This window comes from Mauremys mutica, chromosome 1 (assembly GCF_020497125.1).
Source record: "Mauremys mutica isolate MM-2020 ecotype Southern chromosome 1, ASM2049712v1, whole genome shotgun sequence".
Lineage (NCBI taxonomy): Eukaryota > Metazoa > Chordata > Testudines > Geoemydidae > Mauremys > Mauremys mutica.
Genome location: NC_059072.1, coordinates 79077891 through 79149979, shown reverse-complemented (window position 1 = coordinate 79149979; position 72089 = coordinate 79077891). Strand labels below are relative to the sequence as shown.

Sequence of the window (72089 nt, the reverse complement as noted above, 5' to 3'; positions counted from 1 at the left end):
TCAGGCAACCCCAGTGCTGTAAGTGGATGGCAAATTAAAAGAAAATGTGATATAGAAAAACATAGTAATACTAGCAGTTAATTAAGAGCTGAAAAGGGTAAAGATTGTGACAAAAAGATAGTAGACAGATCTGCAGTGAAAGATTAGATACATAATTAAGTGTATTAAAAATCCAGGTTTCAGGAGTGAAGAAATCCTTCATCTACTAGCCACTGATGAGAGATTGGTAGTGTATCTCGGTTTTTGCAACATCACAGTTCATTGCTTGTAGAACAAATTACATGGATTAAACTGGATTCATTTTCCTGGCAGATTAAGCCATCCTATTCAATCAGGTTCCTTGCTCAACCCCTTTTTCCCAGTCCTTGTTTATAATGAAGAGGAATGTATCAATCAATAAAACATCAATGCAAGAATGTTTTTTTTATAACTTTATGTTTTTATACCTATGAAAATTAGGCTTCCATCATATCTTTAAATTATTTTGTGAAGAGGCATTACACAGAAAAGGCTAATCTCTAATTCAGAGCCCCTCTATTTTTTACATAGCATTCCTGCTCTAAAGCATGGAAACATTATTAAAAAGCATGTGTAAGGGAAAACTGTCTACAAAGGACCCCTTGGTGTATCTTACACATGTTAGAAGATTGTATAAATACAGTTCTACTGCTGAAAGGGACTGTAAACAAGACATAGTTAGATCCCATGTTTGTCATCTGGCCAAGATCTGTATAATAGACACATTCAATCTATGAATAAAAACTGGTATTTTTTCTAGTTGCCAGCTCTGCAAACTCAACTTGAACTTTGAGAATCAAGGCAAGTTCTTTTTTTCTTCATGAATCATCATCAGTAATGAAGGTCAAATTAGACCCACTGTGACACCTGCACAACCTCCCCCCCTCCATCTTTAGATTAATCTCCTAGTGACACCTGTGCAAACCCCATTGCCTTCAATAGGGTGTGCATTGGTGTATTGAGTAGAAATTAGTAAACAACCCTGTTCATGATGCACAAGGAATAGAATTCCACTTAATCTCTTTGCTGTGTTGGTTCTGAAGTAGTAAAATGAGTAAAAAGCAGTAAAAAATATTTTTTGTCACTCAAGTGAATGGACTTTGACTACATGCAGGGAGCAGACCTACTGAGTAAGAAGGAGACATTTTACCCAGTCACTTTAATTGTAGAATCCCATTTTAATTAGGTAGATGAGGCAGCATTTTTCAGAGATTTTTACTAAGGAAACATCTCTAAAACAGTCAATGCTCCAGTCAGTATCAGGTATTACTATTCTGGGATTGGCTTTAGGGGAGGGGAGATTTGTCTGTGCTGTAAACCTAAAAATGCACAGAGAGAAAACACCTGATAGCACAGGCAGCTGCAAGAAACAGTCACCTGGTTCCTCTCAGAAGCATGATCAGGGAGAAGAGCTTGGATGCACAGTGCTGTACATTCAGGTTCAGCAGCAAGAGGTAAGTTCTTAGATATTTTGTTTTCTTAAGCCAGGTTAAGGAAACCTTTGGGACTTTTTAGTGAGGAGCATAGGCTTCAGGGCATGGACGAGGAAAAGTAGGTAAATTGAAAAATGTGGTAAAAAGTTGGAAAATGTGGAATAAGATGGACAGAAAGGACTAATTACAATTGGTTGGTGATAGAGAAATGGTTGCAGAGACTGGAAAAAAAGGAGTGGGGAAGGGAAATATTGAGAGATCAAGCTGGAAAAAATAGGTAAGGAGAGAGAAGTTATGGGCTTCATGAAGATATTACTAGGTGAAGTTCTATGCAGATCAGACTAGTTTATCATAATGATCTCTTCTGGCCTTAAAACCTATGGAAACAGGAAGATAGAATAATGGAAGTACAAGCTAGAAAAGCTGAGGGGGAAAGAGAGAAACTCGAAAAACAATAATATGTAAGGGAAAACGAGGGTGACCAGATGGAAAATGAAAACTTTGTTAGGGTATAGTGTTGGTCCTGTTAATTTAAAAATTATTACAGTAGTAGGATTTTTTTTTAAGTTTCTAAGTACTGAGCAAAGTAATGTTCTTTCTTTCTAGTAGATGCCTTTTTGAAACCCTGTTTTGGGGTAGAGGAGGGAACGCTTGCCATGGCTCTGTAAACACTAGCTGTGGCTATTGATTCACTAAATATATAACAAATTATTTCACTTTTGGGGAGAGATGATGATTCAACAGGAAAAGGAAATGTATTCTGTTTGTGGCCTATTTTCCCTGGGCTTGCTTGAACATCCCCTAAGAGAGGCTGCTACCTCTTTATGGAGGGTAGACATTCAGTCTGAGAGGCACTGCGAGGATTCCTTCGGTTTGACTTCCCATGGGCAATCTTTGTAATAGCATTACTGAATGTCTAAACTTCCATCTGAGAATGAGCTGACTGCTATTACACTATCTCTACAGCTCTAGCCTCAGCCTTAAGAAGATTAAGAGTTGAATTTTCCCAGCATGATATCCATTGCTGGCAAAAGTTACACTGGAAGTGGAACTGTTAGCACCAGGGAATTATAGGAGTAGAGAAAATGAGACTTTTGTATTTCAGCTCTTGCAAAATGCAGGTTACCTTTAAAGTGTGCGCACCAGAGCAAAGGACTGAAAGAGCAAATGTCTATAAAAGTAATGAAAACAAAAAGTAGCCAGTAAGGAACTATTTAGCAGCTCAAACTTAATATATGTGCAGTACAGTTACAAACATAGGACTTGTTTCACCCTGGTAGTTCCAGAGAGATTCAATTTACACATCTCTGCACCACAGGGTGTGGCTGTACCACTGAGGGAGCATTTTTCATCAGGAGCAGGCAGCTTTGGTTTCTAGCTAGGGCTCCATATGGAACTCCACTGGTAGAAGTTGTCTGGTAGACACTAGCTTGACCCTGTTCTCTCTGGTCAGAGTTGCTCATTTTCTAGGCTGTGCCAGCCAGCTGTGGGACCTCTACAAATGTGAAGGTGGAAGGCACTTGTGCCATTGCTGCAAGACCTCGATCGCTGGGAGCAATTTCTGCCACCAAGAGACTGCACTTGAACTTGTTCAGCTTCTTCCAGGAAATCCAAAACTGAATCTAAACCAAGTACTGTAATAAATTGTAAACACTTTTAGAAGAACTCTTTGGTACTGAACGGGGTGGAGTGAATCATAATAAAGGACTAATGTTTGTAAGAGACCTTCAAATTCCCAGATGAAAGAACATACATAAGTGCATAGTATTGTTATTGTAGAATTGCCATGCTTGGCATACAAAATGGAATGTAAAGGAGATAGATACCTCTGAATTCTCTAATGAGGAATTAGAAATACTGCACTGAACTAAAATAAATACCATATATCCCCTAAGAGATAGGAAAACATCAGCAACAAAGAGGTTCAAGGGACTTTTTCAAGCGGGTCAATGGCAGATATAGGAATGCATTCCAGGAATCCTGACTATCAGTTCCCTACTCCAACCACTGAGTCATATTCCCTTACTATTGAAAAACTGATCTTTAAAGCAGAGCCGTAACTAAGCACTTTAGCACCTGGGGCAGTCAATCATATATGCACCCGCTAGAGGTGATGCATGGAGGGGCATGCAGGGTCATGTGCCCCCCAGATTTCTACCTCCCATTTATCACAGAGGTTTTCAAACTGTGTGGTGCACCTTCCTACGGAGATGCACCCCACAGTTTGAAAACATTGCCTCCTCCTAGGAGCCAGCAGATCAGAAGCTGGTGGGAGCTGCCTGGTCTGCTCGTGCCCTGGTTCTACATGCTTTGGGAGCTGTGGGGGCCCTGCTCGGCAGGCTGTCTCTGCACAGCTGGGCATGTCCCAGTCAAGGCGGATGGCACAGCTCCAATCTGTGCCCTGACATGCTCTTGCCTCTATCCTGAAGGAGCTTGGCGCCAGCTGGTGACGCCCCCTGGAGCTGACCCCTGCCCATGGAGCCTGGCTGCCATGAGATGCTCCCCAGGATTCTTGGACAAGCTTGGAAAAGAGATGACTAAGGGGGGATATGATAGAGGTCTATGAAATCATGACTCATGTGGAGAAAGTAAATAAGGAAGTGTTATTTACTCCTTCTCATAACACAAGAACTAGGGGCCACCATATGAAATTAATAGGCAGCAGGTTTAAAACAAACAAAAGGAAGTCTTTTTTCCCACAACGCACAGTCAACCTATGGCACTCTTTGCCAGAACATGTTGTGAAGGCCAAAACTATAATAGGGTTCAAAAAAGAACTAGATACATTCATGGAGGATAAATCCATCAGTGGCTATTAGCCAGGCTGGTCAGCGATGGTGTCCCTAGCCTCTGTTTGCCAGAAGCTGGGAATGGGCAATGGGATGGATCACTTGATGATTGCCTGTTCTGTTGATTCCCTTTTGGGTACCTGGCATTGGCTACTGTAAGAAGACAGAATACTGGGCTAGATGGGCCTTTGGTCTGACCCAGTAGGGATGTTCTTATGTTCTCCCTAGAATACTTATTTCCACTGGCAGGAGGCAGAGGCTCACAGGGAAGACTTGCTCCCGCCAGCTCCGGAAACCAAGGCCATGAGAATGGAGCAACCCCTAGGGTTACCATATTTCAAGTTCCCAAATAGAGGACACTGTTGAGGGAAGGGGAGGAGTCTCTTTCCCGATCCCATCCCCCTTCCTCATTGCCCCTCGCCCTTCCCTCTATGCACCCCATCCCTTTTCCTCTCCCCACTGTCCCCTGCCCCATCCACCACTCCCACATCTCCCTGCCTCACCCCATTCTCCTATCCCTTCTCCTCCCCCTGCCCAATCCCATCCTGCTTCCTTCCCCACCGCCTCTCCCCTCGCCCACCCTCTTCCTAAACTCCCACTCCTTGCCCCCCTTGTCCTGCCTGATCCCCCTCCCCTGGCAGGCACTCATCATTGTACAGAAAACAGATGGTGGCCATATAGGGCACCCAGCATATGTATCAGGTGAAGACAACCTGCACTATGACCCGGAGGCAGTGTACAGCTGCAGAGGCAATGAGCAGCTGGCAGGAGAAGCAGCTCTGGACCAGCCCCTCTACTCCCAGCCCGGGCCTCTGTTCGGGGGGGAAATGCCCCCCCAACTATGCTCAAGGACTCTGGCTGACACTGCTGGGCCCAATCCCGGGTGGGCGGAGAGGCTGATGCCATTGGACCCCATCTTTTGCTGCCCCATTTTTGTGCCCCCACTGGCTCTGCACCCTGGGTGACTGCCCCTCTCACCTCACCCTAGTTACAGCCCTGCTTTGAGTTCCAATTCTCCTTCGAGTGATGGTGCACATATGCATTCCATTTTAGGTGTGTGTCTCTGTCTGTGTGTGCCGATCCACTCCAGTCAGAGACTTTTGCCACTAGGCAGCACGTGTTCCTGCTCTCCTCATGAGCCTAGCAGGGGGCATAAAAAGGGTGTGTCCACTGCTGCTTCCCAGTTCTTTCTCACCACCCGGGGTGAAAGTCGGTGTTCTCCATGGCTTTTGCTAATGGTTAGCCAGACTTTCAATCTTAAACTTGTAAATAGTTCTATATCGTTGTTAGTTTAGTTAGTCCTTAGTATTAGAATAGTTTAGTTTAGATTTTAGTGTAAATCCTGGAGATTTATTATGGAAAAATCTCCAGGTTACAAACAATGTGCCATGTGCAGCAAGGTTGTGATCTCTGTCACTGACAGGCACAAAAACTGCTCAATCTGCCTAAGGAAGGGCATGCAGGGGACAAACATCCAATTCATATCTCTTTCTCCACTAGAACGAAACAGCAGAGGGGACTACCTTTTGGAAGTCCATTAATGAAGGAGACAATGTGTTCTGAGCATGTGGGGTTAGAACCAGAACTTGAGTATGAACCAATGGATGTGGTACCCATCAGAAATGCCCCCGACCCCCGCACTTGCCCAGGACTCTAAATGCAAGTCCTCAGAGAAATATTGTTCTTCCTCCTCTCCCCCAGCCTCCTCCAAGCACTTGAACCTTCTCCTCATGAGAAACACTCAAAATCTGTGTCTTCATCAAAGAAATCCTCTGGTAAATCCTCTGGAAGTAGTTTGAGACATCACAAACAAAAGCATTCACCAGCTCCATCTGAGGTGGCACTGTTAACTCTGGCTCCTCCAGAACCATCGAGTCTGGTGCCTTCACTTGTCCTAAGCCTTTCTTCATCACTCCAGGCTATCTCAGCACTGCAGCTTCAACACCTACCTTCCTCAGTGCCTTCAACTCCTCAGGTCTGTCTTTCTGGGAGAGATTTGCTGTATCCCCATGTACTGGACTCTCCACTACTGCATGCAAATCCAGCATTCACCGTGGTTCTGTCGGTGCATCCAGCATCCGTGGCACCACTTGCATCTTTGGTTCACTCAACAGACCTAGCATCTCCAGTGCAGTCATTGCTGTCAACACGCTCTGCTCCCCTGATGCCATTGGAAGCACCATTAATACAGCTGGCACAGTCAGCACCATTGATGCAACCTACACTGTCAGTGCAACTGGCACCATTGGAACCTCCAACATCAACACTTTGCTCTCTTGGACCAATGTCACCAGGAGCTCCTCTGGCACTGATGGCACCAATTACATCCTCAACATTTTGACCACCTCATCCCCCATCATCTCTTGATCCTAGGCTATCTCCCTTAGCAACACCCTCTGGGATCCCCATGGTGAGAGCCCCTCCCTTCCCTGAGGAGTCCTACATTTCCTCATTGTACTCTGAGCCTGAAGGACAGGTATTACATCCACATTCCTTTAGGTCACTTTATCATTATCGGGACAAGGACACAGGATCTAAGGAATTGTCCTCTTATAAGGAAGTTTCCATGGTGCCTGCCTTCTTGGCCATGGCCTGTCTCAAGGGAGCTTAGGCGCCATCTCTCTCTTACACTAGAGGAGATCCCCTTCTCCAGTTCAAGAAGCTCTTGTCCATCCCCCCACTGTGTTGGATCTTATTGAGGAAGGCAAAATAATGGAGGAACCCTGGATGCTTCTCCACAATTCTATTCATTGTCTCTGGACAATGCGGTCACACATGAGTCCACCTCTCCCTCCCCAAAGGATTTCAAGGTCCTTCAGGATCTGATGAGATGCGTGGCCACTTCTCTGGGAGTATGGTTAGAACTCACTCATGCAAATCCACACACCCTCCTTGACATTTTACAAAACCTGGCTTTGGGAAGAGTCACTCTTCCAATTAACAAGGCCTTGCTGAAGCTGGCAGAAACCCCTCTGGCAGACCCTGGGTTCCATACCACCAACTGCCAAAAGGATGGACTGATGATAAAGTCTATCAGAAGGGCTTTAATTATTTTTTTCAATCATCCTGCTTCCAACTCCAATTTCTAATAGTGGAAGAGAATCCAGACAGGATTAGTTATGTAAGCAGAGTCAGGATGAGCTCTACCCTGACATCTGATGGTGAATTGTGGTGCATTGTGGAAAAGAAATTCAGGGGCTGATCTTGTTTGCATAGGCACACCCACCCTGCCTAGCATGAACCCACAGCAGCTCAAATGATCACATTGGCTGCTGTGGGATCCCCAGTTTCTCTGTTGTTGGGGAAGGAAGACTAAAGTGTTGTTACCCTGCTTATGTGAATCAAGGCCAGTGGAACTCTTTAATGACAGAGGGACTCACCATCAACTAAGTAGCACCTGCTAGACAAGGGACATGGATTCCAAAACCTAGTGAATTGAGAGTGACCGGGGACAGGTATTTGTACTGGATGGTATGGGTCCCTTTAGCAGGCCTAAAATACCAATTGCACCACCACCCTCACCCTCACCCTCCTACTGTGGAATATCAGAACTAATTTTAATTCCATTAGGAGTCTAGTTACAAGCTGCTGAGCTGAATTCACTTTGGGCCAATGGTGCACCAGTACGTAGACTCCCCTACTACAAGCTGAAATCACTGAGTGCTGTGGGGGAGCCTGAAGATATGTTGCTGAGCAGCTGGTGGAGCAGAGCAGTTTGCGGAACGGCTGGAGCGGCTCACAGGATGGCTGGTGGAGTGGCTCGCGGTGAAGGCTGCAGCAGAATCCCAAGGAGAGGCGGGGCAGTCAGCCTCGGACCACATAAGGTGCTCCTTAACACCACTGTGCCCCCCCCCAGGCTGGGAGGTAAAACTCTGCAGATAAACTTTTGAACTCTGGGGCTGCACTGGCCAAGGATGGAGACTTTTGGGTTGTTGGACTTCGGGTGATTTTTTTTTTGGGTTGCTGGACTTAAGACCCTGAGGGGAAAAGGGTACTGTCAAACTTACTTGGGGGTGGGCCTTTTGTTCATGGTTTGTGTTGAGAAAACACCACAAACAATATTCATAACATCATGCTGCATTGTTTCCCTCCTTTATTAAAAGGATTTTGCTACACTCAGACTCTGTGCTTGCAAGAGGGGAAGTATTGCCTCTTATAGGCGCCTAGGGGGTGGTATGTAATTGTCCCAGGTCCATTGAGTGGGGGCTCGAGCCAGTTTCGCATAGTGTTATTGAAATGGAACCCCTAGATATTGAACCCGGCCCTTGTTGCTGCCAACTCAGATAGGCAGAAGGGTTACAGTTACAAAAAGTAAGGGGAAGTTCTAACAGAATAGTTTAACAAAATGTAGGCTTCATCACAGAAACTCAGACCTTAAAATGCAGAGGGAAGTTTTGTAGTCATCTAGAAATTTCAATAATATTTGTTCCTTTTTACTTTAAAATGCATATTTAAATACATTTTATTACCACATGGCTGTAAGATAGGAAGTTCATTTCAAAACTGATGGAGATCTTTTAGTGTGTGTGAGACAAACAGATTTTATGACTTCCCTACATAGTTGTGGCTGTGTGATGCAAAGCGCCTGTGCTAAAAGGTCATCTGCCTATAGACCAATTATTGTATAAGCAGTGTTTAGGAATATATATATTCATCCATCTCTATTGAAAGTAAAAGTGGTTTGAGTGCTAAAGGCCAGCTTTAATTTACGTTGCAAACCTTTTGGTGTTTGCTGTGTTTTTTAGATAAGAAAAACACATTGAAGTTGCTTGTTTAGGATATTTTTAGACATTATTGGCTCAGTCACCATTGTTTTTATAATGTACGCCCTGTTTTTGTACAGGTAAAGTAGCCCACCCTATATGCCTCAGGCCTGGTCTACACTGGGGCGGGGGTCGAACTAAGGTATGCAACTTCAGCTTCGATCCTCACGGCGCGGGATCGAAGTCTGCGGCTCCCCGTCAACTCCGCCACCGCCGTTCGCGGTGGTGGAGTTCCGGAGTCGACGGGAGCGCGTTCGGAGTTCGATATATCGCGTCTAGATGAGATGCGATATATCGAACTCCAAGAATTCGATTGCTACCCGCCGATCCGGCGGGTAGTGAAGACGTACCCTTAGATGAAATAACAATCTGTGAACTCAAATCAGAAATCTGGAGTATGTGCTTCTCATGTAAATTATATGAAAATACAAATTCCACTCTGTAGAAGAGTGGACCCAGTAACATTATTGCTGTCAACTTCTGTCTGATACAATCATCAGCTCATCATCTCTTTGATTTTATATTTTATTACATCTGCATTGACTGAGGACAGGTGGCTTTTCTTATCCTTCCAAAGGCAGGTATTGAGTGATTGGATACAGCTCATTTCCTTTTAGACTGAACAATGGAAAACCATGAAAAAATATGAGTCCTGACCAAATTCATGGGCAGTTATAGTCCATGTGAAACAGTGGATCAGCTGTGTGAAACAGCCTGTATCTATCCAAGCTACGAGACTTGGCAGGCCTGTAGCAGGGAGCAGCTATTATAAATGGACTTCTGTGTTTAATGTTCTAATTCCTTCCTTCCTTCCTTCCAAATGTTAATGGCTTCAGTTAGGGCTTTTATCCAGGAAGACCTTATCTTGAAACTGGGTCTCTGGATCAGAAATAGTCATGATGCAGGAGATCACAGGTAATCTCTAGAGTCAATAGCAATGATCTGCATTTGCCTCTAGCAGTCATGCATAATACACACCAATTGTGTGAGAAAAGGTCAGGGCGGCTCCAGGCACCAGCCCAGCAAGCAGCTGCTTGGGGCGGCCAATGGTGAGGGGCAGCACATCCGGGTCTTCGGTAGCAAAATTCGGCACTAGGTCCCTCACTCCCTCTCGGAGCGAAGGACCTGCAGCGGAATTGGTGCGGAAGACTGAAGCGGCGGCGGTAGAGCTGCAGATCGCGATCGCGGCTTTTTTTTTTTTTCCTTTTTGCTGCGTGGGGCAGCAAAAACCCGGGAGCCGGCCCTGGAAAAAGTTATGAACTTTTGGAGTTAATGAATCATACTTGTCATCCAGATTGACACCTAATGTCTAATTACAATTTAGAGACAGAAAGGAAACTACCTATGCAGATAGATACAATGTATGTGGACTGTATTAATTTCATTCTGCACTGTTCTTGCTTTAATGTATAATACATATCAACAGAATTTGAATACAAGTACTTTATTATTCTTCAAGTGTATCTTCAACTTGGTAAGGGTTCACAGAAACCTTAATTGATGGATCACCTTTTACTTAGTTTGATGGCAATAATAACTTATTCAGAAGACACTCTTGAGAATTAATGCTAAGAGCCTGAAATGTCAGTGACTGGCTGTTATACTTGTATTCTTCCAGCAAGAGCTGTCCATACATTTTTCTTATTCACTCTATTTTTTTCCTGTTAATATACTTGACACTGGACAATTATTTTTTACAATGTTTTGTCTATCTTCTTCCTCTGCCCATGGGAGAAGAATAAAATTCTGATTTGATCATATACTGTAAAGAATGAAAAATATTGACACTTGGTTTAGACTGGAAAAATACTGGATTTTCTACACCTGTGGTTTTTTTTTTCCTTGTTTTGTTTTCCTTCATGGATGTCTGTCTTTTCTTCTTATCATGTCAGTTTTAAAGGTTAAAATGGAAGGGTAGTCAGCAGTTATGTATAGCAACCTAATGAATCCAAGGTGAAAATCACCATGCCCTTCAAAAAGCCTTTAAGTCAATAGGGCTCTGCAGCAGCACAAGGTCCATCCCCACAGAAAAAAATGCAGGATCCAGGTCTAAGTAGTAGTTTGGTTGAAAAAAATTTCAATGAAACTTTTTCCAGTTAAAAAACATTTGGACAAAATGGATGTTCTCATGATGTTTGTTTTCTTCTTCATCATCATCCATCCATTATCACAAAAAAGAAAAAAAAAGAAAGGGGCGGTAGATGGAGTAGGTGGGATTTCACTGATAACTTAAAAAGAACAGGAGTACTTGTGGCACCTTAGAGACTAACAAATTTATTTGAGCATAAGCTTTCATGGGCTACAGCCCCACTTCATTGGATGCATGTAGTGGAAAATACAGTTCTTTTTCTCTCCTGCTGATAATAGCTCACCTTAACTGATCACTCTCCTTATAGTGTGTATGGTAACACCCATTGTTTCATGTTCTCTTTGTGTATATTTATCTTCCTACTGTATTTTCCACTACATGCATCCTATGAAGTGGGGCTGTAGAAAACCTAGGCCCATGAAAGCTTATGCCCAAATAAATTTGTTAGTCTCTAAGGTGCCACAAGTACTCCTGTTCTTTTTGCGGATACAAACTAACACGGCTGCTACTCTGAAACCATTGATAACTCAATTGTTTTAAACAAAAGCCTGACAATTTTCTAAGCAATACTGGCATTTTACACGAGCAGACGTGTCTGTGTGCACGCATACACACACTCGTCCATTGAGACATTTTGTGGGGAAAAGGAAAAACTCTTGTGACCGTCTCCATTAAGTAGGTGTTGGGGGGGGGGGGGATGCTTCTCCTGCAAACTGTTGTTAGACAATAATGCTGCTACACAGCCTCTTTGCAGCTACTTTTCCACACTTCCAATGCACTGGTTTGGGGCAGAAAATTATATTACAGGAAATACTTCAGAAAGTAAATCTTTTAGATAAATCAATTTTCCAAAAAAAGGCATAATTTCAGATTTTGCACATTTTGACAAAAATTGGAGGTGTGAAATAATCCAGACCAAAAGTTCACCAAGAAATTTAATGAATGTGTTTTTTCGTCTTTTTCAAACAATTCTAGAATTAATGGGCTGGACTCCTGACTGTATCTAAACTCCACTCAGATGTGGTGAGAAGAGGGACTGTAAGGGAGCCATTTGCAGCTCTCTAATCCTGAATTGTCCAGGTTTACAGCTGCAAGTAGAAGATTGGCTGTAATGGTGCTTTACACCATGCCAGCTGTCTCCACTTAGGAGGTGGATGCGTGGCTGGCTCCAAAGGCGGTGATGCTTTACTTTTACTTAGCAAATTATATGAATAATATGTACAAGTTTGATTAGTTTTTGTTAACTGCTGGGTGAATTTTAAAATGAGAGAGGCCCACCCCGGAATACTTAATAATCTGGTGCTTAGGCTATTCACCAGGGTGGGGGAAACCTGAGTTTATCTCCCTGCTCTTGCATAGGGAGTTGAACCTAGGTTTTCTACATGCCAGGTAAGTGCCTAAACCAATGGCCTATTTGGTATTAGGCCATTGCCACTTCTTGTGCTGCTACATTTGTAAAAGGCACCTAAATTCCCTTGTGACTCTAGCTTCTCTCCCCCGCCCCCCAATTTTCTTTGAACTTATTTGGTGAATTTGTGAATAGTTTCCGTTGACCTGAAGCTAGATTTTTTTTTTTTAAATTCACTCAGCTGTACTTGGACAATAGCCACGAAGATCGTGATATTTTGCTTCCTCTCCTCATCTTTCAGGAACAGGAAAAGGAAGGTTCAATGATAAATTCCTGGCTTCATTTTTTAAAAAAAAATTTCCACCTTAAATTACTGGGAGAATTGGACTTGGTTTTGTGACTAGCTTTGGTGCTCCCCAAAAAATGAACTTTGGGATGATTTTACTATTCACTAAAAAAAATTCACCCATCTCTAATGGTGATAAGCTTGGGCCTTTAGTTTGTATTCTTTCCATGTCTAGTACTGTATTCTGTGAACACAGGCACTAAAGAAGCTTACTTCTAGTTAATAAGAGCACATTCCAAGTTTCTAAAGGGGGAATTGGCATTACATTTGCTCTGAACTAATATTACGAATACTTGGACTGCGTATCAGTCACAGCAGCAACCATTGTATGGCTCTGATCCTCCACCATTGGCCTCAGTGAGCAAAGGATCAAGCCCTATTACAACCATGTTATGCAGTGTCACAATATTGTGTTCCTTTGCACTATAGAAGCATACATTCAAAGTAATGTTTCTAATTTAGTTCTACAGCACCTAACTTCTCAACTTGTCTCTACCTCCCACAATATTTAAATCCTCTATGGTATGTGCTAATTTGAATTTGTAAAATAATTATTAAAAGTCTTTAATATTTATAATGGATCTGAAACCTTCCTAGTAGTCAATTATTGATTCCCCAAATGATTTAGCCCCATCAGCTGTCATAAATATTTAAGATTTTTCTTGGAATAAAGAGAGGTGTTTCTTGTAGATTTTTATTATGCTGTATTTTGCCTTAGTGTTTTAAAGATTTGAAGTGCACTGGCTCTTAATTAGACTCACCCTACTTCTATTTACCTGGTTTTTTGTGTCCTGTTAATGGATTGTTCTTTTAGTTAAAGCAATAATACAAAGTCATCTATTTCACCTGAGATTGTATAGAAGTGGTTATGTAACCTAAGGTCCCAATCCTGCCAAGATCTACATGCATGCTTAACTGTACGCACCACAAATATGCCCATAACTACATACAGTGTAAAATTAAGTATGTGTCTAGGTCTTTGCAGTACTGGGGCCTAAGAGTTTGTCTACAGGGTGCAGTAGTGCATTCTAGGGGGTGTGATTTCTAAAGCACATGAATGTGTTCTGCATTAATTGGTCTGTGTAGACCCTGCTGATGGGCACTAAATGTTCCTAGGTACACTTTAATGTAATACTGTTGTAAGCAGCAGTATGTTAAAATGCTTAAAAATAGGCATGCTTGAGTACCTTTCTGAGTCAGTCAAGGGGACCATAATGCATTTTAATACATGCAATTTGCAAGGTAATACATCTAGAAACAAGACATGTAGGTCACACTTCCAGGATGGGGGACTGTGTCCTGAAAAGCAAGTTACTCTGAAAAGGACTTGGGGGTCATGGTGGATAATCAGCTGAACATGAGCTGATTGCATCAGCCTTGTTAGCCTCAGTGTTGCACTATGATTGGAAGTAGAAACAGGAAAATATTCAGTAGGAGTAGGGAGGTGGTAGTACCTCTGCATATTGCTTTAGTGAAACCATTACAGAAACACTATGTCCAGTTTCTGCACTTATGCCTGCACTTAAAAAGGGATGTTGAAAAATTGGAAGGGGTTCAGAAACAAGCCACAAGAAAGATCTGAGATCTGGAAAGCCGACTTCTATAGTGGGAGCATGAAGATGCTCAATCTATTTAGCTTAACAAAGAGAAGGTGAAGAGATGACTTGATTTATGTTCTAAATGTACCCACTCATATAGGCTTCTGATAGCACAGGGCTCCATAACATAGCAGACAAAGACATATCTAGCATCAATTTCCAGCTGCTGCATCTTCTTAAGTTCAAATTAGAAATCAGATACAAATTTTAAACATTGAGGGTAATTAACAATTGGAACAGTTTACCAAGTGAAGTGGTGGATTCTCTAAATCAAGACCGGATGTCTTTCTGAAAGAGATGCTTTAGTTCAACCAAAAGTTGTTGGGCTTGACACAAGAATTACTGTGTAAAATTCTATGGGCTGTGTTATGCAGGTAATCAGACTACATGGTCATAATAGTCCCTTCTGGCTGTGAAATCTATGTAGTGAGGCCTTTGTTGTATTAGCACCTAAACTATTGTCAACTGATCAGAACCACATGTCAAATATTTAAGGGAAGCATAGATTCTACGCATGTGTATCAAAGGTGGTAGAAATAAAAGTGTGATGTTATACTGTATTTTTTTTAAAAAGTGACCATGTAGTAAAAGGTTGTACTGTAATGTGTAAAAAGCTAGAGGCAGTGTTAAGATTGTGTGTGTACCTTTAACTGTGGCATTTCCTGACATCTCAGTGCTTAACCATTTACTTATGGGTTACTATATCTTAAAAGCAGATTAATTTAAAACTAAAGTCAGCCCCTAATTTTTTATCTGGAAGTAAATGTTAATTGCTGAATCAAAAATATCAGTTTAAAATGATAGCATTCATAGATATGAGCTACTAGTCATTGCCTCTGAATAACAGGAGACAGAGTTATACTTTGTCATGAATCTCAAGGATGCAGATTGATCTTGTGTTCCTGTTTAATTTCAAATAATTGGAGTAATAAACAAAACCAGTCTCTGGGTCTTTTGATCTTGGTTTTCTCTGTTAAACACAGCTGAAAAAATTGTTTCCATATCTCAAACCTCCTTCCACAGCCACTAGTTTAGAAGTTCAAGGATGTTTCAGATTTGAGCTTCTGTAGGGGGCCCATCTCTCTATACAAAGACACTTGTTGGCTGATTCAGAGTATCTCAGTGAGCAAGCCTTTTGCCAGTCTCTGAAACACTTTGCCCTCAGATCAAGGAGTATATGGCTGTTAGATCCCATGGTCATGCTGTCATCGTCGTGGGCCTACCTTTATGGCACACCCTTTCTATTTCAGGAGAGTTACAAAACTGCCATCTTTCAAGCTGCATTAAAAAGCCCCTTTTACTTAAAAGGTGAATGATATACAGTATCTTAACTTTCCTTTCATCCCAAACACTGTCAGACAGGATCCTGCGTGTGTATGAGAATAGCTTGTGAATAGCTGGTATCCCTGCATGTGAGGATTCTTGCCTGACTAGCTGTTGGTGTCAAATGTATTTACTGTGATTACTTCTACACTTTAAAAATGTAGAATGTTTTTCTTTTTTGTGATATTGGGAGATACAAAGTGTTATAACATAACTTACATTTTTTCTGGGGCAGGATTGAATATATTTAATGAGTATGAATACCTACTTCCCTGTGTGTGTTCCTGAGAACCATGCTTTCCTACAGGCACATCAATAATTAGTATCTCATGTCAATATTTATCCCCATAGATTAATATAAAATCTTTTTCTAGAGTGGCTTATTTAGGTCGGAGTCACTGTTCCCCTGTAAATCTAAAGAAACTCCAGGATCTAGCAGTATCTTAAAGGATGATTCAATAAACTACTGCTTGAATATGTACCAAATAAACACATTTAACAACAAAACTAACCACATTCAGGTAGCCCACCTGTACAAAGAATCAATAAAATATACCAATAAAAATTCATTGTTGTAACACCGTACATAAAAAACTCAACAAAAATGCAATCACCAAATATAATACTGTAATAAAACATATCAAAACACATCGCAAGCTCAGTCACTGAGGTATTGGCTTCACACAGAGTCATAATTAATTCATATTCTGCCTCTACTGTGAACAAGGGAAGTATATCAACAAAAATTTTTTTCCCTTCATGACTCTCTTTCTGCCAAATTCCAAATGAAATGAAACCAAAGCAGGTGCTCTACAAAATTTGATTCAGAGGAAACTTCAAACACTAGAGCCATTAAGCATACGTTTCCTAACTAAAAATGGCTTGTCTGCAAGCTGTACTGACATGGTCTGCATAGTCTAGTACATAAAACAGCAGCTCAGTGAATTGTCGGAAAGCTACTGAGATAACTAAAAGCAAAACCAACCTTCTCTGCCCTCTCTTCTTCATCCCAACACAATGCCTATGTGGATAAAATAGGCAATTGGGATCCTGAGTTCAGAAGCAGAACAGCTTTTTATGATCAAGTCACTGCAATAGTCTTCAGGAATATGTGTTACAAAAATGAGATGTAATCATTTACTGTTTAGAAAAATAGTAACCTCCTAACCACCCTGCACCTCACCCCCCCACGCTTATTTACATTCACCAACTGAAAAAATATTTTTTTCTTTCCTGGTGCATGTCAGCCATAGTTATACCAAAGTATGGGCTAAATAATGTCTCCAGTGCATGTCCTGAATAATCTGATTGTGCTCTGCTAAAGTGCATGGGGACTATGTGGACAGAAGTCTCCCATTCAGACAGAAGCAGTGTTCATTCCTAGTGAATCTGTCAGTAGGTTTGCAACTACAAATATTATAGAATGGTGAGATGCACATCCTAATTATACCTTCACTATGCCTATAATGCGCCACAGTGACTGGCAATGGTGTGTGGGCAGAAAGAATACAGCTCTACTTTCAGATCCCAGGGTAAGTTTGCAGAGATCGTGGTTAACAAAACAAAAATATTGTTTTAAAACCTTCATAATCTGAGCAAAATGACCTGAAGTCAATGAGAAATGATAAACATGACCTAATCTGAAAACTCTTAATCACATGCTTAAATTAACTCTGTTACCATGAGTAGCCCCACTGCAACCAATTGGGGAACAGGTCTCCACTTGTCAGCTGCCCAGAGCTATTAAGTAGCTAATAAAGCATTTTAATCAAATAAATGGTAAGTAATAAAACTTTCCTCTTTGAAAAAGCCTTTCCACAATAGCAAGAATTACACTTGCGATAGTGACACCCTCCATCTATCCCAAAATAAAATCAGATTACACACACAACTGAACAAAAAAATACCACAAGTAGTTTTCTTACCCTAAAAAGAGAGGACATCCACAGCCTCCATAAAGTCCATTGAGGACTTGCTATTCCTATTAACATTACATGGAAGGAGCTCTGACTATGGTGATGGGTGGCAGTATAAAATCCTATGAGAGACCAATAATATTAATGGAACTATAAGTGTTGATTCTATTTTTCTATGACCACGCCAGCCCATTAAAAGAAGTTATTCCTACAGAGTCATGTAGCAATAATAGTTTGCTAGTGTTTAGAGAAGTCCTTGAAATGCAACTTTTATAGGTTTGATCCTTCAGCTTTGGTCTTGTACATAAAATGCGTATCTCACCTTTATTTCCGTTCATTCTACATGACATGCATTAGGTGTAAGGGTACATCTCACAAGCATTTTTCATGTCAGTCCTTTTAGAATAAAATGGGAGTTACACCTGGAAGTGCAAATAGATCCTAAGGTATCACAAATCTTTATTCCTCTTTTTTATTGTCTGTTCTTTTTCAGTTACATATTCTGTTACACACTTACATGCTAGGTGCTGTATCTCATCTGAAAGTTCTGAGAACGAACGTAAAAATGGGAAATGAGACTAAAGTGACCATGGAAAGTTTTATATGCCATTAGCAAAACTCTGGTTAGCAATCCTTCACTAATGGGTGAGTTGGAGTGATAAAGAGTAAACTGGAATAATGTGTCTGTAACTCTTAGCATGAGCGACAAGACTGACTGGAGTATTTTGCACTGACTATCATTTTGTAGAGCTGGGGAGCCTTGCCAAAAGTGCATTAGAGGGCAAGCTGAGATATTAATAAAGCATTAATTTTCTTTTTTTTCAGAAGCCTTCAGAATGATAATCTAGCTAAACTTTTCATCTAGGCTAGTCTCCATAGGTGATTAAATGCACTTTAACAGGTGTACCTGACATGCATCTGAAAGGATAACAAATAACCTAACTTTCTTAAGTGCTTGTTTTGCTGTGATAAAAGTATATTCAATAAACTACATATGTTTTATAAGTAAAGAATTAGAAGGCCACATTTTATAGGCATGAGGCACAATGATTTTTAGACTTCTGAGTTAATGTATTTAAAACTTTGCTTAAGGCCATATCACTGATAGTAGCAAAGTGGTAGTTCTAGATCATCACTGATATTTAAGAAATGATCTTATGTTTGGCAGCTGGTTCTCAGATACCTGCAAAGAATTTTAGCATGGGTCATGTAGAAGATGCAATGTAGAACCCAGGCTTAACCACAACCAGAAATGGAAGAGATCAACATCTGAGACAGGCAGCAAAATTAAAAGTAGGAGTCAGGAGAACATAATGTGCTGGGGAACTATATGCTGCAAGGTGGTGGTGGGGGAGTTAGACTTGAAGATTTACAATACTAATCTACCTTACAGGGGTATTTTGAAGATGAATAAGCTTATTTAAGGCTGTGATCCCACAACCATTTATGCATATGAATAGTCCCATTGAACTCAATAGGACTACTCGCGTATAAAATTAAGCATGGGCATAAGTATTTGCAGGGTAGAAGCAAAGGCTTGTAAACAGAGCTAGTCAAAAAATTTAATGATGAAATATGGCTTATTGAACCAAATGAAAATTTTCCTGAAAAAAATAAATTTCCTTTGAAAATTTCCCAGTTTTATTATTAAAAATTGAAAACTGAAAAACTTTTAGGTTTCTGTAAAAATTCTTGGGGTTTAGTAAAAATGTTTAGTTTTGGAAAACTGAAAAACATTTTTTGCTGAAAACTAAAATGTTTAATTGGGGAAAAAAATAAATTCTCCCCTTACCCTCCACGAAATTTTCAGTAATAAAATTTAGTCCAGCCCCCTCACCTCCCAGAGTGTTTTGGATGGGTCACAGCCCTGCAAACTCTTATGCATGTGCTTTACTTTACTACTGTGAGCTGCCCATTTCCTTCAATGGGACTTTGCATGGCAACAAAGTGAAGTGTTTGCAGGTGTGAGGCTTACCCCTGCTTGAAGCTGATCTGCCCCATCATATCCCAAGCTGCATTGTCTTCAGTGTGCTGCAGGTCTTAGTGGACAGTCATGCTCAGAGGAAATCCTGATACTCATTTTATGCACTTTGCCCTGAAAAACTTGCTTCCACAAAGGCAGGCTAAAACCACCAAAAGTTTGAAAAAGAGCAGGAGTTGTAAGGAAAACAGTTCCAACAAGCTCCATCTGCTGTGCTTTTATTTTCCACCTTTCTCCAGGTATGATCGCACCCTTCTGATTTACCCTCCATCTGTGATTCTCTCCTAATCTTTAATCTGTGTCCCCTCTACCTCCCTCACCTGGACCACTTTCTCAAGACAACATCCCTTGCCTTGCCTACCCTCTCATCCCTTCTTTCTTCATAAGTATTCTTCCAGCTTATACTATGAACTCTACTCCCTTCAGTGACTCCTCTGCTTCTGCATTCCCAACACACTTCAGCCAACATGGCCTTTCTGAGTTTGTATCCCTAGTTCTTCCTCTGACTAGTACTTTTTAATCTTTCTTCCTAGACACCAGCTACTAATTATTCCCACTGCCACTTCTGGGTAAGCCTGCAGTAGTGATGGTAGAAAGCAGAGACTGGAAAATGAAAAAGATCTATTATCTCTGTTGACTTTGTAGGGATGTAGGAGCAGACAAGGAAGTGTGAGGCAGCATACAGATCCCACAATGGACAACAAGGGATTAAGGAACTGCTCTGAGCTAAGGGAGCTCCAGCTTGCCACACCTGCAAGGCATGCACAGACTGAAAGAGGAGCTTAGCCATGCACTTATTGGAAGATTAGGGAAAAGAACAGGCCTCCAGCTCCTAAGGAAAGGGCTTTCTGAAGGTAGGAGCTTCCCTGATGGCCCCTCCCTGAGGGAGGGCAGGGCAGAGCCACATTCTGGTGTATCTTGAAGGGGAATCCTTCTCTGTCCCTAAGAACTCACTTTATTTGTATTTAATGCCCCTTGCTTTTTTTGTTCAGGGACTACCCTGGAAGAGGAGAGACTTTAAAGTGACTTGGTTGGAGAGTAAAGTCATAGGAAGAGGCAGACCACTACAGAGGTGGAGCAACCATTGGCTGGAGGTATCTGATGGGAAGAGAGATGCTATGCCATAGCCACAAGGAGGTGCTAGTGGTGAGTTAACCCATTTACAGAAGGGTTAGAGGGTGTAGGTGGGATCCATAACCTACCAGACCCAAATACTGGGCATAAGAATTGGTTATCTGGTAAAGGAGTCACCATGTTAAGGAAAGATGAAAGGCTGCTCTCCCGATTGACCATTCAGGGGGTGGGGGGTTTCAAACCTTCTTTTAAAACAATTTGGCTAAACTGTGCAGAGGGAAGGATATTCAGCAGAACTGGTAACATCCTGGCAAAGGAAAAGTTGTTTATTTGTTGGATTATCCATTTTCTCCCCTGAAATGACAAAATGACAAAACAGTAAAGTGTTGTTTTTGTTTTTTTGTTTGTTTTTTTTGTTTTTAATGGAAACCACTCTAAGTCAGACAAATGATAGCTTGAATGACGCTGTCCTGTCTGAGCGCCATGGAACCTGACAAGGGGAGTAGTTTTGACTCTTTAAGTTCCTGGACAATTTCTTAGGGTAACAACTACAGACACATGTTCATGAGGGACAACAGTAAGTTTCAACAGCTGTGACAAGCCCTCTTCTGGCATGACCACCATAAAGCATGCTTGTGTACATGAATAATAGGCAATCTCTCATAACTTTGTAACAACAAATCTTATCAAGCTTTTCCCTCATGGAACATTACCTCATGCCCTGGCCCTGGTAATTCATGAAGGGATGTCATCATGCCATTTGATGGAGGTAATTGACATGTACTATATGAATATTTAAAGTCAACTGTACCTTTTTATAGCTGCAGTAAGAGAGCACTACATGTTACTGATACATAGTTTAAAAGAAAAGGAGATCCAGAAAAGGACAAGGGTAGATTAAAAGTCAGCAATGGTAGAAACTTCTTTCATGATATCAGAAAGGAGCCCCAGGGCTAAATTTATCTCTCTGGTACTATGTCATCAGGTTTTTGCAAGTTTTGTACATCTCCTCTTTTGCACTTCATGCATTTCCTACAGGTTCATATTTGGAACATAACTATCTCGTGGTGTTTTTTTTATTATTATTTGTGCCAGTGTGCATTTGAGTTAGAAAAGACTTGCATATTAGTATTAATCAGTACTTTTCAGGTCACTTTGATATGTTGTTGGTTGACAAACTTATAGCACTACTGTTGCAGTATCTTTTAAATTCCAGAATAAAGGAGTGCTAAATTTGCACAGAAGGGGTCATCTCTACATTTGGTAAAACCAGAGTAGACTGCTCAGACCATATTTGTACTCTCTGCATTTCAGGATGCATCTGCCTGCTGGTATATATCATACATACCCAATCCATTCATGGGAAAATGAGTCCCACAGCTGTATAAGCAGTAGGCACCAGGTTGGTTAACAGACTAATCACTGACTAATTCTTCCCTATGTTTGTATATGCTAATATGTTGACTCAGCTGTGGCCATACTAGGGCTGTAAAAATCTACACAGGCTTGAGTGTGGTCTGTACTTTGGATGGGAGAGTTTCATTTGAAATTGCAGGTATCATCTGAAGTAGTATTGATTCAATGGGTGGTGTATTTTCCTCTGTCTCTTCTGAACTAATGCCCTAGTATGATGCAGAGAGAATATTGATGATTAATTATGAGTTACTTAGCTTTCATGATTTCTGATGGATTTTAAAGAAAACAAAACAGTATTGTTAGTCCTTTAAGGGGGATGTTTCCTTGACTAAGTGGGTTTAAGGAGACACATGAAGATGGGTGCCGTTTCATAGGTAGACATAATTTATTCACACACCCTTATGAAGAGTTAGGTAGAGTTAGGTTCCACCACATATGTGGATAAGTGATTCCTGTGTACTGTTCGTAACACACTTTGGGCTCTCTGAATGACTGGTGATGAGATATAATGGAAAAATGATACATTGTGATAAATCAGCTGAGCAGTGATGAGTAAGCAGAAGGCAGTGTGGTAAATGTTCTGCCTCTTAATTTCCTCTTGCTCAGAAGGGACAGAGGGTGACAAGGACAGGAAGGTTCTGTGGCAGTCAGAGGGGAAGTGAGCAGAGGCAGCGTATTGGGGGCTCTGGGAGGAACATGGGCGGGGGGGTTTGCAGGCAGTTGTTGGGCTGATCACTAGAGCCTTAGCAGCTGAAGTACCTACAGCACTTCCCTAAGCTTTTGTTCCCAGAGCATGCAACCAGAGACCAAGATTATTACCACAGCTCATGAGAGACCCCAGGTGGGGATGAGTAGAGCATAATGCACCCGAAGCACCCACAGAGTTGGCATCTATGACTGAGGCACGCTTGGAAAATGAGCATAGACAATATAGTTCATGTCTCTTTTATGCATTTAACACACACATCACACTTTTCTTACCAGTTAAGTAGCAATGGCCATTTAAATGGTTCTATCAGAGGATTTTTCGCCTCCTCCCCCCCACAAATTAACTTGCAAAAAAAAATACTTATGCTTGTTTGAGATTTTCTTAAACCTTTGCAACAGATTGCAGCAAAGGGGAGAACTTTCATTGTTTCGCATCAGAATATTCATAGAATCATAGAATCTCAGGGTTGGAAGGGACCTCAGGAGGTCATCTATTGCCTCAAACTAACAGAAATTACTTGTCAGGAATCAGAGCCTGCAGCAGAACCAGTCTCCAGGCAACTTAATGAGCACAGTTGGCCAGTAGTAGGCTGCCTGATTGACATACTGCCTGATTGGTGAGAAGGGTCAGCAGACCGGCTCTTAAGGCCAGAAGCAGTAGCAGTTTGGTAGCTACTCAATGCATTCTGTCATGGCTGTGATAGTTTCTGTTCCTGCCTTATTCCTAGCCCTCCATTCTGGGTAACCCAGCTCTGACCCTTAGCTCAGATTCATGACTTAGGCTCTGACCCTTGGCTCGGGCATCTGACCTTAGGCTCCTACTCCTGGCAAGCAACTCCTGCCCTGTCGACTAGGCATGACCACCCACATCCTGGTCTTTGATGCTACTGTTCTGGTCAGTATAGCTTTCTTTAGAAGGACACTGACCAGAGTTTGTTTGTCTGTGTATAGCATGAGATTATTCCTTTTTAATGTGGATGAGTTATTGTTAGAGTTCAGAACTGCAAATTGCCTTTCCTGAAGAATCTGAGTTGGCTACATACAAAGTATTTACTATAAACCACTGAAGTCCTGGGACTGGTTTAACATAATTCATGTATATCAAATGTATTAATCCTGTGGAAAGGACAAAAGATGTAAATTCTTTCCAGTTGTTTAAAGGACTGAGAACACTTTCACATAGTGGTTTTGGGTATTGTAAACCTTTTTTGTTTTTGTTTTTTGTTAAAAGAATAAGTTTGGGGTAAAGTAGTCAGTCACATAGGACCAGCTAAAATCATGTGTGTAGCTTTACTTCAAAATAATAAAAACTAAACAAGATGATCTGTAGATCAGAATAAAAAGTTGGGTGCAAGGAAAATGTTATTTTGGTCATAGAAGGTGATGATACTATAATTTTGATATTGCCTATTTCCTAGTACCAACTTTACCAAAGTTGCTAGATGCTTGTTAATTACTTGGATTGTACACTTTTGGGGGCAGGGTCTATCTTTTTGTTCTTTGTCTCTACAGTGCCTAGGTCCACGACTAGGGCTCGTACGTGTAACAGCAATATAAATAATTTTATAGGATATTATTTACTTGGCAATTAAACTGGCAACCAACATTACCCTCTGTAGATGACTGTTGGCTTCAGGATAGTTGGGGTAAAAGGAGAGGGATTTTTTTCCAGTAACATCTTTCTTTCTATGCCTGATGAAGGGGAGAAAAATGACTCCCCATGATGAATTCCTTTGTGTGTGTGTGTGTGTGTGTGTGTGTGTGCGCGTGCATGCATGTGTATGATTTATTCTTAACCAACAGACTCAAAACGGCATAAAGTTTGGAAAGCAGGAATATCATGTAACCCATAACCGTGTTGGGAGATAACTTTGAGATGACTTTCAGTATTTTGGCTGAAGATTATTATTCCAGACTTCGTGTAACTTTTAAAATTCCTATTAAATGATTTGTGGTTCACTGCAATGTTCCGTACTAATGTAGAGGGAGCACTAGAAGGGGAATTTTTTTGTAACCATGGGAGACTGCAGAATCTATATCACACTTAACTGTTAGCTACACTGGGATTTTTGTCTCCATTAATGAAATGAAGAATGTAGGCATAGCTTAATGAGAAAAGAGTCATATTATTTCTCCTCGTCTCCCACCACCCATCAGTGCCTTCACCGGCTTCGTGCTCTTTACCCTATCAAGATCAAGCTTTGTGTGATCACTTTCAAAACTCTACGTACCTGCCCCTCCCCATCTTACATCTCCTGTACTTTGCCAATGATGTGCCAGAACTGAGATTCCATTTGTTCACTTCTCCTTCATTCCCCTCCATGACTTCTGCTGCCATTCCACTTTGTGGTCCCTGAATATGTTCAAAAAGCAGATGATTTAAAAAAATCCCTTTTTATTTCCTTATAAAATGGGATGCTTGGGTATTATAGAGGATTGCCTATATTGATATTTCAAAACACTGCCATCATCTGGGTGATCAGCAGTCATCAAGGACTTTTGCCAGTTTCTCTTGCTGAGGAACATCACACTGGTTTCCAGCAGCAGAAAATACAGGGGGTTGTGACAGCACCAGGAGTCCACAATTTACCTGGTGCTGCAGGGTGACCTGTAACCTTCCAGTGCAGCCTCAGCAGTGGCTAGTACTGGGTGGAGAGTGTGTGACCAGGGGACTTTTGTATACGTCTTCTTTGAATTCTCCACCAATGGGGAACCTATAGAGCTGAAAGTTGCTTTTTTGTGACATATGCTAAAGGAGGGCTGGGTGCGTGCTTTCTATGGTGTGAACCCTTGTGAGGTGCAGTGGGCCTGGGAGTGTATACATTTTGGCTCAGAAGCTGCAGTGGTGTGAAAATGTGTAAGTTTTAAACTGAAAAATTGAGTACATCAGACATTTATTGGTAATTGCTATGGAAACTGCTATAGCCTCTAGTAGTAATAGAAAGGAAAGGACAAATATATTTAAGTTGGTGATCTGGATTCTCTGCACCTTGTACTGTGTAAAGTGGACTCGACATGGCCAGCAAAGAATTCCCCTACTGTAGAGGAACACTCTGTCAGAGTAGGCCACTCATCTACCAGAAAGCCCCTTGATGTAGGCCCTGGGAGGGGGCGTTCCAATGGCAGGAGGCAAGTACGAGAATGCAGAACTCTATCTCCACTGGTGTGAGTTAGAACGGCAAGGGAGCAGCTCTAACAGGTTGAGGCAGGGCAGCTCAGGATCTGGGAGACATAATTGGCTCCTAGGTGGTTCCTCACTTCTTGCTGCCTTTGTCCACAGCTTGGATGTAATCAAGGATCTGGTACTGTGAGTCTGTTTCCAACGGAAGATGGGGAGATAAGGGAAGAGAACAATAAAGTGGGCAAAAGGGGAAATATATTTTGGAAAGTCTATTTCTTCTATCATATGGGCAAAATATGCCAATTTGGGGGCAGCAACAGAATTGCCAACTTCCTTTTTTTAAAGGCTATTTTCTTGAAAATGTTAGGATGCTAATCTTAAGACTTCCCCCTCATATAGTCAAGTGTTTGATACAACACTAAAGTAATGCAACACTTGAACCTTGTCTGAAAGAGAGAACAATAGTTTCTTTAAATGGTAATTGATCAGTTATTTCATATACCATTATATATTGTGTACCACTAGGTGCCACCATAGCCCTAGTAATATTTATTTAAAAATCAATACTATTGATTGTGTATGTAGAAGAAGAAAGTTTTCTCACTTTCTGCTCTGACTAATCTTATTTTTCTGATTGCTCATATTGCATGCCCAACAAAATTCTAGATTCATTTGATGTTTTTTTTAATAGCTTTAATGTATTTTCTAAAGTTGGTGGTTTGACTAGATGTTCAATGATTTTGAAACCTTCAGCTACTCCATTATAAGAAAATAATGTTAATCAATAGAAATATGGGTTAGTAACATTTGTTTTAGGTTCATGAGTTAGTCATAGCTATGTACAGAATCTATTATTGAAATGATTGTTCCTCCAAAAAGGAAACAGATTATCTACAACTAAAATTCAATCTTCACTGGATAGTGCAGGGGACTGGTTGTGGGATGTGGAAAAGCCTTTTACCTCTAGGTGACCAGTTGGTCATCATGGGAATTCAGTACTGTTCAAGCAACTACTAGAGCTAGTTGGAATTTTTTTGACAGAAGAGTTTTTTTTTTTTGGTTGGAAAATACCAATTAATCAAATGCAAAGCTCTTCTTGGGAAAGGGGTAGTTTTAATGAAACTTTAAATGGGCAGGTTTTGCAGGTCCAGGGTGGAACTTGTGCTGTGAAGAGAGTACTCTCCATTATAGCCAATGGTTATGGCACTTACCTGCATTGCAGGTAACATGGAAAGATTTAAAGTTCAAGTCTCTGCTCTGATTCAGGCAGAGTATGGTGTTTCCCACAGACCCCTGGATGCCAACTGGTAGAGTCATAAGAGGTGCATAGAATCATAGAATATCAGGGTTGGAAGGGACCTCAGGAGGTCATCTAGTCCAACCCCCTCCTCAAAGCAGGACCAATCCCCAACTAAATAATTTAAATAGGATTGTACAGGGATCCCCTGTGTTAGATATGTACATAATAGTTCACCAAAGGGTAGCATGTGAGATTTACTGAGGGTTAGTAGCCCACTGGTCGTCATAATCATTATGAGGTGCATATACCGATAATATTTAAGGAGTTACGTAACTATCCTGAAAATTATGCTTTTTAAGGTCTTGGCGTTAAGACAAGTCATCAGGAGGTGACATACCTTGGAGATGTTCCTTTCAGGCAGGAGGTAACTGACATCTGTCTCCCTCTCCAGCCATTAGTGCATTGTGTATTGTATGCCAACTTGCATATTGAATCAGTTGTGAATGGAGAGATTGTGAAATCTGGAGGATGAAACAAACAGCGGGGCGGGGAAGCATGTTCCTGTTTTTGAATAAAGACACTGGATTGGTTTAGTATACCTTGTAGTGCAAAGTAACTGAATCCTTCACCTAGGAGGCAAACTGATCCTGGGCGTGTCTCATGAAAGAAGGCTCACAGGCTGCCTGGCTGTAAAGTACTCTAGGGATTTTGAGTGAGCAATACTTTATTAGATATGAGAGTATCTTATTAGACTCTAGAATGCATGTTGTGATTTGATATGTAAACATTTGTTTCCAATACTCATCATTGCTGTTACTTGATTCTCTAAGCTTTGTTAAATAAACTTGTATTTGATTTCACTACAAACAAATCTAAATTTGGAACCCAATGCTCTGAGTGTCCCTAGCCTCTATTGCCAGAAGCTGGGAGTGGACGACAGGGGATAGATCACTCGATGATTGCCTGTTCTGTTCTTTCCCTCTGAAGCACCTGGCATTGGCCACTGTTGGAAGGCAAGATATTTGGCTAAATGGACCATTGATCTGACCCAGTATGGCTGTTTTTATGTTCTAATTGCTGTGAGTAAAGCAGAGCAATGATCTGAGGTGGAACTGGTAAACTGAGGGATACACTTCTTCCAGAGAAACAGCAGCAGTGAATGCTGTGAGGGTACAGTGGACCAGGGGTTGGGCAGTCCAGAGAGTCACTCAGATGTCTGGAGTGTCCTTATTGATAACTTGCAGAATGACAGTTGGGCCTGCAAGGCCTTGAGGGGAGTGCATATGTTACCAGTGGGAGCTGATCCATGGCAGGCACAGACCAGGCTTCTTCATGCAAAGGGCAGGTGGTAGCCAGCTGCGTCACAATCCTGGGTATACCTGGGAAGTGTCAGACGGGCTTAAAGCTGGTTCTCCCAAGGCATTTCATCTCAAGTCCCTGCTGTTTCTGATTCACAGTGGGGACTTGAACCCTGATCCTTACATGTTTCCTGCATCCCAGGTGAGTGCCATAATCGCTAAGGAATAGCAACAGTTTCTGTCTGGCCTAATTACTGTTTAATTATGTGTACAAGGTGGAGCAACTCCAACTCCAGAGATTGAAAGAGGCACCTGCCAGAATAGGCAATATCCTCATGGTTGGGAGAGACCAGGGTTCAAGTCCCTCCTCTGAATCCGACATAGCAAAGACTTAGACTTGAACCTTCCTTTCCCATGGCTCCTGCATTTCAGAGGAGTGCCATAGCTACTGGGTTACTGGCTGTAATGGGATGGCCCCTTTCTCCCCAAATCTTTTTCCATTTTTTTCCCAAGGTTTCAGTTTTGTTCCAAAGTGGAGCAGGAAGTTTTTTCAATATCATAAAATTCTCATGGGACAAGAAACAGTTTCCTGCTCAGTCCTAGTCACTATTGACAGTTTTTTTCAGTGTGTTAGGCATTTAGGTACTTGAGTAATAGGTGCCTTATAAATAAGTGTTATGATAGGTGGATATTTTAATGTTAAAGCATGGAGGAAGAGGATTAGTTGGAGAGGAAGAACGATGTTATGTAATATGGGTCAGTCTTAGTCTGTTCAGGCTTTTGAAAGCAACTCTATACATCGATCATGCCTAGAAGCTTAACAGGATTATTAGCGGGCATTCCTATGCTAGTAATGTGGTGCTTGTTCTTTGAGCCAAGTTTGTTGAATTCTACAGGTCTGGCAATGCTCCCCAGAATAGTAGACATACTTTGTCTTATCATAGTTGGCACTAGTACAAAATTACTGAAATGTTATTAGTTGCTGAAGATGTAATGCTATTTTTGTAGTAAATTCTATCACTTATTTGTGCACAGTATGTAATTTATTTTCTGAGAACAGTCACATAGTGTTGAGGAAATACTGTATGCATGCATTGAAGAGCTGTATCATGAGATGAATCTGCAACACGTATTGACAAATTCTACAGAGATATTTGCCCCAAATGTTCAGAATTCAATAGATCATTAATCTTCTATCCCAAGCTTCAATAGGCTGGGCCATGGCACAGTTATCAGCTGCATCTCCAGGGATCATAAAACAGTGTTATTCCACCTGATCTCCCCCCCCACATCAAGAATAGCAGCAGTTCAATAAAATAGCCACTTAGCTATTCTTTGGGATGAAGGTGAGTCACTACAATGGTGAATATGCCAGGAGTTTCTGGGGGGGGGAGAATTTTTTTTTTAACCTTTTCAATGCCTGATGCAGCCATGTGGTCCTTTGAATGGTATCTCATGTTTCCTTATGATAGATACCACTGCAAACATTGTGATCCTGGTATTCAAACCAATGTGTGCTGTTTAAGGATTTAAATATATCCCAAAGCACCTGTTGTTGGAGGTTTTTCAATATTTTTTCCTCTGGTGTACACCTGCCCCACCTGCCTTAAGAAGAGAAGTTCTCCGTATCATTTCCCTTCCCATGTCACTGATCATCTGTTTTTTTCTTTAATGAAGAATTTTAATAGTCCTTTAGAAAGAAATCTTTTTTTTTTTTAAATCCAAAAGAGAACTAGCATGTATTACTGATTCAGGCCTATGTTCCATTACCCAGTTCTTCCCCACATGTATCAAGCCTTCTTCACTTCCCAACATCTACCCCAAATAAACAGCAATAGGAGCTATCAAATTTAAAATTAAAATAATTGTTTAGCTCTACAGTCCATATCAGATAGATAGTATAAACTTGCTAATTAGGAACAGCAAGTGAGAGCTCAAAGATCATTTCATGAAGGTATATCTTGAAAGATGAAGCAAAAGTAGATGCTATTCATATTCTAGAACAGGGATAGCTCCTTTCTTCTAGTACAGGGATCAGCAACCTTTAGCATGCAGCTCGCCAGGGTAAGCCCCCTGGTGGGATGAGGGATGTGCTGGCTGCCACTTCCCGCTGCACCCATTAGCCTGGAGAGGTGAAGCATGGCCAGTGGGAGCCGTGATCGGCCAAACCTGTGGACGCGGCAGGTAAATAAATGGCCCGGCCCACCAGGGGGCTTACTCTGGCGAGCTGCATGCTAAAGGTTGCTGATCCCTGTACTAGAAGAAAGGAGCTATCTCTTTCATTGGGATTTTGACCCTGCTATTCACTTTCTTCATAAACAAGATGGTAAAATGCATTGGCATCACTGTAATTACAGCACATGATTTTTTTTTTTTGTCCTTCAGTTTTCCAGGGAATAATGCAGAAGGTATAGGTCACCATTATGATCTCACTTACACAGACTTCATTGTCTTGACTGGAACTACTTCTTGTTTACACTAGGGTGCAGGTTCTCCACAATATAATAGATGTGGGGCGGAGCAGATTCTGATACTTGATTGCAATGGGACTGCTTGTGACGTAAAATATTACACAATGTCTGGAAAGCTCCCTGGATGTGAACCACTTCCTCTTCCATTCATGATCACATAACATTGCTGTGGCAACTACAACATTTGCTTATATAGAATAAGAAAGTATCTGATGTATTGTTAGATTTTTTTTTTAATGCAATTTTGGCACCCAGGTGGTGCTGGGTTCTTATTTTTTTTCCACCTAACTTGCCCCTTTCTGCAGACCGCTAGCAAGCATTCCAGGGATGACAGTTTAGGACCCTTTTGTATTAGAATAAGTGAGAGGAGAATCAACTTCAATAACTTTCTTCTTCAGTTTTGCCTAGATCTGGAGAGGGCAGGGAAAATACAAATATTTTTTTTTATTCAAGAACTGTACATTCCCTTTCATTTTCCAGACCACATTCACAGCATGCCCTCTGCCAAACAGCATTGCCAAAGTCAGTACTATGGTTCTAGCAGACGCAGAGGAGACTAAAGGTAGAGTATCAACAGGATGTTTAATAAGATAGGAAATATCTTCAGGATAGAAAGGAAATTTATATAGTCAAAGAGTTCAGAGAATATCTTTTCAAATAATTCCTTCAAGAAATTCACAAGTATTTAGTCATTAAATTATTTTATAATGTAAAAACTTCCATCCTTTCTAACTCTAGAATGGTACTAAAGAATTAAGCTCATATTTTATTAGTTTACCTTATCCTCCTGCTTTTTTAGCTTTAATTTCAACAATTAAAGTTTATTGATCCAGACCCAAGATTCTAGATGACACTAAATCTATTTCTGACTCAAAAGAGGCAAAACTAGTCTGTGTATTGTACAGCAGAGTAAAGTGTTTTCAGAGAAACATTAGTCATTATGTCAGAAACCATATATATTTAGGGGTAGCTTGTTGATCTGCAGTCTAAATACTTTTAAGAGCAGAAAGAGCTAGCAGAGACTGGAAAGGATTTGGAGGAGAGAAACCGTTTGCCTCTCCTGCAGGTGTCATTGTAATGTCAGTAAAGATCAATATTGTCACCTTTACCACTCTTTCTTTAAGGCGTAACTATTTTAACTGTTTTAAGAGTTTGTTTTATAGTAGTGTCTAAAGGCCTTAATAGAGATCAAGGCTCCACTGTGCTAGCCACTGTACAAATACACAGTAAGCAACAGTTCCTGTCTCAAAGAGCTTAAAATCTATGCAGACAAGGAAAGAAGTGAAGAATTAAAGCTAACAGTGCATTCCCTCTACGTCTCCACCCAAATACTCAACTGCCACAGACCACAAATCATAACCTTCCCATATCCCACAAAGGGTGGGAATGGAAAGGGCAGTATGTTGGTGTGGACTTGCCTAGGGTGGCTGATCTGCGAACAGTGGCTGATCTGCGAACAGAATCCACATCTCCTGATGCCTGGTCCAGTGCTATATACACTAGACTAGAGCATATTTCCTCCAAAATCTACCATGCTCAGACACAATTTTGAGAGCTGGAAGTAGATGACGTGATGCTCGCCACAATCAACTAATTGGTGTAGATAAGGGCAAATCATGTTCACCATCATGTCAGCAAGTTGTGATTAAACTTTTGGAATCAATGGAATGATCAGGTTTTTTTAAAAAAATATGCCCATTGTAACATCTGAGAATACTGCATAATTTAGATGTACCTTTATGTTAAATTACATTGCCGTCAATGAAAAGTGCAATTAGCTATACCTTCCCAGGAATTATAATTGGTGATTGACCATAGCTAAGCAAATGTTTGACCAGAAAAAATGTTCTAAAATGTGCTCTGAAGGTCAGCTTTTGTGAACCACCAGGGATGGGAAGATCCATAGCCTTGGGAAGGAAGTGAGGTGTGGGGGGAATGCTGGAAGCCAGGAATCCTCTTGGAAGCAGAGTTAAGGTTGTGATTTGTAGTCTGTGGTGTGTGGTAGTTGTGTATTTGGATGGAGAAGTAGAGGGTAGGCACAGTTAGCTTTCACTCTTCACTTTCTTGCTTTTCTTTTGTGTTAGATGTGTTATGTATAGACCAACCTTAACTGATGCACAGTGTTTCGTTTTTGTGTACAACTATATTCTTCCTTAGTGTAAGCATGCTGAAGTGAACACCAGGGATGAATTTTTTGGCTCAGACTGGATGTTTCTAGTGGTTAAGGAAAGAATATTTCACAGGCAAGATGAAAATCACAGAACTATTAGCTGACAATGACTCAATAATATTGCACAATTAAAAGCATTAGAGGGGTTTTATAACACACTTTGAAATATGACACTGACTGTTGTAGGAGATAGATGAGGGGACTAAATTGCAATATTGGAACAGATTGTACTATCAATATGTTCCTTGTGGATTTTACCTATACCTGAGGTGTCTAAAGTACAGTGCAGCTCTGTGCAGTTTGTGATCTGTTATGACTTCTTATGTTTTCTTCCTCCATGGCTAACAAAGGATCCAGTGATGCCCTGCCTTATCAGCCTTGTTATCACAAGATCCTTCATTAGCTATGCAGGAAGAAAACATAAGAATTCATAATAGATCACAATATATAACGCTTCGTTTATACCCTAATATCTCTTAGATTAAAATTAATGAGTTAAGTGTTACATTTCATTTTTCATGTTTGGATTGAGTGCATTCAGATATGATTTGAAATTTTAATCTTACTGTAGTACAGTCTGGAGTCTGAGATGGTAAAATGTATAAAATGGATTTTTGTTTCTGCAGGGTCAAGGAATGTTTATACAGCTTCCATGACCCCTAAAATCACCTCTTCTAGAATAAAGGAAGGCTCTGTAGAGTAAGAATATCTAATTCTAGAGTGTTTAAAAGTGTAGCTACTGCTGTTTACACCTTGTGTGTGTATTACATATTTGGATATCATTTTACACCTAGGACAAGATTTTGATACCCTTATTCATGTTGAATATTGTATTACTCCATTAACGAGGCAGGTTTTTAACAGCAACTAGAAGTGGTCTTATTTTTATTGTTCTGTGATGCAAGGTCTTGGGACATATCGATAGTCAATGACACACTGATAATACAATCTTGTCTTCCTCCAACTTTAACCTTCTCCTTTCTCAAGTGCTCCCTGGGTTCCTTTAATTACATATTGCTCTGCAGGCTCAATGTCTTATGGGAGGGTGGCTTTCTTCAGGAAGATCTTATGTTCCCCTGGTTTCCCCCATGTCACAAAGAATCTTCAGGGGCAGAATTCAGAGACCACTATGATGGAACTAGGAAGCTTTTTTTCATAGGGGTCTTTTGGGCTTTAGACAGGTTAGATAGAGTGCTGGATTTAGGGGAATTGCCAACCAGCTATGGGAAAACCCTTCACCGGCTCATATAAGCTTTGAGAAAACCCTATTTTAGAATTGCCTCTGGGCTTAGTGAAAATCCTGGCATCCCAGAGAGTTTAAAAGGCCAGCATAGTGGGACCAGGATAGTGTTTCCAGTCTTGCTGTTAAATGGGGAGGTGGGTTTTCTGCTCTTCATCAGGGAGGCCAGCAGATAGTTACACCCTGCACTTCTATCTGTGGATATTTAATTTAGTTTGGGAGTAGAGGACTGTCTCTGCAGAGATAGGAGTGTGTGTCCTCCTAGCTCAGAATTCCTACATACTCAGCTGCAGTCCAGAACAGGCATTTTGTCACCTTTTAAGCAGGAAAGAAACATGCAGCTATTTGAGTTTTATTCCTAACTTGAAATCCATGGTGTTCAAGTAGCTGCAAAATTAGATTACAACCCTGAGTTGTGTGGGAAAGATGAAGTGAATGAGGACATGAGCAGAAGCAACACTGGGTACAGGTGACAGAGTGACCATCAAGACTGAAAGAGGTGTCACCATCAGTAACTCTTCTTTTCACTACTGGAGTCTTTATGAGACTGATGGTGTTAGATAAGTCACCTAGTAATACTACCACAAAAATAGATGGTGGTGTTAGATCAGTGTGTTTTCCTGCAGTCAGTCTTTCTGGCAGTATCACAACAACTAATCCCCTCTTTTTTGTTGTCCAGCTGGGCAGAATGTTGCTCAGATCAGAATGCTGATCATTCACATAAAGTCTTGGCATCTCCCAGCCTACTTTGCTAGACCTTGTACAAATAACGCTCAATAACCACCATTTGTTAAGGTGTCTCCTTAAGCATGTCTGCTGGATATACATTCACAGCTGGTATCTGAGATATTCTCTTGTATTTGATATTCTAGCATCTCCTTTGAGCACAATGTTTTAGAGGCCGTTCTCAGAACTGCAAACTATATGAAGCTAGCAGGAAATGGTAACACAATTTTTAGAGGAAGTTGCACAGGTGACTGGCTGACTTATCTAGCTGCATGTGGGACAAGGGAAGAGGGTGTTTTTTAAATCCCCTAGCTACCAAAAGCCCTTTCACAGTCTTGGGCCTTACTGCATTTGAGGCAGACCTTAATGTGCACACAATCTGATAGACAGCTGTTGCATGCAATACATTACCATGCAATACAGAAAGACCACCCAGTTTTTAATAATTTAAACTCTATTATGTTTTAATAAAAATACAAATGCAATTTACAGACATTTAAAAAACCACACAAGCATTGCCAGAGAATGCTTTGTTAGCTATTACATTAAACCCCCCCCAACTTACTACAATTGAACAATAATTGGCTGAATATTTGTACTTGCTTTACAATGTCTATAATAGCTGCTGTTTGCTCCTTGTACAAGCCTAGATTAAAAACCCCTCTCATGCCTTTACTTCACACAAGGCAAAGCAGGTTAAATCAGGTCAATTAACCTGGTAGGCTGCACCTGGGAGGAGATTTAGACTTGAATGACAAGAACTAAGTGAAGGTGGAGCCCAGCTGGGAATTAGCAGGTTGAGTTTGTATAAAGGGATGAAGTTGAGACCAGAAAAGAACTCCAGGGGAAGATGTCTATAGCCACTCCTTGGGAGAAAGGAGAGGTCTTTGGGGCTACAAAGTGTGTCAAGAAATCTAAGAGGGAAGTAGTCTATAGTTACTTCCTGAGAGGAGGGAGTTTGGAGGTGGGTGGAGGATAGAGCAGGGAATAGCAATGGGATCTGTGAGCAAGCACACTCTAATTGCTGGACAGAAAGTCTGTAGACTGGAACGTGGAGTAGTGGGTGGATCCAGGTTTCCCCTACTGGCCGCTGGGAAAGAGGTATAGGATCTGCGCCAGACTGGAAGACAGCTGACCCAATGGGAATTTAATACCTTGGAAGGAGAAAAATGGAGTGCTGAGTAGCAAAGAAAGTGCACCCTGAGTCCTGTAGAGAGAAGGGCCACCATACAAAGAAGGGAATGTCAGACCTGATTGCTGCTAATCCCTAGACACAAGGAGGTGCCCCAGTGTTGAGTGAACCCTGTCAGACCTTGTTCTTCCTGTGAGTGCCTGTATAGATGCCTCAGAGGCAGGTTCTACTTTGTATTGATGTAGGATTTCTCAACCTTTTGAGCTAGTGATTTATTTCAAATGGTTTCTTTTTCAGTTCTGAGGAGAGGGTTGTCTGTTGAAGCCAGAAGCCTGCCTGTCAGCTTTCTGACCAGAAAACCGAGCTCTCTGATATCTATGAGCAATTCATAGTGTTTCTGGCATGGCTGGATCTCTTGACTGCCTGTTTTGGAGCCAAGCATAGCTTTAAGTGCACTGCAGATGCCTTCAGAGAGGTTCTCACTAATAAAATCAATATAACATGGTTATTTCTCTTGAAATGCCACAGATTTCCTCCATTTTTTTAGGGGAAGATGCTAATAGTGCATTTGTCTATTAATGTATCTCTTATGTTACAGTAGTGCCCAGGAGCCCCAACCAAGAGCAGAGCCTGGCTGCACTAGGCACTGTATACAGAGTAACAGGCCCGGCACTATATACAGAGTAACAGGCCCTGCCCTGGAGCCAGGGCCGGCTCTAGGTTTTTTGCTGCCCCAAGTACTTGCTTGCTTTGCTAGTGCCTAGAGCCAGTCCTGCCTGGAGCCCTTGCAAATTGGATTGACAAGACAATGAGTTTGGGGGAGGGGCTATAATATGCAAACAGGATGAGCAGCCACGATGGTCTGCAAACATCATGTAATTTCTAGTTCTTGTTTCTGAAATTTTTTGCGGGGGGAGGATTCTGCTGAGAGGGGATTAGCTAAAAAGGGAGATTGACGGGGGAGAGGACAGTGCATGGAGCCTGTGCAATGACGCTCTCCCACACATTTCTGGGGAAACCTGAGTGGTCTCATTCTGCACCCCTAGCCTCTTCCATCTCACAGTAATGTGCCTAGCTTCTGTGCTTGTTTGTCTCTGCTCCTGCTACTTGAATTTTAGTGAATACTAGTTATATTGGGTGACTTGAGTTCTTTATATTGCTTCCAGCCTGAGGAATTTTCGGGGTGCCAGTCAGCAGCCTGTGGCCTGAATTAGATATAGATTAATATCTTATACTTATATAGCAATCTCTTATCCCAAAAGACCCCTAACTCTTTTTTTTTTCTGCATAGCTGATCTCCTTAATGAGCAATATGGCACGCTATCAAATCTTGGCGCATTAGGTGAAGTATGATCTGAGATACCTAAAGAATTCCTCACAGCTTTCTCAGCTCCAGTTAGCTCAGGCAATAATTATTAGTAGCAATAATGCTATCTAGCCAGGCTGCACTGTACCACTCTCACAGCTGTATGGGCTGGGCAAAATAAAGCAGGACTCTTTGGGATGGAAGTGATTATATGAGCAGCAAGGACTTTGCCAGCAACAGTTAGAAGAAGGAACACTGATGCAAAGAAAGCCAGTTGAGTGCCCCCAGACTTTCACAGCTGTGGATGCCACAGATGTTAGCATACAACTTTACAATTCAAACTCTGGACATGTTTGCCCTTCCCTCTCTGTCCTATTGCCAGGCAAACTGTCCCTGCCCTCTGTCCTTTTTTCTATTGCTCCTTCTTGGGTCTCACTCAATATCTCTCTTTTTCCACCTGACGCACCACTACTATGCTTCTATTTACTTCTCTTGGCTTGACACTCACTCTTACCCCACACACCATCCATAAGAAGGGAGATGTGTCTATCATTACCTTTAATCTCTGCTTATATGTTGTGCCTCCTTTCCTCTATTTCTTCCTGTTAAGAGCAGGGACTGACATCTATTTAAGGGGCCCTGGTCTTCACTGATACCTTTGGGTACTAAAGCAATAATAATTTATAACCTTTAGAAGAATAGCATATTTCCTCCATTTTTTTAGGGGAGGAAGTGAAGATGTCACTTCATAAACATGATGGATGGCTTTCATTGCATTGTATAACATTTCAGTCGTAGTAAAGCATTTTTGGTACTTTATCCAATAAAATGTATTTCCCACTTGCAGTGGGAGTGACACTACTTGAACTCTTGAAAAAAATCTTCCAAAGTCAAACAGAAGATCTAGAAATGGACTCTGAATACCCCTATTTTTTATTGTTGGAGGTACAGTGTATATTAACCAGCCCATGAGACTAGTAACAAGAATAAAATCTCTTATAAAATAAATCCCAAAGATGAGGATGATAGCAAAGAGGACAATTTTAGGCTCTGAACATGCAAGGAATTTTTCCAGGGTACACGGATCTACTCATGTTGAACTTGTAGATTTAGGGCTTGAGTTTTGTAGATCTTCTACATTGTTATAGGGTGGATGACTGTTGCCGCAGTTCAGGATAACTGCACCTGCTCAAGGCCAAGTTTCAAAAGGATGGATTCAGAGGTGGGTCATTTACATTCCTCTTACCACAAGTGGTTTGCAGGAAATCCACTTCACGTGCATTGTCCCCGAAAGTACTTTGAAACTCATACATACAATCCCACAATAATACACAAATGTTTGTATTTTCAATGCAATGAGCTCCTAAGCACTTCACCCTAATTCAACAAAGTTTAATTTAGTTCCAAAAGGTTGGTCCAGGATATTGTCATAGTTGTCATAAATATCTTGTAGAAGTGAAAAAATGTTGGTTTTTTTTCATGCTTTGTTCCTCTTCTCATTGCTGACTTACATGTCAGTGTTCCTAAAAAAACCCAAAACTTATACTGCATATATACATTATTTGAAATGAATTTATCTTAAAATAAAAAAAGGTATTAAATGAGAACAATGTTTATCAGGGGCGGCTCTAGGAATTTTGCCACCCCAAGCACGGCAGGCAGGCTGCCTTCAGCGGCTTGCCTGTGGATGGTCCGCCGAAGCCGCGGGACCAGCAGACCCTCCGCAGGCAAGCCGCCAAGGGCAGCCTGCCTGCCACCCTCGCAGCGCTGGCAGAGCGCCCCCCGCGGCTTGCTGCTCCAAGCACGCGCTTGGTGTGCTGGGGCCTGGAGCCGCCCCTGATGTTTATTAAAATAGAGCAGCATGAGAGAGAATGTGAACTGTCTCTTATGTAACAGGTCTGTCCAACATCCTTAGTCAATAAAATGTAAATGGGACAACCATAGTGACTATTCAGTCAAGAAAGAGTCCATCAGATCACATCACATTTAACATTGAGTAGAGCTAACATTGCTCTTGGGCTCTCAACATGCACACACTAACAATCTCCTGTCACTCAGACTTCATTATCTCTACACTCCCTCTAATTACATGTGGAGAGCTAAATGTAACATGCATCAATGGAAGGCCTCTTGGTAGCACAAAGTAATACTATGAGGAAGACAGGATTTTGAGACTTGTTTTACTTGAGTTACTAGACTTGCAAGGGATTCAGAGTGCAGCGGGGGCAACATTCTTGGGAATAGAAAATGGTGGGAGAAGAGAGCAGGTAATTGTTTTATAGCAAATCTCTTGGCTGACTCAGTAAGACTAAGCGTTGCAGACTTTAGAGGGAGCTATGTGTGTCCAGCCCCACAGCAGGACTTTTGATGTTACCGTGGGTGACTTGCTTAAAAGCAACTGCATAATAGGCTGCTCCAGCAGGATTGCTGTGTTCTAAGTTTTTCCAAAAGGGCTTGATTGTGTATCTACCGACAAGGAAAGCAGGATCAATCCCTATCTGGAATAATTGAGCTTAGCTTCCTTAAGGACAATATCCGTACGTAGAGGCAAGAATAGTCTATTCCATATTATTTTATTATATTTCAACTTATTGTTCACAATACTATCCAACTGCTGTCTGTCTGACTTCTCAGGCCTTGCCTTCAAGCATATGTTTTTAAAAACTTGTTTTGAATTCAGTGGGAGTCTTTCCATTGGATCAGGGCCTGAGTGCAGACATACTGTTTGACAACCTTGGTTTATCTGGAGGTGGGGCTCAAAAGGAGGAAGGCATTGTTCTTTGATACCTAAACTGAAGCACCCCAAAACCTTGCTTTAAAGTAATTAGTCATCTTTGCTTTGTCTTTGATTCAGAGTATACACAATGGAATATTTAAACAGCAGTGATGGTGTTTCTCTGGTAAAGCCAATATAAATCTTGGTCTGCAATGTAAGCTTGGATTCCCCCGCCCCTCCTTCTGCATAAATATATATGCTATGAAGGCTAACATGGTGACACTGATAAGAATCAATCTTAAATAAGACGTGGCAAACAGTGAGCAAAGATGATGATTGAATTTACAAAATGAGACAGTTTTAATGGCAAGAAATTGATGCAACAAAAACATCAATGGTTTTGTTAGAGCTTCCCTGCTTCATTGCACATGAAAAGGAAAATAGAGGGAGGCTTTCACAGGAAAGCAAAATAGCCAGAGAATGTTCTGCTTCTAGTGCCATTTCCTTCCAGGTTGGGAGATGTTAACTCTAAGGGCTGAAGAATTTCCATTAAAAAAAGAGATAAATAACATTACAAAGAATGACTTAACCACTTTCGCTGCTGCATCTCCACTCCAGCTGTGCTGCTGTAGCCTTTTGATGTTCCATTAAAATTGATAGCTATCATCTGAACTATTAGTCTGTGCCCCCGAGAAAGGATTGTCTGTAGTATGTCTTGCCCAGCTCTGGACACATTGTTGTTGCTTAACAAATAATCCTATGAATCTGTGACCTTTCCAACGCATCTATCGCATGGGTATCTAAATGCTATAGAAAGTTGTGACTTACCTGTAGCCCTTCTGGTCATACCAGGTATTTCTTATTCAAGGTATTTGGCACATTATGCAGTAGGAAAGCGTTAATATCTGAACCATTTACAGGCACTTCAGTTCCATTGGTAAACTTCTTTTTTGTAAAGCGTGTTCCTATCCCAGCCTATCTAACAGTACTAAAAAATAGGACTTGTCATACTAGATCCAAGTATTGGTTGATCCGATGCAATATCCTTCATCTAACATCAGCCTATATATGAGAGTCAGAAAAAAGGGGAACAAATTTAACATTACAGTGCACCTGACCATTGCACAGGGAAGGCCAAATAGCAGCGGGTTAAAGGCACAAAACTAATCCCCCACCGTCCCCATGTACACAGACTGATAAAAGAATAAGGTGTAAGAAAGAATAGTGTAAAGAAGTATTTGCCCTTGTTTTTTTTTTAAAAAAAAAGCTATTTTACTGTATTATTCACATCTTTTTATTTTTCAAAAATTGTATTCGCAATAATGTTTGTGATGCTTTGGCTTTTCACCAAAGTGTCCACCACTATAGATATTTACGGGTATATCCATACTGGAAGTGCTTGTGGCAACACATTGGATGTTAGAGGAAGAAAGGAAAGTGTTTTTTGCAGAAGCATGGAAGAAGCAAATGTATACTAAACACTGGCAGCTGGTGACTTTGTTGATAGGTGAGGCACGCATCTCAAAACACAGTGGGACTAGTCTCTCACCTCTTCCCTCTTTGCCCCTGCAGGTAACTGGCATCTTCAGCCCAGTAGCAGCGTAGGGAGCTCTGGTGGGACCTGCTCTCTCACTCACCAGCGGGGAGTGCTGAAGGTCTCTGCTCTGCCCTGCCAGGACTGCTTGCTTGCTCCCATGACAGAGGGGCTGCAGAAGACTGGGCTCCCTGTACAGCCTCACGGTTGCTGACAGCAGATCCCTGTAGGTGTAAGGTGAGGGGGGCGGAATGCAGAGCAGAGATACCCGGGCCAGTACTGCAAGGAGGAGGAAGACGAGCAACTGGCAAGAGTCCTTCAGCAGTGGGTTGGGCTCCTCTGTGGCCAAGGCCTCATCCTCCTGGAAAGCACCTGAGGGAAGACACAGTACCAGGGACGTGAGCTGTGTCACACCACCACCGCCCAAGGAGCACTGGGGTGGGGAGAGAAGCCTTCCAGGAATAGTGACAGGTAGCAGAAATGGGGTGGGGAAGGCTGGGGTATTGCAGAGAGGAGCCTAGGTCATTTATTGGGGGGGTATCAAGATGGGGAATCCCTTCCTCAGCTTGGGAGCTTGTTTGATGTAGGGTTGCCAGGTGTCCAGTCTTCAACCAAACACCTGGTTGAAATGGAATGAGTGAGTGAGGATGAGGGAGAGCAAGCCACAGAGGGAGTGGGGAAGATGGAGTGAGCGGGGTGGGGCCTTGGCAAGGGTGTTTGGTTTTGTTTGGTCAGAAAGTTGCAGCCCTAGTTTAATGGCGTATATTAAACAGTGAGCACTTCCCCTCTCCTGCACAGGTTGGACTGAGGCTCCCCCCTGCTCCCAGGGAATTTCAGGGGGATCAGGCTTGGGGTCCTTTCCCCAGGGCATTTTGTTGGGCTACTCTTTGCTGCTCCAGCACCCATTCCTGACCAGGCTCATGCTCTCCCCACCAGCATGAACTGTGGTGGTGGCAGACCCTGCCAGCCAAGAGGGACCAGGAGGTTGAGCCCCAGGGAGCAGCTCCTCCCAGGGATAGGGCATGGGTCCTGGAAAGGAACAGCTGCGAAGTCCCCAGCTCTAGGCTGGTGCATTGGGAACCACTTACAAGTGGAGTAGCCTCCTCCTTGCAGGCCTGGTTGGGGGTCTCCGCTCTGCTTTGCCAGGACCACAGCCTTCCTCACACGTTGTGCTTGCAGGGATCCGGTGTTGCTGGCTGTGCAGGATCTGGAAGCCCTCTGCAGCTCTGCTGTCATGGCCCTACTCCCTCCCTCACAGTTAGCAGCCAGGATGTGGGAGCCATCCCTGGCCAGGAGCTGTTTAGCAGCAGATAGCCTCCCTAAGGGCTGCAGACTTGTCCTCCTTGCAGTCCTCACTGGGTGTTTCTACTCGGCTAGGCTTGTGACTGCAGCCTTCCCTGCTCCTCGAGCCCTGTGTTTTCCTGGGCCAGCCCCATTACAGCCCAACTGTCAGAACAGCCTTTAACTGCTGCAATTCTGCTGGAGCCTCACCAGTCCATGGTTATCACAGCCCTGCCCTCATAAAGTGATAGCTGGGTGTGGTAAGTTGTCATGGTAACAGAGCAGCTTTCTGAGGTACAATTACCTATACACTGATCTGAGCCTCTCCTGCAGCAGCATTGTGTTTATGGAGATGAAGCGCTTGTGATCTGTCAGATTACTCACTTTCTCTCCTTGTGGACTTAGATATATTAACTTATTTAATATATACACCTAACTGTCCTAATGCTAATATAGACACACAAATGTAGCTTTTAGGATTGGGAATTAGCTTCTGAATTCTTTGGTTAGGCTGTGCCTCACTTGCCGGTGCTGACGAGCTGCCCCAACACTAAATAAATAAACTGGCAGCAGTAAAGAGGTGGAGGAGTGATGGGTGGCATGCAAGCTTTTGTGGACAGTGTGCAACTGCCATCACTACCAGGAGAAATGGCTGAGGGATCCCTCACCCAGCAGCTCTTCAGAAGCAATATTTTGTCTGGCCATCTGGCTCTGACTGAAAAGATGTGAGGCAAGGGACTGATCAACACATGTCTTGCTTCCTGAAACAGACTTCAAGGTGACATCCTGAGGCTTATGCTGTACTATATTTTATTGGGCCAACATCTGTTAGACCCCAGGTGTTTTATGAAATTCAGGCCGCAGCAGGCGGGTATGGTGGAGGAGAGCCTACATGCAGTGTCTAATGCTAGCATCTCCTCCATGATGACACTCAACACCAGTAAGTGGCTTTGAATCTGAGGAAGTAGAACCCTTTTAGCAGTGAGGGTGATGAAGTAAAAATCTTAAATGGACCAAATTGTACCACAGAATCTCTATGGATAGTAATTTCATGCTCGAATATAAGAATATAGCAGTAAGGATTTACTACCAACCACCTGGTCAGGATGGTGATTGTGACTGTGAAATGCTCAGGGAGATTAGAGAGGCTATAAAAATAAAAAACTCAATAATGATGGGGTATTTTAACTACCCCCATATTGACTGGGTACATGTCACCTCAGGATGAGATGCAGAGTTAAAGTTTCTTGACACTTTAAATGTGGTCTTCTTGGAGCAGTTAGTCCTGGAACCCACAAGAGAAGAGGCAATTCTTGATTTAGGCCTAAGTGGAACACAGGATCTGGTCCAAGAGGTGAATATAGCTGGACCGCTTGGTAATAATGACCATAATATAATTAAATTTAACATCCCTATGGCAGGGAAAACATCACAGCAGCCCAACACTGTAGTATTTAAATTCAGAAAGGGGGACTACACAAAAATGAGAGAGTTAGTTAAACAGAAATTAAAAGGTACAGTGCCGAAGGTGAAATCCCTGCAAACTGCATGGAAACATTTTAATGACACCATAATAATTCTTCTTGCATCCGAAGAAGTGGGTATTCACCCACGAAAGCTCATGCTGCAAAACGTCTGTTAGTCTATAAGGTGCCACAGGATTCTTTGCTACCATAATAGAGGCTCAACTTAAATGTATACCCCAAATTAAAAAAACATAGAGAACTGAAAGGGTGCCACCGTGGCTAAACAACAAAGTAAAAGAAGCAGTGAGAGGCAAAAGGCATCCTTTAAAAAGTGGAAGTTAAATCCCAGTGAGAAAAATAGAAATGAGCATAAACTCGGGTAAGTGAAGTGTAAAAATATAATTAGGAAGACCAAAAAAGAATTTGAAGAACAGCTAGCCAAAGACTCAAAAAGTAATGGCAATTTTTTTTAAGTGAATCAGAAGCAGGAAGCCTGCTAAACCACCAGTGGGGCCACTGGACGATCAAGATGCTAAAGGAGCACTCAAGGATGATAAGGCTATTGTGGAGGAAATAAATGAATTCTTTGCATTGGTCTTCACAGCTGAGGATGTGAGGGAGATTCACAAACCTGAGCCATTCTTTTTAGGTTACAAATCTGAGGAACTGTCCCAGATGGAGGTGTCATTAGAGGAGGTTGGAAAAGAGACAACTAAGGGGGGATATGATAGAGGTCTATAAAATTGTGATTGGTTTGGAGAAAGTAAATAAGGAAGTGTTATTTACTCCTTCTCATAACACAAGAACTAGGGGTCGCCAAATGAAATTAATAGGCAGCAGGTTTAAAACAAACAAAAGGAAGTATTTCTTTACACAACGCACAGTCAGCCTGTGGAACTCTTTGCCAGAGGCCAAGGAAGGCCAATACTATAGCAGGGTTCAGAAAAAAAAACTAGATAAATTCATGGAGGATAGATCCATAAACGGCTGTTAACCAGGATGGGCAGGGATGGTTTTCTATAAGCTGTTTTCTATAAGCTGGGAATGGATGACAGAGGATGGATCACTTGATGATCTGTTCATTCTAACTGGGGCATCTGAGATTGGCTGCTGTTGGAAGACAGGATACTGGGCTAGATGGACCTTTCGTCTGACCCAGTATGGCCATTCTTATATGATTATCTCCTGGAGCAAACTACCAAGGGAAGTGGTGGATTTTCCACCTCTTGTTGTCTTCAGATCAAGACTAGATGCCTTTCTGGGTGATTATGCTTTAGCCAAATGCAAGTTTATGCATTAATCAAACACACGTTGTTGGATCAATACAGGGCTAGTAAGGTGAATTTTTAATAATCTGTGATACACAGGAGGTCAGACTAGATGATCTAATGGTCTCTTGGGGGGCCTTAAACTCACTCTATGAATCTCTGAAGTATTCAAGGCCATAGGTTACAGGAGGATGGTGCTAGAGAGAGGCATTTGGTTGCTGGTGTCGTGGGAGCTGGTGGTAGATGATGTGTTGCTGAGGATGTGTTGGACATGCAACCTTCTCTTATGACTCTTACCGTTGTGGATCCTTCTGCTGGTGTCCTTCTGTTAGACAGTCTTGCTGTGCTGTCTCCTGCTTCTGCATCAATTGGTGTGGCATGAGCTAGACCATATTCTTGGAGGAGATTTGCTTTGTTTGGTATTGTTTAGTTTTCTGAGGTTGCTATATTTTTAGTGACCACCTTTTTAAAAAAAATACTATTAATCCAGTTTAAACTAGAACTATTGCCCTAATATTTGCATTTGTTAAAAATACTCCAAATGACATGGAGGCAAAACTGTATGTATGAGTGACAGACAAAGTGAACATTGCTGTTGTCTGCATTTAATATTTGGCTCTTAAATGAGGTTGGAGAGTCTAACATTGCAGACCATTGAAAAAGAAGAAATCTAAATGTTGGCACCTATATGAAATTAACCTTCTCCCTCTTCTAGTGTGAGGGATGGGAGGAGGCAATGAGGGTCAGTTCCTCCCCCATGATACCTCCCCTCACTAGTATGTCTGTGTGGTGCAAAGCACTCAAGCAGAGATGGGATCAGATTGCATATATCATAGAATCTTAGGGTTGGAAGGGACCTCAGGAGGTCATCTAGTCCAACCCCCTGCTCAAAGCAGGATCAAACCCAACTAAATCATCCCAGCCAGGGCTTTGTCAAGCCTGACCTTAAAAACCTCTAAGGAAGGAGATTCCACCACCTCCCTAGGTAACCCATTCCAGTGCTTCACCACCCTACTAGTGAAAAAGTTTTTCCTAATGTCCAACCTAAACCTCCCCCTCTGCAACTTGAGACCATTACTCCTTGTTCTGTCATCTTCTACCACTGAGAACAGTCTAGATCCATCCTCTTTGGAACCCCCTTTCAGGTAGCTGAAAGCAGCTATCAAATCCCCCCTCATTCTTCTCTTCTGCAGACTAAACAATCTCAGTTCCCTCAGCCTCTCCTCGTAAGTCATGTGCTCCAGCCCCCTAATCATTTTTGTTGCCCTCCGCTGGACTCTCTCCAATTTATCCACATCCTTCTTGTAGTGTGGGGCCCAAAACTGGACACAGTACTCCAAATGAGGCCTCACCAGTGCTGAATAGAGGGGAATGATCACATCCCTCGATCTGCTGGAAATGCCCGTACTTATACAACCCAAAATGCCATTAGCCTTCTTGGCAACAAGGGCACACTGTTGACTCATATTCAGCTTTTCGTCCACCGTAACCCCTAGGTCCCTTTCTGCAGAACTGCTGCCCAGCCATTCGGTCCCTAGTCTATAGCAGTGCATGGGATTCTTCCGTCCTAAATGCAGGACTCTGCACTTGTCCTTGTTGAACCTCATCATATTTCTTTTGGCCCAATCCTCTAATTTGTCTAGGTCCCTCTGTATCCTATCCCTACCCTCCAGCGTATCAACCACTCCTCCCAGTTTAGTGTCATCTGCAAACTTGCTAAGGGTGCAGTCCACACCATCCTCCAGATCGTTAATGAAGATATTGAATAAAACCGTCCCCAGCACTGACCCTTGGGGCACTCCACCTGATACCGGCTGCCAACTAGACATGGAACCATTGATCACTACCCGTTGAGCCCAACCATCTAGCCAGTTTTCTATCCATATGGCAAACTCTTGTAAACCAAATCAACACCAAGGATGGATTCTAGCCCAGGGCCCTTTATATGTGACTCAGTCAGTATGGAAAGGCCAACTATGATGTACAGGGCTGGGGGAGAACTCCACTGTAAGTAGCTTGATGGAGCGCCTGGAAGTGGCGGGGGAGGGTGGGACAGATGGACAGATGGTGTGTGTTTGTGTGGATCAGGGCTTGAGGGGGAGTCTCCCTAGTGCATGCTTCTTAGGCCATCTTTGAATGTATACTGTGAATTAGAGCGCTCCCCAGGCTGCAGCAAAAAATCTAAACCTTGAGTTTTATAGTCCACTTTTAGTGTTTTGTTTGAAAGCCAAGGAGACATTTCCTGTATGTCCTAGAAATTCAAATACTGAATGCAGTAAGCAGCAGCAGGAGCAGAAACTCTCTTGTGAACATATTTTTGAGGTGACAGTTGCTTGTCAGTGTGCCCAGCATTTTTATACCACCGCTACACCTGGTGTCCCTTTTCTGTTTGTACCGTGCTTCATGCAGAGCTCAATTTTTTCTAGTAGCTATATTCAAAGAACATACCCCCTCTCTTTTTCTAACTTATTTATGTATAAGATATGTCTTTTGGCGCCCTCCAAAGCTTCAGGTTGTTGCACTGGGTCCTTATTAGTTTGTTGGTATAAAGTGTAGGCTATTATCTTTTCTGGGACTGGGTATAGCCATGTAGGAAGAAATCCTGGGTAGCAATTTTATTGCTGGAGATGATCCAACATGGGGAGGGTGGAATTCTGCTTAGTTTTTTTTACCCATGTCAGGGAAGCTGATCCTTTAATTGATGTCTGGAGTTCAGCATGCAGTGTAAGAGAAGCAAAATGAGTGTAAGACTTTGGGACAATGCTGTCCGTTTTAGTTGTGATCTTTAACATTTATTGCACTAGTGCCCAATCAGCACTTGGACCTGTGTGTTCTAGGTGCCGTAAAAATGCATAGAAAGACATAATGCATACAGTCTGAGAGCATTATTCACTTTTGTACTATCTTAGAAGGTTTCCACTACTAGGCTGAGTCACACACTGAATCAGGACGGAAGTAGGAAATAGCCCAGCAAAGGTCTCCTCCACCTGCCCTTTCTACTGCCCAGGTTTATAACATGGCATCCCCATGCCAAGCAGCAGCACCTCTTACCTGGTGCCGCAGCAAGCGCATGCATGGCTCTTGTCTTCCAGGCTGGGCCTGGTGGCATCTCACCCACCATGTCACGGGGATTTGCTGCCTCTGGCAGGGAGAGAGCTGGAGCCATGTACCACCGATCACTGCAGCTGGAAGGGGAGGTCAGAGCTAGGCTGAGTGGGCTGTGCAGAGCCTGGCCTTGGGCCCCAGCTAGTGGGGAACCCCTAGAGCTGGGCCCCCAACTCTGTCCCAGCTTTATGGGAGACAGTCAAGGGCTAGTTTTCTCCTTTTTTTTTCTCTGAGGATGGTTTTAGTTGTTTTCCCACTATTAACATATACTGTTTGGGGGGCAGTGCACCCCCAAGCCCCGCCAAGCTCCACCCATTGTTGACATTATAGTAAAGAACAGAATTATTAGACACCTAGATTAACACCATTTGTTGGGGAAGAGTCAACATGGATTTTGTAAAGGGAAATCATGCCTCACCGTTCTTTGAGGGGATCAACAAGCATGGAGACAAAGGTGATCCAGTCAGTATAGTGGACTTGGACTTTGTCAAATGCTTTCTGAATGTCCCACACCAAAGGCTCTTAAGCGAAGTAGGCAAACATGGGATAAGAGGGAAGGTCCTCTCATGGATTAGTAACTAGTTAAAAAATAGGAAGCAAACAGTAGGAATAAATAGTCAGTTTTCAGAATGGAGAGAGGTAAATAGTAGGGTCCCCAAGGATCTGTGCTGGGACCAGGGCTGTTCAACATATTCATGAATGATCTGGAAAGGGGGGTAAAAAGTGAGGTGGCAAAGTTTACAGATGATAATACTAAATGACTCAAGATCGTTAAGTCCAAAACTGAAGATTACAAAGGGATCTCACTAAATTGGGTGACTGGGCAACAAAATGCAAATGAAATTCAATGTTATAAATGCAAAGTAATGCATGTTGGAAAACATAATCCTAACTAAACATACAAACTGATGGGATCTAAATTAGCTGTTACCACTCAAGAAAGAGATCTTGGAGTCACTGTGGTTTGTCACTGGAAAAACATCCGCTCAATGTACAGCAGCAGTCAAAAAAGCTGACAGAATGTCAGGAACCATTGGGAAAATGATTAATAATAAGACAGAAAATATCATAGTGTCTGTCATAAACAGATAGTTAAGGGTTAATGTCTCTCTTACCTGTAAAGGGTTAAGAAGCACAGTAAACCTGGCTGACACCTGACCAGAGGACCAATAAGAGGACAAGATACTTTCAAATCTTGGTGGAGGGAAGTCTTTTGTTTGTGCTCTTTGTTTGGGGGTTGTTCGCTCTTGGGACTAAGAGGGACTAGACATCAATCCAGGCTCTCCAAATCTTTCTGAATCAGTCTCTCATGTTTCAAACTTGTAAGTAATAGCCAGGCAAGGCGTGTTAGTCTTATTTTTGTTTTCTCAACTTGTAAATGTTCCTTTTTGCTGAGAGGATTTTACCTCTGTTTGCTGTAACTTTGAACCTAAGGCTAGAGGGGGTTCCTCTGGGCTATATGAATCTGATTACCCTGTAAAGTATATTCCATCCTGATTTTACACAGATAATTTTTACCTTTCTTTCTTTAATTAAAAGCTTTCTTTTAAGAACCTGATTGATTGATTTTTTTTCCTTGTGTTAAGATCCAAGGGGATTGGATCTGGACTCATCAGGAATTGGTGGGGGAAGGGAGCGGGGATGGTTAAATTCTCCTTGTGTTAAGATCCAAGGGGTTGGATTGGTGTTCACAAGGAACTTGGTGAAAAGGCCTCTCAAGGCTGCCCGGGGAAGGTTTTGGGGGGGACAGAAAGTGATCCAGACACTGAAATTTCTGGATGGTTGCAGTGTTACCAGATCTAAGCTAGTAATTAAGCTTAGAAGTGTCCATGCAAGTCCCCACATCTGTACTCTAAAGTTCAGAGTGGGGGAGGAACCTTGACAGTGTCATTATATAAATCCATGGTACACCCACACTTTGAATATTGCGTTCAGTTCTGGTTGACCCATCTAAAAAAATAGTTATATTAGAATTGGAAAAGGTACAGAGAAGGGCAGCAAAAATAACTAGGAGTATGGAACAACTTCCATATAATGAGAGATTAAAAAGATTGTGACTGTTCATCTTGGAAAAGAGATGACTAAGTGGGGGTATGATAGAGGTCTATAAAATCATGAATGTTGGGGAGAAAATGAATAAGGAAGTGTTATTTACTCCTTCACATAACACAAGAACCAGGGGTCACCCAGTGAAATTTAATAGTCAATAGGTTTAAAATAAACACAAGGAAGTACTTCTTCACACAGTGCACAGTTAACCTGTGGAACTCATTGCCAGGAGATGTTGTGAAGGTCAAAAGTATAACAGGGTTTGAAAATGAATTAGATAAGTTCATGGAGGATAGGTCCATCAATGGCTATTAGCTAAGATGGCCAGGGATGCAACCCAATACTCTGGATGTCTCTAAACCTCCAGCTGCCAAAAGATGAATCATTCGATAATTGCCATGTTCTGTTCATTTCCTTTGAAGCATCTGGCATTGGACACTGTCAGAAGATATGATATTGGGCTAGATGGACGATTGGTCTGACCCAGAATGACCATTCATATGTTCCTAAGTTTCACTATTGGACAATATCATACCATTTTGTGCTTAAAACTTGTAGGAAAGGATCAGAAATCTCCGGAAACTTGGTGTGGTGAACCTCCTAGAGTTTCCTTGGAATATTCAAAATTTCTTTTCAGGGAAAGGGCCATGAAAGAGGTATAGGGCATGGCATTTAAGCACTGCAGGTCCCAGAGATCCACGGGGGAAGCAAACTGCAGCTTTCTGACAAGTTACCTCTAACGCCCTTTCTCAACAGCCAGCCCTCCTCGTAGGCTGCTGTTTGACTTTTGTTTTACACTTGAGCAAACTCCTTCTCTAGGGGATGGAGAAACAGGTATGAAGCATGGAGAACCCCCTATGTGGCTATCTATTTGGATATCCGCCAGCTCAGAGAGCAGCAAGCCATAGTATGTGGCTGTCTCCATGGATCTGGAATACTCAGTTCAACTCATAGAATACCAAACCCACAGGCTGGGGGTGGAGGGGCTTCTGCGGACTCAAAATGATGGGGGAGCATGTGGTAGAGCAGTGCTCTCTCCCTTTCTTTGCTCCCCCACAATTCTAGGCAGCATATAGACCTATGATGTATTTTACATTTTGAAATAAAATTCACATTTTATTTATTCCAAATCCTCCTCTGCAACATTTTTGTTAGATCTTGATCCCTTTAATAAATCCTCCAGAGTTCTCGATTGACTGTGAAACTGATTAACAGTAGGCTTCCCTGCTGTTGAACTCAGCCATTCATGACTTCACCAGATGGGTTTGCTTCTCGGCCAATGACAGACTTTTGAGTTTTCTCCTCCTTCCCAAGAGCAAACAGCAGTGCAGTTAAGTTCCACAATCCTACCAATCAATGCCAGAATCAAACTGCCTACCTATCAAGCAGATGCCTGTCTTTCACTGTGACCATCAAAAGCATGACTTTTATGCACATTTCTAAGATTAATCATGTGCACAAAATATATCCACTGTAATTATTTTACATCCTTCGTTATAATCTTGTATTTTGTTGTACAGTATTGCCTTTATGATTTTACTTTTATTTTGTAGGCTTATGTAGTGCACCATATCAAGACTTGCCATAGAAAACTGGTTCATCTAGTACCCTTTTAATTGCTTATAAGCCAGTGGGATCACTGCAAGTCATCAGTATGTGTCCAGATGGATTTTTTTTAAAAAGCTGTCATGGTAGAAGTGAAAAGGTGGATAGAAAAAGCTTAGATGTCTCCCATGATTCAATCACACTACAAAACTGCTTGACAAAGAAACATTTATTAAGGAGCTGTCACTCTTTGTTTAATTAGATGGGTTTAAAGGGATTCTGAAGAATACTCTTATGATTACTGGAATCCATGTTTTTTCAATTACTCTTTAGGGGAAGTACTATGACTCTTTAACTGATTACCTTGTTTAGGACTTACTTGCACGGTCACATTTTTGCCACTTTTAAACTAATTTAAAACCACATTCTGCTCATAGTTAACAACAGTGTAAATGAGGGGTTGCATTAGACTTCAACTGAGTTGTTTCAGATTTACAGTAGTGTAACTAGGCACAGAATTTGGTGCCTAAGGACTTATCGATATTCCATGATTAGGAATATTTGTTGTTCCCTTTACTGTGTGATGACTATTAAAGTCTGATTTGGATAAACATGTAATACTTAGACCATGGTGGGAACATTTGTTCACCATATAGACTAGTGAGTGGATTTGTAACACTGCTGGACAAATAGCAGGAGGATTGTGAAAAGTGCATGTAGAAAAGACCTTAATTGTCATGATCCTTCCTCTCTGATAAGTTCTTCAACTCTCCTGGAAAATCCTCCTTCCCTCTCCCACTCTCTGTAGAAGCTCTACAGGATGGTAACTGTCTCTTTCTTCCTTCTCCCTTTACCACCCTGTGTCTTTCTGATCTCATCCATTCAAAAGGCTGAAAATATGTACACCAGTGTTACCCAAAATGAACTTCCTACTCTTGACCTTGGTAGTTGGTTGGGGGAATGAATCCTCTTTGGTTCCATGGACAGTCTCCCCAAGCTGCTCTGTGTGGGCTTGGAGGTAGGTATATAAAATACATTTTTTCTATTGTGTGTATCTAGATAACCTGAAATGAAAACATTGCCAGTTAAGAAAAGATTTGTCACACTGTGCTAGATGATGTAGGTGTGATCGGTGCCACCTGGAATAGGGGTACCACTGAGCCTTCTGACCCACCAGCCTGGGTCACAGCCTTGATCACACAGTGCTGCTGTGACAAGCTACAAGGCCCTCCAACCTGCTCTTTCACCAGCATACATACAGGTAGGGACACACCCAGCTGCAGTTACAAGCAGGCTCACTGACAAGCCCCTGCAGGGGAAAGTTGCTCCCAGCTCCTCAGGCACACACCCCTTCCAGAGTATAAATCCAAAATTATGCTGTCTTTCGCTGCACAGAGAACTGTACAGTATAAGCTCATAAAATTCCCTCCCTTCCTCAATGTGGAGAGGAATATGCAACAGCCTTCTGCCCCTGAGTTATGATTCCCACATACTGGTTTAGATAGAACAAAAATAAGTTTCTTAACTACAAAAGATAGATTTTAAGTGATAGCAAACTGATCAAAGCGGATTACCTAGCAAATAAACAAAAAACACACATTAAACTTAATATACTGAATAGATTAGTTATGAATACCAGATTCTCACCCTAAGAATGATACAAGCAGCCTGCAGATTCTTAAGGGGCAAGCTTCACTTGCTTACAGCTTGGAATCCACAGGTGTTCCATTCACAGGCTAAAAATCCCTTTAGTCTGGGTCAAGCACTTACCCCAGTTCAGTCTTTGTTGTTCATGTGTTTTTAGGAATCTTCTTGTTTGGGGAACGAAGAACACCACATGATGTCACTCCCTGCCTTGTATAGCTTTTGCATATGGTGAGAACCCTTTGTTTCAAAGCTTGGTTCCCAGACTGGTCTGTGGAAAAACATGGACATCCCAGGATGGAGTCTAGAGACATGTAGTCTCATCACGTGTCCTTGAGAGTCCTAGCAGCCATTACTCAGAGGCTGTTGGTAGGAAGGCTATTCTCAGGAAGGCTCCCCAGGTGGAAGATAAGCTTCTTCTAAGAATCTAAGGGCTATTTTTTTCCTAATGTCCCATTCCACACCCACTGTCTAGAATTAAAACATCTTGTCTATTTGGCACTACCCATGTGTAACTACAAGTTTTCTGTGGACAGCTCCACTTCATTTTTGGGAGAGCTACAGCACAGGGTTTGCTGTCCCTTAAGGGCAATCCCAGGTTCAGCGCGTGCCTGTTCCATGGCCTGGTCTTCCTGGGACTTGTAGCTCCCATGGAGCAGAGGAACTATAGGGACTAAAAAAAGGAATGCTGGGAAAGGGACGCAAGATATAGAAGAAAGGCAGAGCCCAAGAATGATTCAAGATTTGGTTTTGGTCTTTCCACTGATGGACTCCTGGAAGAATCTGTGGTTGTGGTTGTTAGGACTCCAGAGACAGTTCAAGGGCTGTGAAAACAACCTCAAGGAAGGGGTGGTCTTTGATTTTGAAAGCAAAGACCATGAAAGGCCAAGAGGGTGCCAGAGAACCAGTCATGGGCCTTACCAGTGAGGAGCCAAGAGACTGGTAATAGGGCTCCCTGCAGTGAGGAGGTTGGGTAAAAGAGCTTGAAGGGGCTTTGGAAAAATAGCCTCAAATATTCCAGAAAAGAGGCTGGGAAGCATGCGGTTGACATACCCGAGGGAAGAGGTGTGGTTTTTGTAGAGAGGATTTCTTGGAAGCCTGGGTTCAGAGAGGGAGCCCTTCTATCAAGGGGTGAAAGTTCATTGGACTCTTGCTCACCCTGGAACTGGAGGACTTTTAATGGTTTGCCCAGAAGACTAAATCAAATTAACTACCTTACATAAAGGGGGAAGCTTGTAGTGGAAGAAGGAAATGAGGCAACTTGATGTCTGAGAGGTCAATCACTGTTGTAAACTTGCAAAACATTTATTGTCCATGCCTCTCTTCCTCTCCAGCCCCCACCCCCAATAAATGTAACCAGTAAAGTAACAGTTTAATAAAGATTGATGATTAAAAGGTAAATCTTATAATATAAAATATGTTCACTTTTGTGCGTATATGTATATGTGTGTGTCTATACACACTAATGAAGCACTGAGGAAAATACTATCCTCCTTTGTGCAGGAGAATTTCATAAATGTATATTTGTGGAAGAAAATGTATAGAATGGTCACTGCCTTTTATGTATACTCTACTAAAATTAGTGCTGCTGATCAAGGCTTTATTCTTCTTTTCTGACATTTTATTTATTTGAAAAGTGACTAATTATAGTGCTCTTCACACATAGCTGCAGTTTTAATTGTTAGTCACACTGGCCTTCACAGGGTAATACAAAATGCAACCTGTTATTTCTGAATTTTTTTTTTTAAAAAGCAGTCGAAAGCTCTGAAGAAATAAAGTTGCAGCTAGCTTTCATTATGTATTCCAAATATAGAATGAAACAAACAAAAAAGCATACGTAGGATTGCAGGTGAGTATTTTTGACTCCTTTTTGGAAGATCCCATTTTTAATATGACGGATTTTTATGCCACAAACCTTTATTTTAAAAACAAACAAACTTTAGCATCATGTGATGAAAAGACTTTTGTGGAGTAGATAGCTCATATTTAATTTGGCAGAGAAGCTACCCCTAGCATCAGCAAATGCTATTTTTGTAGGTTTGTCTGACAGTAAAGACAGTTTTTAGCTACATATTTTGTAGAAGCATCTGCCAGAAGACACCCACTGAAACTAATCCATGAAAATGTTCTGGTCTCAAGGACTTAAATAGTTTAACAACTTTAATCATTGTTAGAGTACTAGGTTTAATGTTAAAACCTAATGTCAAGTTACCATTGTCACAGTTGGGAGCAACTACACCTGTGTTGCCTCTCTCTGGTTCTGTAAGCGTGCCCATTCTAGGCTCCCTGCTCCTTAGCCATCACCTCTCTTAAGTAGGAGACTCATTTCTCTTTCTCCCTCTTGACCAGGATATTTCGAGACTGCATAGTTCCCTGCCTGTACTGTGACTTCCCCAGCAATGTCAGGCCACCTAAAATGGCCTTCTTTACTTTTCTCCTCAGAAACAGTGAAAAGTGCAATTGCCACAGTTAAGCTACCCCACAGTTCTTTCTAAGCAAGCTCATTTATTTTTAAGGTAAAAGCATTACAGAGAACATATTAACAACAATATAAGAACCTACATGCATGCCAATGAGCTTACCAGACACCATCCCCTGACTCTACAAGGGCTCTGGCTGACTCCTAACCTCACCGGCATCTATCTGTGGTCACAAGTTCATCACAGCTTCTGCTCAGAATAAGCTCTCTCAGTATTATGGGGCCTCAGTACGCCAAAGTCCTTCCAATCTTTTCATAAGGATTGCCCCTCCCCTTGGACCAGAGGCCCTGTCTATTTACTGGATCAGAAAGAAGCTCTGAGTCAGTTTAAACTCAGGCTATTTAGCCTTTCCTTGTCGGTTGGTCTGTAGAGAATTCAGTTTAAGCCACTATGTGCAAACTTCTCTCGAGGTGATGGTAGCTCTCAGGAGGTGTTACAACCTGAGTAAATTGCCTAACCATTCTCCAATCTTAGTTCCTGGAGGTGGTCCCCCTCCCTTATGGAATTACATATAAACCCTCAATAGTACATAAATGCTTGCATTTTAAGTATGATAAACGCCTAGAATACTTAAACTCAGTACATTTTGTTCATCATACTGTCATACTTTAATGTAATGGTTACCAAAATTGTAGGCCTCTACATGTCTATTTGCTCTAAATACCTTTTACAAAGGACTAGATGTCTTTGGATGGGTATGTGGCCTGTCAACTCCAGGGGAGCTGAGAACTGCTGAGACATACCAATGTAAAGGATCCAGTTACAACTTTTAGAAGTGGGATCAGCACTTGCTCTGGCATAGATATGAGCAGTCCCAAATCGGTGTAATTTATGATGGGTGGTTATGACCCATTGCCAGCCAGGGGTTTCTGAAATGCAGAGCACTTAGGCTATGCCCCCTTTACTGAGGAGGTGGAGCAGGCTGTGCTGAGTATATCGAGCTGTTTTCTGCCCCCTTGATGCTTCAACAGTAGTGCACAGAACGGGGAGGGAGGTTGTGGATTGAATCCACAGTCACTAGAGCGAATCCAGATCACTAGAAAGAAGCTAATAGCCATTACCATCTCGTGGATGCTCAGTGTTCTGTCTGAAATATTTGTATTCTCAGTCTGCTTCCTGGAGATGTCCAAATCGGAAATGGCACTGACCCCTCTTTTGGATGTCTCTGAAGAGCAGGCAAGGATTGAATTGGCATGGGGATTGAATATTCCCATTCCTAGGGTTGAGTTCTGTGGTTTGGGATTGGGAATTCTAGTCAAGGCAGCAAGAGGATGCTTGCATTGTGACTCTCCTTATGATAATCCTGGCTATACAATCTTCTCTGGTTATAGGAGTGTTGTTTCAAATGTGTTCAGTGTAGCTGTTTTCAACAGCAGGAAATTCAGTTAAAACATATCCCAATGAAACATTATCCTTTGGATGCATTCCAAGTATTTCTGAACATGTGGAGCTATGATTTAAAATCTTCTACATAATTAGGTTAGAGATACTTTGAGGTGCCCCTACTTCTCTCACTCTTTGTGTGACCTCCACTCCCACAAATGGGAGTTACACCTATATTTTTAAAGGGAGACTGGACCACCACATTTGTCTACACTTTATTCAGTGCAATGTGAATTCTTTCTTAGTCATTGAAAATAAAAGAGAGTTAAAGTTTGTGCTTTGGTATGAAACTCTTAAGATGGATAGATATGTGAATATAGAGGGACAGATGAGGGACAGGGGACTGAGGTGAGCATGGAAGGGGAATTTGAGAGACTCGATGTGGTGGAGAGGGAGATGGTTGGAAGAATGGGAGGGATCAAATGGAAGCTTTTTCCTCAGGTTTTATGAGTAGGTAAGTGGGTCACTATCTGAGCAGCCAGCATGGAGGCCTGTATTTTTGTGTGTGCTTTCAGGCTGAATCTCCAACTTGACATAATCACACATGAACCAGAAGGCACCTTCCTTCTTTACTTTTCTTCTCAGAAACAGTGAAGCTCAAATTGAAAGGCATGCAAGAAATAATGACCTATTATTATTTTTAAAACCTCTTTTTTTTAAGCTAATCCTGTGATGTTTTCGTGTTTGACTCATAGTCTCCATGTTTGAGGCTAACAATACTGTTGATGCCATTAAAATATATTCCCTGTTAATCATCCGGATTCATCTGCTTCAGGTATAAGAAAGCTATTGCTATCTGAAAATTTTTTGTGTTTACATTCAAAATGAGATCTAATAAAGGGAGAAAATTCTTTATTGTTCAGACTTGTGTTTACTGGAAGTTGTTATAGCCCTTTTCTCCTCCCTCATGGATTATCACCAGGCTGCAGTATTGAATCAACCTTTTGGATCCCATGTGTCTTTTTTGAAGCCCACTGGCTCTGAGCAAGAACTGTCTCTAAGTACAAAACTGGGTATGTACTTGGCACAGCTAAGCTACCACTCCCCTTACTACAACAGTGCCACTTCTATGTATACTCACTCTGGCTTGATGAGAGCTAGCACATGTACGTCTACGCGTGTGGGGAATCATACCCCTAGCTTGTAACGCAAACATAGCCTGAGTCTGGCTTCTCAGACACACTGCCAGAGAGCAGACTCCCTGTCTGGTACCCCTTAGGATGTGGGACACAACTAGGCCCCAGGGCTGTTCTAGGGTCCCTTTATTGGAGAGGTGGGAGTGCAACAGCAAGTAGGTATTTTGGGGCCCCTTGATTTCACAAATTAAAAAAAAAAAAAAACCTACCAGGAGTCCAGCAGCCAGTTAGAGCCCTTGAAAATGTTGTATTTTGAAAGTTTTAAGAATTAAAATTTGGCTACTGGGGCAGTATTTTGCTATAATTTATAACTTATAGAAAGGATGAAGACTGCTTAAAATGCTGCTTTTTAAGTATAATTTTCCCTGTCAGACTTGCAAAAATAAAAATTCCAATATTAAAATAGAATTAAATGAAACATTGACAGTGTTGCAATGCTGCTTCTTTTTATCTATCCTACTAAAAGGCAAGGGAGATATTTCTATTGATAACTCTAATGCAAAGGCATGGTTTAAAGTATGTTAAGATGTTAAATTATACTGTTCTTGCTATGAAGATCCTCCAAAGGGAATCTGGTTATATAGCAAACAAAATACCAGCATATTAATTTTCAGCCGGTACCTTAGAAAGACTTAAAATAGAAAAAACCTTTGCTGAGAACTACTCAGCATTTAGGAAGACGAACATTCCCAAAATAGGTCAATCAATAAAACAACATACTTCAAAAAGAACTGTGGATTGACAAGGCACAAGTTCCATTCAATTTTCTCTTTTCGATAGGCTTTGCAACAAAGAAGCAATATTTAAAGCTAAGGCCTTCCCAATACTGATAAAAAGAAGTGAATCAGCAGGTCAGCTTACCACTTGCCAATGTTCTTTACATGATGACTGGTGATCATAGCTGCTGAAATACTGTCAGTTGAAGCAAAACACTGGATTAAATAATGTAGAATTCACTATAGGTTAGCAGTTATGTAAAAGCAATGGATTAAATCAGAAATCAGTCACTGGCCTGGAATAGGCAAAGTGAACACTTCATCTTAAATTAAAAGAGAGGAATATTTTTAAAAAGTTTATTTGCATGGAAATAAAATCACTAAAACACAATCTTTGATACTTTTGTAGCCACAAAAGCAAGAATCAGTTCTGTGAAATTCAACTGCTTTCCAATTTGACTTTCAATAGACAATAGGGTTGAAGCATTCAATCTCCTGTGACATTTGAGCCACAAATATATCTTTATGAGCTTTAAGAGAAAGAACTTTCAGCTGAAGCCAGAGTAATAGGACTTGTTAAATACATGCAATAAACTATGTAAGTATTTGGAAATATTAAGTGGAGTTTGTTCTTAATGATAGCGTTCAAAATTTCATGCATAGTTTTTCTTAATCTGTGTTCAAAATACATTTTTAATATCACAAGTTCATCCAGTTGGTCTGCTGCCAAGTCTGCTTCAGTTGCAGCCAATTCTTTACATGCCTTTTCCAGATTCATTCTAGTTCAGGAAATGATCTGTAAGAAGCCATACAAAGCTACAAATTCCTTCAAATCTGCTGAAAATATCTGTAATAACAATTTCCAAAAGTGAATTTTAAAAAAAGTCAGTACTGAACTAGTCTTTTGTATCCATTTCACTGTCAGTAGTTCCATTAATAACTGGAAATATTGGTTCTCCATCCAACTCATGAGCCACTTTGGTTTTCTCAAGTGTAATGTCAAAACCTGTTTTATGATAATCCTGAAGGGATGCTGCTGATAGTTTTTATTAATCTGCATGCCATACAAAGATCTATATCAGTTCCCTTAAACTGTTTATTGTGCTGATTTCTTTCAGCACTTTGTACCACACAGTGAAGGCTACCATGAAAGGATAGGAAGACAACATTTGCCTTCCATGTAGTTTCAGACCAGGATTTCAGGGAAATATCCACATGCTTTTTTAAAAGGTGGGATATTTTTAGCAGATCCACCAGATAACACATACAATCTTTACAGTACACTAAATATTTTTGGACTCAAGAAGCTGCAGCAGCAGCAAAAGGCAACAAGTTCCAGTTGTGACTATAACAACTCCCATGCCATGTATCTGGTTTAACTTTCATAATTTGTGCCTGCACCTCATGTTTGAATCATTATCAAATAAGACTGCAGAGCCTAATGTTAAAGTCCCATGTCTTCTAGCTGCTTCAAAACCAGTCTGCTCTGATAGTGACTTTGACGTTCAGGAATACAAGAAAAGACTGTATAAAGAACAAGCATCTATTAAAAGACTTCTACATACCAAAGAATTACAGTCATTTGTTCCATATGGAAGCATCAGGTGTACAGTTGAGCATCAGTGCATAATATTTTGCACTTTTCACTTCCATCAGAATATTTCAGATAGACCACTGAGCAGCCATGAGATGGTAATGGCTATTAGTTTCTTTCTAGTGATCTGGATTCGCTTTAGTGACTTTGGATTCAATCCACAACCACCCCCCCTCCCCTGTTTTTTGTGTGCACTATTGTTGAAGCATCAAGGGGGCATTCTCGGTGTCTTTACTAAGATAATGCACATTTGCACCTGCTTTCACTGTGTTCAAATGTCAAAACAGGATCATACTAAGACAGTAACTCAGTCAGTCCCAGGCAGTTTCCATTTCGTCTTTCTTTCAAGTGTTCAATCTCACCTTGAAATGGCAGATTTCTCTCACCAAGAAATAGTGTGACCCAGACATCACTGCAGTATTAAATGCCAATGTTTCTCACCTTCAGTTTCCTGCTGCAGCTTTTCATCAAGTCACAGAATTCTTGAGACAGTTGTGCAGGTCTCTCCAGACTGAGCCACAGTTCATATGACCTGATGCTACATGCTTTCTTAGTTTAGGTTTCAGCTTCTTCCAGAATGACACACAATTTATGAAATAAGCTGCATGATGTTGAGATGTCTTGAAGCTGCTCTGGCAAACATGGCATGGAAAACAGAATGCTTTGTTCCCTGCACAGGAATACAACATCCAGGTTTGACTGATGGCTTTTCCATTTGGTAGTAAACTCAATAAGATCGTATCAGCGAAACATCTGCCATTCCAATGTGGAAAATTAAAAGTTTCAGGTGTCAACAAGATAACAATGAATGGAGTCTGAATGTTCTTGGGAATGTGGCCGCATTGCTGGATCTTGCCCCAGTCTCTTTTATGGTGAGCTTTTACTTGGGATTTCTTCCTGGACACTTGCTAAGGAAGCTGAGCTGACAGATTCATCATCATCTTCATGACAAATAGCAACAAATGGCTCATTTAAATTGTCAGTGCTACCTCTCCCAGCTTTAGAAGTTGCAAACATATTCATCTCATATTTCGTAACTTTCTCTTCTGAATTTTTAGTGCAGACAGCCACTATGGTCAGGGGCGGCTCTAGGATTTGCGCCGCCCCAAGCAGGGCGGCACGCCGCGGGGGGCGCTCTGGCGGTCACCGGTCCCGCGGCTCCGGTGGACTTCCCGCAGACGTGCCTGCGGAGGGTCTGCTGGTCCCGCGGCTCTGGTGGACCTCCCGCAGACGTGCCTGCGGAGGGTCTGCTGGTCCCGCGGCTCCGGTGGACCTCCCGCAGACGTGCCTGCGGAGGGTCTGCTGGTCCCGTGGCTCCGGTGGACCTCCCACAGGCACGCCTGCGGATGCTCCACCAGAGCCGCGGGACCAGCGGACCCTCCGCAGGCATGTCTGTGGGAGGTCCACCGGAACCGCCTGCCGCCCTCCTGCGGGACGTCGCCCCAAGTGCGCGCTTGGCGCGCTGGGGTCTGGAGCCGGCCCTGACTATGGTTATTGATACACTATGTCCTAAATGATCTTTTTACTTCCTGTTCCCAGGACCAAAAACCATTCTGCTAGGCTGGCCTGCTAATGTTGCGTACATCAACTCTGGTAACCTGGCATTTTTGCTTTTCAGCCCCTGATTGATATTTCTGCTTTTTTGATGGTAGCATGGTTGAAGATTCCCATATTAACAGTGAATGACCTCCCACCCCTTACCACGCCACTCCTTACCAACATGGTTCCCGCCTGCATTCTAGTGTCACCAAGATGGTGTCAGCAGGATATTACCCAGTAATGCTGTGTGGGTTAGCCTACCTAAACTCAGTAGACATCTGTCTCTTTCAATACTTTAACCAATAATTATAAAATGGCTAAAGAAATTATGTGACTGGTGAAGAGATCACATACCCATGCCTCAAATATATTCTCAAAGTGAGACAAATGAATTATGAATGCAGAACCAGCAGCAAGTAGTTGGTTCAGCAGGTCTTCCCTGGCTGACTCCTTTAGTTGAATGTGAGTAGTTTGCAGTGATATTTCATGCTGGGCCACAGCATGTATGTGAGAGCTCTGATGTGACATCCATGTTAATCACTAACCTCTCAGCTTCTAATCTAGACAAGTCTGATTTTATCATTGAGGCGATTATTTTAAACACAACATTGTCTGTTACGAAAATGACTCAGAGATGGAAATATACATCTCTCCACTTCCACTGCTTAATGTGATAACTTGGTACATATTTTGTCCTTTTTTACAATAATTTGGGGCTCCTTGAAGTTCATTGGAGGTGGGGGGTGGCAAATGTCCCTTTGCCTACCCTAATACTGCTGGGCCTGCTAGGCCCTAAAACCAGTGCTGAACCCACCCAGTTCATTCCAGTAGCTTATGCATGTTGTCTCCAAGCCCCAACTCCTGAGCATCGACAATTAAAGCAACAAAAAACACACAAACTTTGCAAAAAAGCTTCTTAATTGTACATACCATTGATTTAAAAAGCACAACAGCTTCAGATCTATGGGTGGGGGGGAAACATGTGCATGCAAATTCCCTCCCTCAGTTTCCTCAGAACTCAGCCATCAGTTCCACAATTTTAAGGAAGTTTCCATTGTTTGGCACATACAGCTGATCTGAAATGCCAGCGCAGTGCTAGGTTTTGGGTAGCAAGCATTCTCACAATGGCAATGAGCCTTTTCAGAACATTTTGCCAGTAAGGAGACTCTGATACAGTCTTCTCTAGATGCTGATCATCTATGGTGGCCTTTAACCTTAGTCTCATCTCAAGCTCTTTCCACCTATGGAATGCTCTCTGGTGATTTGCTACCTTCTCATGGCATGCCAGATTTCTAGCCAGATTTTTCCAGTCCTTTGTTCCTGTAGAACCCAATGTGGATCTGATTAAGTTCAACAAGGACAAGTGCAGAGTCCTGCACTTAAGATGGAAGAATCCCATGCAGCGCTACAAGCTGGGGACCGACTGGCTAAGCAGCAGTTCTGCAGAAAAAGATCAGGGGATAACAGTGGATGAGAAGCTGGATATGAGTCAGCAGTGTGCCTTTGTTGCCAAGAAGGCAAACGGCATATTGGACTGTATTAGTAGGAGCATTGCCAGCAGACTGAGGGAAGTGATTATTCCCCTCTATTTGGCACTGGTGAGGCCACACCTGGAGTATTGTGTCCAGTTTTGGTCCCCCCACTACAGAAGGGATGTGGACAAATTGGAGCGAGTCCAGCAGAGGGCAACAAAAATGATGGGGCACATGACTTGTGAGGAGAGGCTGAGGGAACTCGGATTATTTAGTCTGCAGAAGAGAAGAGGTGAGGGGGGATTTGATAGCAACCTTCAACTACCTGAAGTGGCAGTTCCAAAGAGGATGGAACTAGGTTGTTCTCAGTGGTGGCAGATGACAGAACAAGGAGCAATGGTCTCAAGTTTCAGTGGAGGAGGTCTAGGTTGGATATTAGGAAAAACTTTTTCACTATAAGGATGGTGAAGCACTGGAATGGGTTACCTAGGGAGGTGGTGGAATCTGCACCCTTAGAGGTTTTTAAGGCCCGGCTTGACAAAGCGCTGGCTGGGATGATTTATCTGGGGTTGGTCCGGCTTTGAGCAGGGGGTTGGACTAGATGACCTCCTGAGGTCTCTTCCAACTCTCTGATTCTATGAAATGCAAGAGGAATGATGCAATCTAACATGACAATACAGTTTATAATAACGTAGATGTCACTGAAAATACAAAATGATTTTTTCCTCACAGAATCAGACTAGGGATGCAGACATGGCCCCCAATATGTTATAGATGCATAGTAACCAATAACAGTGCCCCAAAATTGAGACTTCTCCAAAATGCCTTTTCTTAAATTGTTTGCAGTGTTTTTCTGTCTTAAAATTGTCAAGCAGAAAGATAATAGAATTGTGGCAAAAGTCCTTGCAAGTTCAGAATTGACTAGAAGTAAGCAAATAGGGCAAAAGAAAAAGGTCATACACATTGTTTGCATTTCAAAGTGAATTCACTTCAGATCCATCACTTCAGCTGAACTCTTACCCTTTTGTATCCACTTCATAAATAGTCACCCACACTTTGAGGTTGGGTGACTAATTTTTTGCTGGAGAAAGCGTTATGAATGGGGTCAAGACCATATCGCAGAGGCTTGGTCTACACTAACTTCATAAAGTATTTATTCACACAAAAGCTTTATGGCTTTCAAGATATATTTTCTCTGTAAAGAGATTATAAGCATGCCTGGCTTACCAGCTATCACCCGTCTTCCACACGGTGACCTTGGCATGTTTCAAAGGTTGACATAAGGCAGCTTACATCAACCTAATTACGTCAGTGTACACACTACAGCCTGGCTCCTGTCGCTGAAAGTGCCCTACTACACCAACATCCTAACTGTACCTCCACGAGAGGCATAGGGCTTAGGTCACTGTAGTTAGGGTGATGCAGTGTGCCTGTAGACATTGAGTTTCTTACCTCTTTGGCTATGAGGAGCTGTGAAATTGACAAGAAAGCTGGCTCCCCAGCTGGGCTGCTGTCTGGTCTCCACTCCAGAACAGGCTGCCACTTGGGCTCCCTGCATAAGGCCCTGCTGTCCCATGGGCTTCTGGCTCCCTGCTCTGATTTGGGTTGCAGCCAGGCTTTCAGGTCCCCACCCCCGCAGGGAGCATGTCAGCTGACCAGACTCTGGCACCCTGAGCTCTTTGCTCCCCGTTGGGAACGAGGCAGCCGTACTGGCCTTCTGGTGTGAGCATGCGCATCACTGACAGAAGAAGGGCAATGTGGACATGAACCACCATCGCAATTACTGTGGTGGCTGTAAGTTGACATAACAAAAGTAGACTTAAGTTTATAGTGTAGATATGCCCGTAGTGAGCATACTGAAGACAGAAAAGAGTGAATAGAAGATGGCATATATTTGCTTCAAATGACTTATTTTCTTCAAACAGCCTTGTATTGCTGTTATCTATCTCTATTACATCTAGTGGCAATTATGATAATCTACAATGAAGACCCAAGATAGTAGCAAATTTATAATAGTGACATTGTTAAGTGATATCCTTTGCAAACTTGCCATTGCTGTTGCTTGCAGAGGACAAGCATAACTCTAAATATTTCCTTCCACTAGCTCTTTTTTTTTCTCAGGGAGAACAGGTGGTATTTAAAGTGTTTAATGAGAATAATGACCTGGCTGAGATCTGCAGTGGCAGAGGATATATCTCAAATAGTTGACTTCAGGGAGAGATTGAAGTCCATTGTTTCATCATATCCCACAAGAGAGGTGTTAACATTATCTCACAACAACCACATGCTCCAAGTGGTAATTATCCACTCCCATTTTAGCCGCAAAAATGGCATAACTTAGAAAATTAATTCCCACATTTTAAGGAAGCCTCACATTACCATGCTCAAGCAACAGACAAAGCTGGCTACATTGAGAGAGAGCTCTTCTTCCATAGTGCTTTGTGTGTTCCATTTTTAAAAGAAAAACAGTATTCCTTTTGACTTTAAAAATTACCCACTATTCAGTGTAGCTTATTTTATTCATGCTCTTTGCTCTGTTCATCAACTTTCATACTTGGAAGCTCAAGTCCTCTTCTCAATGTTCAAATGACTGCATGTCTCCCATTACTTAAATATTAGAAAAAACATTCTTTTGGGGCCAAATCCAACTCTTATTTAAGTCAATTGGAGTTAGACCAGGCCCTTTGAAAAAGTTTTCTCTTATATGGGCCTGACATCAGATCAGCAGCATCTGTCTCATATGCTGGGAAAAGTGTTTGAGGTTCTTCTGGCTATATATGTTTGTTGCTGAATTCCTTCCCTCTCCTCTTTTATTTTGAGAGCGTTCATTGTTCCTGGAAACCTTTTTCTTTGCAGGTCAGTCAATTGGATAGGGCTGGTGAGGAAATTGTGCTCCTTTGTGGTGGCAGAATAGGATGATCCCTGTCCTTAAAATTCTGGTAGAGGGTGGACTGCTTGTAGCTGTCTTTGAATATTTGTTTATTATTGCAGTTACATGTTTAGTGATGAATGATGTAGGAGGCTAAAGTGAAAATAGGCGACTCTTTGCAATCTAAGGTTATTGTACTCTTTTGGTCTCGCTGGATGGTTGGTAGGAGAAATTTGGATATGGGGTATAGCAGCCTGTATGGAACTGGGAGAGTGAAGCGTAGGTTGCTAGAGGAAGGAGTTCAACCATGTGCACCAGGAAGCCAAATCTTGTGCACATGACTTGAATGCTAGCTGTAGTTGCAGCATTTCTGTAAATACATTTGAGTTTTAAAAACATGGAGAACTCTCATGTTAATATTGAGCCCAATGCATGGTCTGGCCCTATGTTTAATGTAACTGGCCTCTGTGCAAGGAACACCTCCCTTCTCTCTACCCATTGCACACTCCATGCAAGAAGCAGTCATGATAGCAAACACAGGGACTGCTGCTTCCTTGTGCTGGATCCATAGGCGCATTTTATCAGTGAAGTGGATGGGGAGGAGGTGTGACATAGACTTTCTTCTCCTTCTCCTCCTCCCCTCCCTCTTCCCCCAACACTGTACAGAGAAGCCTAGGTAAACTCAATGCATCAACCCCTCTTACAGATTGGAAAGCTTGGAGATGGATTGTCTTCTTGGAGATGGATTGTCTCCTGAGCTGTCAGGGAAGATGTGGATCTGCACTGTCTTCTATTCATGGCTGAGTCTTAAAGCCAAAATCTAAAGCTTAATTTTAAAATACTTAAATTAAAAATGACAATACCACCACAATAATTTTTCAAGTCTAGTGTGGTCAGTTGTACCTTGATTATATACGATACTAAAACAGGCTAGTATACTTTAATCTTCAACCATTTGTTCACACAAATTCCAGAAATATATATTTTACTACAGTTAAATTAATTCTTTACCATAACCACAAGAACCTGTCTTTGCTTTGGATGGGTGAATGTGAAATTAATTTTGGCTACATATCTCATTGCAAAAGGGAAAAATGAAATACTGTGTACTAGTGGCAGTGATTTGGCAATTTCATAGAAAATTAGACATTAGTCTCAAAAAGTCCTATGAGAGCATCTAGTACATTTTCTTGCAAATGCAATATTCCCTACAATGTATTTCTAGTGTTTTGGTCAGCCTAGTTTTTAAAAGCTCCAAGCATTGAGGTTTCCATCACTCTCCTTGAGAGACTGTTCTACAGCCAGTAGCCCTCATTGTCAGGAAGCTTTTCATGATATTCGTTCTATGCTTTCCTGTCTTAATTTTATCCCATTACACATAGTTTACAGCCCCTGTTACCCTGGCAAATCATTCTTCTCCATACTTAATGTATACATTTTTGAAAGATTTGTATACTATTATCATGTCTCTTCTTAAGGGCAGCTTATTCTTGGCTACTCCACTCTTGTGCACATTTTCCAGTCTAATTTTGAGACCCCTCACTGCTGCTTCTCCCCTCACCAGTTACAGCCCTGCTTCTGCAGCCAGGCACAGTTGGAGTCGCGGTGCTCCCTATACTGTATCTGATTTTAGTATTGGTAGCTGGTATTGCTATATTTTTGTTTGTTGTTGTATTACATAATTATTGTTTAGATTTGAAGGGAAGGGCCCAATTATCCTCTCATTAATGTGTGTTTTACCAGTCTGACTTCATTGGCGTTCCACCTGATTTACACTAGTTTTAGTAAGGGGAGAGTTAGGCCTAGAATATTTCAAGGAGGAACTGATATGTCAGTGTAGGCTATGAATGTCAGTGTGTTTAAACAGTACTAAAATGAGAATAGGATATGCCTCTGCACATTTATTTAAACATCCACTTAACTCAAGCGATGACTCTCTTTGGAGTTCTTCCATCATGATTGCAGAAGCCATGTAGTTTAGGGGGCTGGATGTTCATCACTGGATCTTCTGTTAGCTCTATAGGTTTCTCTCACTCTTAACTAGCTACAGAAAGTCATACTTAAAGAGCTATAGGTACCAATTAATGTGAGAGGGAGGCCTTGCATGGGATTGAATGCTGCAGTTCTCATTTGTCTGGATGAAAAGCCTATGAAGTACCCTGTTGTGGAGAAATCCTTAAAATGAAACAGCAAGCTTGACATAGAGATTCATACACAAATCAGTTGCTCTCATCTGAGACACTGTATTTTGTGTTCCCTCAGAGGCCTATATACCTTACATACATGAAAAGATGACTTGGTTAGATTCCCCAATTTATTTGAATTCATAAAGGGGCTAGGGGAATTGAGGTAACAGTTTGAAACTTTAAAGCAATAACTGTGTGTGTATGTTGTGGATACACTACAGAAGAGATGCATGTGTCCTTTAATCCTGGAAGATAATTGGCTGCAGTCCCACTTTTGAATGCTGAAGTTGTTAGAAATTTGGAAGAGCTGCTTTGAGTTTTTTGGGCTCAGATTTTCTCCTTAGTAGTAGTTCTTATATATCTACTTTATGCTGTGCTAGTGGGTTATATGATTTAATCTGAAGTGGGGAGTAATTACTTACTGGCATTTCAAAATTCTTTATTTAGATTTTTTTCTAATCTGTATTGTGTAGAATAGGTAAAATGCTTGAGTAGATCTGAAAACTAGATGGTATATTAGCATGCTTGAGGTTTGTTTATTGAGAAGTCTGACCCTCAGCTGTTGAAGGTCACCTTACTTTACACTAGTGGGAGGAGGTAAAGTGTGCAGCACTGAATCCTGTTGACTCTTTGGTGGAAAACAGGTTATTCTGCATAATACTTCCCTCTATTTCAATGCCATCCAGTACAAAGCCATCCTTTGCATGAGTTCCAGGTGTTCAGAGCTTGCAGATATTGGATGGTGTGTGTGTGTGTGTGTGGGGGGGGGGGGGATGGGGTGACTTGCCAGTGGGGTGATGGAGCTGAGGATCAGCTTCTGTGTCTCAGGGAGGAAGGCAGAAATCTTTGGCAGATTATTGTTGACATTAATACTAGTCCAGCCTTGAGAGACAACTGTCCCATGAGATTGCACTCTGCAGAGTTTGGGTCCATGTTTTCAGTGGATACACAGCCTAAGCAGCCCTCTTCCTGTTCTGCAAGGCAGTTCTCCCTGCGTGTTTGAGGCCTGGTCTACACTGGGTGGGGGGGGGTGTCGATGTAAGATACGCAACTTCAGCTACGGGAGTACCGTAGCTGAAGTCGATGTATCTTATTCCGACTTACCTCCCGTCCTCACGGCGTGGGATCGACGTCCGCGGCTCCCCTGTCGACTCCACTGCTGCCACTTGCTCCGGTGGAATTCCGGAGTCAACGGGGAGTGCGTTTGGAGATCGCTATATTGCATCTAGATGAGACACGATATATCGATCCCCGATAAATCGATCGCTACCCGCCGATATGGCAGGTAGTCTGGACGTACCCAGAGATGCTGATGCGATGGACAAACTACGGCAAGACTAGAATTTGTTGAATTTTTTCAGAATACATTATCTGACATATCCAGCTTCCTCCCCCTTATTTTTGAGATGTATTAATTAATTGTAAGTAGTTTGTCAAATAGTTCAAACAACTTGCAGGCTATGGGTGATTCTTTAATGGTTAAATTTTGACCTCTGTGCAGCAGAACACTTACACGTGTGCTTAATTTTAAACACTGGAGTCCAACTGAGTTGTGTGCTTAAGTGCTTTGGTGGATAAGTACATTCTAAGTTCTATTAACTAATAATTATCCATGGTGTGTGACGGTCACTTAAATTTCATAGGCTTATTTCTGCTCCCAGAGTGGGTGACCAACATATTTTAGAAGAGAATAACCAATTGTGAATTCTAAATAAGAAATATTGTGTGCACATGAACATTTCTTTAAATCAACTGTACACAAGATGTCTGAAATTTCCATCCTGAGCAAGGGGAAAAGACTTGTAGGGAAAGGCGCCTAGTTGGATGAAAAACCACTTTAAAAAAGTTATTAGAAGTAAGCAGAAGCCTTCATGAAATGAAGAAAAAGATTGATCATAAGATAAATGTAAATCTTGGAGGTTAAAAAATGTGGGAATGAAGTGAGAATTGCTAAAAGTCAAGTTGAATTAGCTCTTTCCAAGGAAATTAAAAGAATGAGGCATTTTAGTTTATATGTAAATAAAAAGAGAATGCTGTACAGTGTAGATGGGGAGGAGATTAAAAATCTAGGTATGGCTCCCAAACTAAATGAATACGTTGCCTTGTTTTTTACTGGGGATAATGATATGAAAGATGGGCATGAAGGCAGGATGGCTGCTGGAAATGAGTGGATAGAAATGGAAATTAGATGTGAAAGATCCTCAAAAGGCTTAAAGTGCTTAAATCAGGGAGTCTGGATAATTTCCATACCCGAACTCTGAAATAACTGGCACATGAGATTGCTAGTCTGATAGCAAGAATTTTTAATAAATCCATCTATTTGGGGGTAGTACCGTATGACTGGAGAATAGCTACCATCATACCTCTATAGAAAAAAGGGAGAAAAATTGATCCAGGCAATCACAGACCTGTTAGTCTATCCTCAGTAGTATGCAAGACTTTGGAACAAATTTTGAAGGAGAGAATAATTAAATTTATGGAAATACATGGAAAAGGGGATGTGATGTAACATGGGTTTACCAAAGATAGATTAAGCAATGCTAACCTGATTTTCTTCTTTGAGAAAATAACTGATTTTTTTAGGATGAGGGAAATGCAGT

General features: G+C 41.8%; 1 protein-coding gene and 1 long non-coding RNA gene across 2 annotated transcripts; one reads left to right on the top strand and one right to left on the bottom strand.

Moving 5' to 3' along the window:
• The first annotated feature begins 19662 nt into the window (after positions 1-19662).
• Positions 19663-20745, top strand: LOC123355962. The gene is made up of 3 exons (XR_006575254.1): positions 19663-19843; positions 20250-20458; positions 20597-20745. It is a non-coding gene; the product is annotated as an uncharacterized LOC123355962 (long non-coding RNA).
• A 271-nt stretch (positions 20746-21016) lies between these two features.
• Positions 21017-43268, bottom strand: LOC123378883. The gene is made up of 4 exons (XM_044978268.1): positions 42845-43268; positions 41772-42128; positions 27561-27684; positions 21017-21032 (listed from the first exon to the last, which is right to left on the bottom strand). Exons 1-4 carry the CDS (start codon positions 42990-42992, stop codon positions 21017-21019), a joined length of 645 nt encoding a protein of 214 aa, XP_044834203.1. The 5' UTR covers positions 42993-43268.
• Positions 43269-72089: the final 28821 nt, after the last annotated feature.

Coding starts and splice junctions, on each gene's coding strand:
- LOC123378883 (XM_044978268.1), bottom strand. CDS start 42,992: ATGACAGCAGAGCTGCAGAGGGCTTCCAGATCCTGCACAGCCAGCAAC. Junction 42,129..42,844: donor AGGAGGAGGCTACTCCACTT/GTAAGTGGTTCC, acceptor GTCTTCCCTCAG/GTGCTTTCCAGGAGGATGAG. Junction 27,685..41,771: donor CAGGGGCAAAGAGGGAAGAG/GTGAGAGACTAG, acceptor TTCATCCTCCAG/ATTTCACAATCTCTCCATTC.